We start from the raw sequence: 72,089 nt of genomic DNA, 5'->3' as shown, positions 1-72,089 counted from the left end.
TCTCCTGGTCCTGAGACGGATTTGACGGAGTGAATCGCCCCAGTACCAGGTACTGGTCTCATACCTCGACGGTTTGAGAGAGAGAGCTCAACAGGTTACGAGAGAGAGAGACAACTCCTGATTTCAGGGCCAGAGAAGAATCCTCACCGGGATCAGAAAGAATCCGTGGCAGTGCATCTCAGCTCAGGTAAAAAAGACAGCCAAATTATTATTTTTCTTCTCTTTTGTTGGGTGTAGATTGATATAGGCTAACTGTGAGTGAACCATATTGGCTGAGACTGTTTCTTTGGTTGCGAGTAGAGTTTTTAAGCGGGAAATTGACCTGAGGAAGTCAAGTCAATTTTCTGAAAACTAGCTCGTAGGTGGACGGAAGAGCCACACCGTGGACGGAAGAGCCACAGCTGATTAAGTAAGTGAACGGAAGAGTCACAACTGAATACAGAGCATATTTGCTAAAACCTGTCTGATTTTGGGTTAAGAAGTCAGATCTGTTCGAAGACGTTTGGACAGATTAGTAAGACGCGCGTCGAAAGTAAAAATCCAAGAGAGGAGATTCAGCCAAAAATGGGATCATCTAACAGTAAGCTAGATCATTTTTACACACCAGTTTTTTGTTAAAAAGAAGAAATTATGGCCAGAAAACGCATGCAAGAAATTGGAAGAACAGATATTTGTTTAACAAAAGGCTTTTTATAGTTGTGTTCAGCATCTGTGTAAAACTATGAATAGACAGAGAGTTGTTGAACTGAATTGTTGGATTGCAGATAAAGAGAACAGAAAGAAACTGAAATGTAGGGATAGAAAATAGAATGTTGTTGAGAGTTGTTGAACTGAATTGTTGGATTGCAGATAAAGAGAACAGATGTAAGAAGGAAACTGAAATGTAGGGAAAGATTGAAGATTTAAGGAACATGGAATGTAGGGATTTGATAGAATTCATGGAACTATTTATGAACGCCTGTTAAGTCAAATTAAGTTGAAATAGTATGAAAAGTGAGTTTTAGATAAAAATAAGGCATTGAGTATGATTAACAGGGATTAACATGAGGAATGTTTCATTAAGCAGAATGGGAAAAGTCTATATGTCAGTGTTATGATGTGAATGTGCATTATTGTATTAATGTTATGAAAACAAGGGAATTGAAGAATAGACTTCTATATGTTTATAACAGAGTTTATAAAAGATTTGAAGGTGCAAGCGGCTATGGTAAGCTGTCTGTAATTTAGGGACTGAGGAATAATGATGATAAGTTGAACAGTCTGTAGATTAACCATTTGATAGAAGAATAAGCTTTCAAACAGTATTAATGAAATTGATGACATGCTAAATGTCTTTATCCTGTTAACCTTCACCAGAGCGAGGACGCTCTGAAGCGTTTTTTTTTTTAAATAGTTCAAAGTTACTATCAGATTTAATGTTATTACCTTGACAAACTATACATCATTAAAAATATATAAGTCTCACGTTTCAGTATTTGACCACTATTGTATTCTGAGAAACTTATAGTGACAGTTATGTCTTAATTTGTGTCAGGATTTATGTAATGAAAAAATGAGTCGATACCTTTAATATGAATTATGAGCGTCAGCTGCTCCATTCAGAAAAAAACTCCGGTGCTGTTGTCTTGAGAACGCGTGACAAAACAACGTTCCTCAGGGCTTTTGGCTCAAAAATGTGCAGATTTGGAGAAATATTGATATATTATCATAGGTTTACATCATATTTCTATAGACAGGAATAATATTTATTGAATTTATATCCAAATGCGTCGATGTATACATAAAGAGCGCTGGATACTCTGATGTACTGTGTTTTCAATCCATACAGCAGGCTGAGGGCGCCATTTGCACAGTTTTTTCCAAATATGAAAGCTCACGAAGAAGAAATAACCTGTGACCTTCCAGGACGTCACTGACATAAACAGCTAACGTTAGCTTTCAGAGATCGCTATAACATGCAGATAAAGATGTTTTGAAGACAATAAACATGATTGCAATGATATTTGATTTACCTGTGTTCTTCGAGCCATGTCAGGTATTTTTATAATAATAGATTATATGTATAATGTAGCAGTGCTAATCGGTATAGACTTTACAATAGTGCAGAATAATATCAAATCATATATTTTCTGTCTGATTTTCTTTTCTGAAGCCAAATAAGCTCATAGAAGATTATTTAAAACACTCGACTTGCACTATAAAGTAAGTTTGGAGCTCAAACAGGGTTTTAATCTCATAAATTGTCGTGTATTGATGGTGTGCTAAGCTAACATGCTAGCTAGCTCTCTAGTTGCACCTGCCATCTAGCTGTTATTTTTTATGATTTTTTTTCTAAATCGGAATGCTTACTGAAATATTTCTTTATTTAAGAAAGGCATTTGATACAGTTTCAAATGTGAAGTGAAGATTATGAAAGAAATTAGGGGGTGAAACACCGTGATTAGCCAGTCGTTAGCGATTATAATGGAGACAAAGGAAAAGAATATTTATGGCCATAAGCCGGCTGGAAAGGTGTAAATGTGTGCAGGAGAGAGTGACACTGAATGGGGCTCGTTTGCACCACAAAACAATAGAGACAATAGACTGAATAGATGCTAATAGATGACAATAAACACAAGTTTGCATTTTAGAGTCAATTCAAAATAAAGTCATTTGAGATGATCTTGAAAAACATTTAACAAAATACAGAGTTTTAGACTTATCACCTTCAAATTTTAAATATAACATGGTCAGACATGTGTCTTTAGCTGGAGTGCATTTCTAGAGTGCTGACGGGCCAACTTCAATTTAATTTTCATGAAGATGTTTCATAAAAATAAATTTCTAATAACTTACACAACTTTGAAGCTATTCATAATTTTTTTTTCATTATGACAATAATTCATTCTACATTTCCAATAAAGTGCCAGGTGTCAGCTTTCAAATGAGACCATACTTGAGCTTTTAGGACAAAGGGTAAATTAATTGAATCTTTTTTAGGTTGGGTATGCTATTTCTGGGGATTTTTCAAAAGTGGCGCTGAAGGCTAACAGGTTAAACTGTATGAACAGTCCTGATAAATAATAGTGAGACAGAAGAGAGCAAATGCTGTAAGCAGCTGAAGCTCTAACTGATTTGCAAATTATGCTCTTGTAAAAGTTTGGTTCTGATTGGAAAGAAATAATAAACATAGATTGAATTAGTAGCTCTGTTTGCATTAGTGAATGGGGGATGTTTTTGAAGGCAGATAGTGAACAGAACAGTATGAAACTCAAGCAGTAAAAACAAATGGTCAGAAAGAGCCTTTTGAACTCTTTAGTATGGTTAACTTGTAAAGAAAAGACCATTGTCCTTAGGAAGACAGATGGGTTATTTAGCATTTGAACTTTTAGTGTAGGTAATTATCTTCAGGAAAGATAGAGATCATTTACCCACAAACAAAGAATTTTCGAGTGAGGACAGTAAAACCCCCGAGGGTGAGGGGGAATTTAGAAAACTCAGGGGAATTTAGAATTGTATTCTATTTTATTCCAGTTAGATCTAGTTTACGGGAACTGAGATTGTAAAAGAATACAGAGAATGCTATTTTGATTGAATTTGCAACTGAGAGATTGTATTGCTGTTTGTTTTTCCTGAATGGGACAGAACTGCAGTGGGGGTGAATTCGGAGGCTGGCCGTGATCAAACAGTAAAGTGTTTTATTGTGGTCATTTAGCAGTAGGTTACATCCAAATGATGTGAGAGTGACGTGTATTAATGTAGTGTTAATGAAACGAAAAACTTTTCTTAACTTCTTCAGACATTGTGTGGTGTTAAGCATGTTTATCTTCTGGAATGCATGTCTGTTTTCTTAAGGCTCGCTCATAGCAAAAACACATGCTACTGGGGAACTTCTAACACCTTAAGCCACGGGAAACTTTTCAGTCAGGAAGGCACGGAAGGTCATTTAACCATAAATGAAGACCCCTAGGTGTGAAAGACAATTTGGCCTAGGAGGAGGGTTAGATAGGGCAATCTATTACAGCTAGATATGGTCGTATTAGAATAAACAGAAACAGAGAGAAGATCTGAAGAAGGCTATAAAATGATTGTCTTTTAATGAAACGCTTAAAAAAGGTTCTAGATGATCATAATTGCAGATTGATAAACTCATAGAAGAGAAAATATGGAAGTAAGATATTAAAACTATGGTAATTTGAGAACATGACAACTAAAATTTAGATGAAATTTGAAATGTTATTGAGACTCAATAATAATAATTTGTTCTCTAAAGAATAAAATAAGCTAAACAGAAGCAGTGTTGAGGAAGTAACAGTTGCTAAAAGCAAAATGCGTAAAAGGCATTTGATTAAACAAAAGTTTGTTAGTGTTGACTATGAAAGACCTACAAGCTGATGTGCTATTTGTAAATAAGATAAAGTTTATGATTTGGTTGAAAAACAATTTGATTATCTGAATTTGATGTGTGCTGAAACAGTTTCAGTGCAACAGAGACTCATTCTGAGTAGGAATTTATAATGTCTAAATTCCCCAGAGATGTCAAAAGAAACTATAAAAATGATGCTTGAATTGAAAATGCATTTAATTTATGGAAAAGATAACTCAAGCTAGGCTAGTGTTAAAATATGATAGATAAAGTCTGAAGTTAGTTTATGAAAGTGCAAAATATTAGTCCTGAATGGCTCAAAAGTCTCTCTTCTCATTCAAATGTCAGCTAAAAGCTGTTATCTGAGCATGTGTTGTAAATGCTAATGAGCTATTTAAAGCACAGTGTTTCAGTTGAAAATCATAGACACAGAGATGTTAAAAGAAACAATGTTACAGGATCTTATAAATTTAGAGGTCAATTTGTAAATGTTTTGGAAGTAAAACTGAATGACTTTAAAGAAAACTTTAAAATAATACTGTTTTGATTTGTTTATTTTAGAACCAGTGACTTCTTTGTCTGATTTTAGTTGCCTTAAGGGCAAGGAATTTTAGGTCATTGGACATGACAAAGGGCCATTAGTACATCGTGGTGGCTAAAGATGAAGACATATTTTGTAGATTCAAGGAAAAGATTGAGTAACGAAGGAACTAATACATAAAATAAGTTATTGTAATGTATTTATTGTTACATTTTGTCCAAATTACAGTCTTAGAAGGCTGTTGAAAAGAGCAGTTGTTTAGAGAAAAAGAAAGAGACTGCTTGAGGAAGGATTTATATTTTGTCTTTCTGTATTCGGCCAGCAAAAGAAAAGCTAAAACAAATTAATGATAACGAATTAAAACCACACAGCTGACTTTTGTAAAAAACAAATTAATAGACATGTTTTGAAAAAGGTTAAGAGGCCATGTAAAATTAGGTAAAAGCTACAGAAAATTTAAGTTTTAAAATCTGATTTAAAATGTAAATTTTTTTAGAGAAAAGATATGAATACGAAATATGAACGGTTAATAGTCAGATGTGTGTGTTTGATGATGACTGCAGTTTTATGTCTTGATAAGTGTGAGTTTAGGTATTAGGCAGTGGAAAACATTATGTCTGAATAGTGTGCATAGATGTGTCGTTAAATTTGAGAGAAGTTGATAATTCTGAATCGATTTGGTCATTTATGATATACAGTAGATTTGAATGAATTTCTAGATCAATTTTGGATATCTTTGGTCCATCATAGATTGAAATAAAATAGGTTATAGATTTGAAAATGTTTGTAGATGACTAAGGGCCATTTGCATTTTCAGGGTATGTATGAATGTTTGTGAAACAATTAACATTTGTTGAAACACGGGAAACCTGTCAGGCAGGGAGGCCAGAGGGGCCATTTGACCATAAATAAATACCTTTGATCTTACAGATGCAAGGGACAGTGAAGCCCACGGAGGAGGGCAAATAGAGTGACAATTGTATTCAGTTTTGCAGATGACTGAGAATTGAGATTGAGTTGAGAGACAAACTATTGAGAGCAGTCCTGAAAAGCAGGATACGCAAAGAGTGCATTTGCATTTCAAATAATTTGATAAGAAGATGAGATTGTGGCTTAGAGTGAAGAATATAACATTTTGGTTAAGAGACAGAGAAAGATGTCTGGAGGACAGTGTTTAGTTTAGTGAATCAAAACCCAATTATGTTAATTTGATGCACAAGTAAGATGGTGCATCAAAAATGGGGAATATAGTTTGTGATGGTTTGGGATTTCCCAAAGCCATCTGTGTTCCCAAAGCCATTGCACAGGTGGAGCAATGGATGTTGAGATTGAGTAAATCTCAGAATGGTTTAATTGAGTAAAGCCCTGCAAGAAGCCATTCTTCTCCCTAACAAAAGTCTGTAAAGTGTGCTAATAACAAGAAATGTTTCAACAGGAAAACGCCTAGGGTGGATACAGCAGCACAGCAGACACACAGAACACATGTGACAATAACCTTAACATTTGTTTTTTCCTTTACAGAGAATGCAGACTTTTGGGCACATGGCATGAGCAAAGAAACACACACACACACACACACACACACACACACACACACACACACACACACACACACACACAAATGATCAGATAAGAGCCTTTCAAAACCCAGGGGGGTCAGAAGGACCATTTGTTTTAAAACCAGCTTGATCTTGTCATACAGGAGTGAACGAACAGGGCAGACTGTGCCCAATGAAATAATGGCTATGGATGAATTTGGCTAGCTATCCTGGCTTATTATTGTGACAGAAAGGTGAGACACCTGCGCAGCGAATAACTTCAACATTTTTCTTTTGCAGGATGTCAGGATGGATTGGATCAAACAGAATTGATTCTGTTCCAAATGTATAAATGTTATTTTGTTAACATGAGCAAAGTGGGTTGAGTGTGTTTCAGGGGAAAAGGACTCTGAGTGCAAGAAATCATCTGGTGATAATGTTGCAGGTTGATGATTTCACAGGTCACATCAAGAGGGACGACCGACTAGACAAGCAGTTACTAACAAAATCACTTAAGGTCTTCGTTCGCAGGTGACAGCAGAAAGTAAATGTTTTAATCCAGTGGGGGTACGGTCATGATCTAAGGGAAAATCTTGTAAGAATCAGAAAATGATTGGAGAGTGTGAGACCTGAGTCCAAACTTCTCACCTTAGACTAAACGAACAAACACATGCCAACGCGAAGAATAAAGTGAGGGATCAAAGGCTTGTGCTAGTAACAGCTTCCCTTACCTACGAGGGAAAAGACCATTGCAACTGCGTGCAAAACGTCAAAAATGGTGAAGACGGAACGTCAACGCATCTGGAGAAAGATGATTAGACCAACTAATGGTTTAGCAGAAGAATCTGTTTTGTGATGATGTTGATGATTTTATTTGATTGATTCAAACTAGGTATTGATTTGATTGGTGAAAATGTAGAAAATCTATTAATTGATGTGTAATAAGCAAACTAGGTATTGATTTGATTGGTGAAAATAGAAAATCTATTAATTGATGTGTAATAAGCAAAAAAGGACGGTCCATAATGGAAATATTAGAGTACATTTTGAAAAACTACATTGGTTAAAGGATGAACAAAATTATGCAGACGATTCGAGTAGCGGAAGTTACAGTGAACTGTATTAATTGAGTTAACCCTTTAGGCGCCAGAGTTTTTTTCCTAAAACGTTCGATTTTGATATCTTAATTTCAAAAGGCTATATCTTAAAAGTGATAAAAGATAGAGACTTTCTGTAAATTAGAGAAATATTAAGGATGACCCAAAGTTTATGTAGGGATTACATTTTCCCATCTAATTTGCATATTATGACGTCATATGGTGGCGGCTCTCTTGGATTATATAATTTTCATGAAAAGTCACGTTTAAATGATAAAATGCAGCACTTCTTTCACCCCAAAATGTCCCTCGCCTTCTGTATGCTATATTGCACAATACTGAATGCTCAGGTAAATAGTAAGTAGTAAACAAACTGTGTAAATCATTACTAATAAATGGTAGAAACAAACCGAATGCATGTAGCGGTTGGCCTTTTGCTGTAGAGATTTTCCATTTACATACAGTAGGGACTCTGATTCCATGTATGGGGCACATATATATTCATATGACACACAAACACAAGTAGACAAGACCTGTTTAGTTGCCCCGTGTCACACCGCCTCTCCTCCTGCTACGAGCAGCGCGGGCGCGGCCAGATCTGCCTCACGCGCGCGCGAGCTGCACCTTAGATGTACCGGAGAAGCGCGAGCTGCACCATTGCGCGGCAAAGATGTACCGGGAGAAGCGCGAGCTGCACCACTGCGCGGCAAAGATGTACCGGGAGAAGCGCGAGCTGTACCACTGCGCGGCAAAGATGTACCGGGAGAAGCGCGAGCTGCACCACTGCGCGGCAAAGATGTACCGGGAGAAGCGCGAGCTGCACCACTGCGCGGCAAAGATGTACCGGGAGAAGCGCGAGCTGTACCACTGCGCGGCAAAGATGTACCGGGAGAAGCGCGAGCTGCACCACTGCGCGGCAAAGATGTACCGGGAGAAGCGCGAGCTGCACCACTGCGCGGCAAAGATGTACCGGGAGAAGCGCGAGCTGAGAATCGTCATTTTCAAAAGGCAAATATTCCCCTTCAGAGTCAGAATCGGCGAATAACATTTGCAACACATCCTCACGATACAAGTTTTTATTAGCCATTTGATGATTTTCTCTCACAAATCTCACAACTGAACTGCTTCCGCATCAATGACACGAGCGCTCACTTGCTCTGCTGTTTTCTCCAATACTTTGAATAGGAACAGGACGTCATTTTGGTCTTGAATCAAAGTATTACATGTCTGCCATCTAGTGGTAGGGAATACAAATGAGATATTACACCATATTAGGATCTACAGCCTGTTTTATTAAGTATGACGTCTTGTCGCAATTTTGCGACTTTGGCGCTTAGAGGGTTAAGATATGTTTTTGTTTTTCTTTGTTTTGTTTTATTCTGTTTTTGATTATCTTTTGTTTTTCTTTCTGAAGACGATGAAATGTAAAAAGTGTTAAAAGCAAGGACAGGATTTGAAATGAGGGGTTTTGTTATAATTTTTATTATTTTGTATGTTTATTCAAATCAACCAGGGGTGTTGAATTGATATGGTTTTCATACTATGACAATCTATACAATTTCTTGTTTATACTGGAGTGAACGCGGGTCTGATTTATCGGGAATGCGGTGACAGTGCTTGCCCATTTAGCCCTGCTTCAGTTAATATTTAATTGCTTGATACTTCAACAAGGTTCAAGTGATTAGTTATACGGAAAATTGTTTGTTTTGTTTTTCTTTGGATTTACTTTATCACTTAAGTAATCATTTGTCTGACCAAGTTATTTTAAAATGTATGTCATTTTAACCGAAGTATAACTATTTGTATTCTCATTGAATTCTCATTAATGATTTTGAAACTTTTCTGAAACTTATTTGATTTTTGTTTATTTGTATTTTGTCCATTTGACTTGCAACAATATTTTTGGACATTAATTGAATCTCTGTGTTTGATTACACTGAATATTTTGCTAATACTCTTCATGAAATGATGTTTTTAAACTAGCAGTTGTTGTTTTGTTGTAATGCAATTTATTTGAGTGTTTCCTGAAACAGTGTAAGAACTTGTAAGATCTTCTTTTTATCATTCCTTTGACCATATTTTTTTTAAGTACATCAATTTAAGGGCTTTTTGCCAGGAAGACTAATTTCAATCTGACCATATCAATCCTCTGACCAATGACAAATGAGATGTGTCTGCTTTTGTGTCGTGGTGCTAGATGTTCTTTTAGAATCACAGGATCCCTGCAACCCAAGTTCACATTCTGTGTCCTCCTCGGAAAGAGGAACCGGCGTTTGCTCCCAGATTCAGTGCCTGTTCTTGTGCAGGTATTCGATGGATGATTTGCATAACGGTGCAACCCAATTTGATAGAGCCTAATCCTGCAGGGCTGGATGGTGAACAAAAGACTGAACAACTGACAAACTGTTATTGATAGAAGCTTGGACGAAAAGTCTGAAGATGGAACTGTACAAAACAGAAAGATGAACTGTGTCACCTTTGGACTCCATATGTGTGGCCAACGGGACCAATGGGGAATTGTAGGATTGAAAATAATCCAAGATATTTGAAATGAACAAAGACATCTGCTTTACTGTTTTTGACAACCTATTTCCATAATGACCATTTGGAGTCTGTAAAGGCACCGAGGTGCTGATCAAGGCCTGTAGGCCTAAGATGTGTGTATTTTGGAGGTATGCAATCGTCCCACCTTTGGTACAATGAGGGAAGTTGTAATTATCTGGTTGGTCAGTTTTTGAATGTGTCACATTTGGGTTTTAGTCACTTGGTCAAGGAAGGGATAAAAGGAAGATTTAAATGAAAGGTATAAATATGATGAAAATGACTTAAAATTGTTGCGTTTATTTGGTTATCAGATAATGATAAAAAGGGAGAATTTGTAATGGCATTTTTAATCTTTCCTAATGATTTAACAGATTAATGCTGTATGTTCTCTGTCTGTATTCTGAGTTTCCTGGTGTAACGTTGGTTCAGCTGGAGGGGGGGTGTGAGCCCGAGAATGATCTGTGTTTTAAGTTCCCATGCTGGTGGAAGCTGTTCCTGGTTGTATAAACGGTGGGGGTGATGGTTTCATCTTGCATTATAAAGTAGCAGGCCAAGCTCTCTTGAGGGGAAGTCCCAGTATCTGTCTGTCTCTGACTCTGGCCTGCAGCCTGGCTGCAGGGCTGGGGTCAGAGAACCATTTTTCTTGCATGAATAAATTACTTTTCTTTTTAAATACAATTTGGATCTTGACGTCTCTTTGCCTGGGAATGCTGAGTTTAGTAATTGTTTTTGCCACAACAGGCCCTAGCTTGGTTTATACTTGCTGCGTCCGCATGAGCGCGAAGGTGCACGCGGCAAAAAGGACGTCATCGCGGTGTGTGTGGGCGGCAATACGTGCACGTGAGTAGTTAATATGCTATACCATGTGTCAAAATGATTGATGGCTTCCGGTTGACCTTGACCTTTGACCTCTTCCGGTCCCGCCTCTTCCGGTGTCTATTGTTGTGGTTTGACCTATTGACCCCCACCCCTCCAATCGATCATGTGTTTTGACAGGTTGTGCGTCCGGTGTGTATAGATAAGGATTGAGCAGATGACCTATCTATCCGATCAATCAAATGTTTTGACAGGTTGACCATCGGGTCTCTACTGATAAGGGTTGATCAGTTGGCAGTTTGACCATCCGGCCTCTATGATAAGGGCTGAGCAGTTGACCTATCTATCCGATCAATCATGTGTTTTGACATAACCATTGGGCGATGACATTCCAGACTGGTCTATATATATATATAAATGGTGTCAGTGTGTTCTACAACCAACAGAGACATGAGCTATACGAGCATGGACGGTTTAGCATCCCCACAACCCCCAGAGACGGGGTTGACCAACAGCATGATAGCAACTCTGACTATGGCTCCGAGAAAAGCTTATGGTCATGTCCGTTTGACAAATTTTCTCCATGATGTTTCCGAATGGACTGAACACGAATTTGTGATGCCTAGCGGCCTTGTATTCGGGTACAAATTTCACAAACCGACGAGAGTTGTTATACTCTACACCACCCCCCACGTCCGTGAGTTTCAGACAGGTGAGGATCCGTGTCTGATATTTCCTGAAAAAGACTGGGATCTATTTTACAAATGTATCTGGACGGATCTGAATGACACAGGGCGAGAGCCTCTGTACGTGGCGGAGTGGGGTGGGGAGACCCCGAATATTCAGTACCGTGTGGTGGGCGACCATACTAACAAGCCGCCGAATGATTCTGTTTACATATTCAGTTGTAAAGACAAGACGAAGCTCACCGACATCCGAACAGTCGTCCCTAAGGATCATCATGACTTGTATGAAATGCAATTTTTGTTCAAGTGGGGTGATCTGTATCAGCTGAATGGTTTTTTTTCGACCATCGACAAATTGTTCGAATGGTGTGATATTCATGACGGGTACAACAAAATGAAAGTGCAGCTGTTTCACCCTGAGAGAACCCCGCGCGACGGCGGGTTTGATTGTCTCCCGTCCCCCACCATTCGCTACGCCCATCGTAAACCTCGACCGGGAAACCATGCCAAGCGTTGTTTTTTATAAATCCGTGTCTCCACCCCCTTTACTACAACGACAATAAATTCAGGCAACTAGACCCTACATGCGTCATTTATAAAACATGGGTGAAGACGGCGCTTCGGAACCCGAACATGTGTGCAGCTGCGGAATCTCTTTCGGTAGCATTCTTGACCCTCCCGAAGACAACGCCTGTGATCCGTTGGATCACCACAAAGACTGGTCTTCGGCTAAAACTATCAAACGTCGCATAGACTTTGACACATGCATTGGAAACGATTGGGGTCCGGGTAATATTATTAACCCTGAAACATTGAACGTGCAAAACGACCACGGTCCAGGTATCAAAATCGACCCGGACAAAGTCAAGGATTCGGACATGGGGACATTCAAAATTTTCAAGCTCCATAAAGATCAGGCTTCTTACGACATATCTAAAATCGACCGGACCATCCCTCATGCTAATCATGCCTTCGACGTCACAGACGGATGTTTCGATGTCTTGGGGTTCAAAATCATAAAAGCCGCGACCGCGGTTTTACTCCAACATCTCATCGGAACGAAGCTGAAGGACGAGTGTGAGGGTTGCGAGATTGATCACCCGAGTCAGTTGCAGCATTCCTGCCTGTTTGACCCTCCTAACTACTACTTGGACACCCATTTTGATGAACTTTCATCCAAACTGTTTACACCCTATTTTCACGCAATCATCGGTATCGTGCTAAAACGTTGTGGGTTAAAATCTCATCCACAACGGATTCAAGGAACGGTTGGGACTATTCTGCACGAATTAAAAGACGAACCATTCATCGGCGCTAAGCTTGAAGAAATCAGAGTCGGACTTCTGGAGAAACCCTGCGACGAAATAGTCCACGACGTCGTCGATCTCTGGGAAGGTCTCGCAATCGTCAATGGCGAGTGACCAAGCCATCACCACCACCACCACCACCACTATGGGGGTTGTCTCTAGCGTAAAGAACACTATGGAATTCATGTTTAAAAGACATTACAAGCGACAGATGACCAAGTTGCTGAATAAGATTATTGATGATGCATCGCGCGACGGTCACCCGTTTATGGAAGATACTACACGGGAAGCGAATTTCAAGAAACAAATGGTCTATATAAGAGGACTGGCTAAGTCTTGGGATGATTTGGCGGACAAATCCATTCATGGTATCGAACCACCCGTTGTGATGATAAAACAGGTTCTAGATATGTTGTGTGAATCACAATTCCCACTCGGAGTCACCGATGTCCTCTGTACTTGTACGTATGTGGCGGATGTTTGTACCATGCTGACCTTGAGCTCGAAACAATACGATGCGGATGATGATGAGGATGCTATTAAAATTGACGAAATCAGTACCACCGTTGAGAAAATTGTCGCAATGTATAACGACTACATCCTAGACAAACACATGTTGGCCTGTCGCGATTTTCTTTTCTGGCTCGACTATCAGTGACGTCATTATGACTATCCTAGTTAGACCATACATGTAACATTGTTATATCCAATCGTACTATATTTTATTATATCCATTTTACTTAGACTAATCATGTAACGTTGTTATATCCAATTGTTCTATATTTTATTATTATATCCATTTTGTACTAACTTCATTATATAAAATTTACTTAGATTTTGTTGTACTAACATTATTATATTCAATTTACTTTTTTTTTTTTTTTTTGTGTTGGATTTATTATTATTATAACCATGTCTACTATCTTGTATTATATTAATGCCATTTAGTTAAATTGTATATCCTGTAACTTTTTTAATAAAAGATTGATTCAAACCACATGTACGAGTTATTCTTTTACAGCGGTTGAAACGGCAGCATGACGGAGCTCATGAAAAAGACTTATTATACACCCTCCAACCCTGGTTCTTTAGGGGGTAAAAAACGATTAAAAGACGCAATCTTAAAAGATAGCGGGGTTCATCTAAGCGATAAAAAGGTTTCAGAATGGCTGTCTGGCGAGGATGCCTACACTTTACACAAAACAGCCCCTATAAAATACAAGCGAAATAGAGTAGTGGTGTACGGGATCGATACGCAGTTCCAGGCCGATCTAGTCGACATGATCGCATATGCAAAGGATAATGATGATTATAAATATCTGCTGGTTTGTATCGATGTATTTACAAAATTTTCATCGGTTCGCGTATTGAAGAATAAGACTGGCGTAGAGGTTGCTAGAGCATTCGAGTCTATACTCGAAGAGGGGCGTGTACCGCAGAAATTGCAGACGGATAAGGGAAAGGAATTTTTTAACAAACATTTTCAAGATGTAATGAAAAAGTATGATATTAATCATTTCGCTACCGCTACCGATTTGAAAGCCAGCGTCGTGGAACGATTTAATAGAACGTTAAAAAGTCGAATGTGGCGATTTTTAACGGCTACAAATTCGCGACGATACATAGATGTTTTACAAGACATTATCCAGGGGTACAACGTCAGTTATCATCGAAGTATCAAAATGAGACCCGTGGACGTCAACAAAGCAAATGAGGGTCAAGTGTTTCAAAACTTGTACGGGGATATAAAGAAGACCGAGAGAGTCGCATTTAATTTCAAAGTCGGTGACGTCGTCAGGATTTCTAAAGTGAGAGGCCCGTTCGCCAAAGGTTATGAGCAGAACTACACGGAAGAATTTTTCACCATAGCCGCTTGCATACCACGCAAACCACCAGTCTACAGACTCACAGATTATGACGGTGATGTCATCGAGGGAGTTTTTTATGAAAAAGAGCTACAAAAAATAATCGTCAGTAAAAACAAATCTTTTAAGGTGGAAAAGATTTTAGGTCAGAAAAAACAAGGGAAATCTACGCTTGTTTTAGTGAAATGGTTAGGATGGCCTTCAAAATTCAATAGTTATATAGATAAAAAAACTCTGGTGGACTTACAAACACCTTAAAACAAGCCGACGTTTAACGGATGAGATCATACGAGTGAAGAAGTGCCATGGATGATCAAGGTTTCTACGTCACGCTACCGTGCAATGCATCTTTGGGAGTATACCCCGAAAATCGTATATCCGCCTACACAACCAGGTTAGCAAAAGCTATAGAATTGAAAGGACAATGGGAGGTCGGGCTAGCCGAAATCGAATATCCTAGAAGCTGGTATAACTTTAATGATGAAGATGGTTATTTCGTCCTACACACTGCCCCAGGACTGGCGAATAACGCGGGGGCTGAAGACGCTGGACCTTTTAAAAAAGACTTATCAGGGTTTTCTGTATCGAGGAAATTACAAATAAGCGGTGGGTACTACGCCAACATTCGGGCGATCATCCGTTTGATAAATCAAGTTCTCACACCCTCGGCAGTATTGAATCACGATGAATTAAAAAACAAAGTGTTTCTGGTTGCGAGACCCAACATTTCAGTTAGCTTTCAAGGTAGACTCGCTACTATTTTAGGTATGATACCGGACGAGGCTCTCGGACATTCAAACCATCATAAAGAAGGTGATTTTACTACGAGCGTCATTACGTACGCTCCTCATCAATCCGATATCAACGCCGGGTTCTACACATTGTACGTTTACACCGACATCATCCAATATCAATCGGTAGGCGATTCTTACGTCCCGCTTTTGAGATGTGTACATATATCTGGTAAAAGCAACGATACCGTCATTGCTAGATACGACTCCCCCCATTACGCACCGATAAACAAGGATCACATCACCAGCATTACCATAGAGTTGAAGGACGACCAAAACCGTGAAATATCATTTTCTTACGGGAAAGTCATCGTAAAACTACACTTTAAAACCAGCTAATCATTCTATTCTTTAAAAATGAGTTATTACTATAACCCTAGAGACTCCCATACCGCGGACTATGTGGACTATTACAGAAATCAAGCCGGAGGGGGTTTACCAGGCTATGCCGGGGGAGGGGTTATGTATGGGGCTGGGTTAGGAGGACTTTTCAGAGGTCTGTTCAGGATGGCTATACCCCTGTTAAAAAGAGGATTTAGCATCGCGAAACCCCACCTAAAATCCGCTGCTAAAAATATAGTATCCGATGTCGTCTCAAACGTATTGACGCGCGCGCATAGCAATAATGCTAATGCTCAAGACGGCTCAGGACTGATGGTCATGGGACGTAAGAGGATGTATAAACCGCCTGGTGCGAGGAGGCGTGGTCAATGCGGTAATAAGAAGAAGAAGAAGAAAACAACAAGTGGAACAAAGAAGCGACCAGTCATACGCAGAAAGCGTAAGAAGTCTGTTAGTAGAAAATCATCCGTCAAGAGATTCATAAAAACCATATTCTAGCATGGCGCTACTGCATCGTATGTCGGGAGAATGCATCAAGTCCGAGTTGGACTTATTCACCCTACCGCTAACACAAACCGTTATTGAGAAAAACGGTTATCTAGAAGTATCGCCTTTATCCGCAATTTCCGACAGCGGCCCGTTAGAGTTTTTTATCGCAGGCAATGGCGACGATTATGTAGATCTAAATAACACGATGCTCTACCTACGGGTGAAAATCACAAGACCTAATGGTGCTGACATCGTGCATCCTGCAAGGGTTGCGTTAATAAATTATCCTGGAGCCACTATATTTTCACAAGTAGATGTGACCCTAGGCGATCGTCTAATATCTCAGAGTTCGAGCACCTATCCTTATCGCTGCATCATAGAGAGTCTGATCAACTACAGTAAAGATTCGTTGGAATCAATTTTCTCCGCAGGATTGTTTTACAAGGACACTGCTGGTCATATGGATTCTAACGATCCGATTGGGCATAACGCCGGGCTGACGAAGAGATCGCTCTACACTACCGAAAGCAAGGTGGTTGAACTGATGGCACCCATACATAGTGACATATTCTTTCAAGAAAAACTTTTGTTAAACGGTGTTGACATCAAGATACGTCTAATTAGAGCAAAAGATGAATTCTGTCTGATGAGGTGTGATGATGTAGCTTACAAAATAAAAATAGAGTCGGCATCCCTATTTGTCAAGAAAGTCACTGTGGCACCGCCGGTGAGACTGGGACACGCCCAAGCGTTACTCTCGACAACAGCAAAGTACCCCATAGATAGGGTGGTTCTCAAAAATTTCTCCATACCTGAGGGGACACGCGTTTCAAATCAAGAAAATCTGTTTTTAGGAACCCTACCAAAATCTATCGTTATAGCTATGGTCGACAATGACGCATTCACCGGTTCCTACGAAAAAAACCCATTTGCATTCAAACATTACGATCTGGAGTTCCTAGCCGTCTATGTCGACGGACAACAATTCCCCTCCAAACCTCTACAACCTAATTTCGGAGCTGGTTTGGCAGTACGCGAATTTTACCAGTTGGCGATGACGACGGGGAGGCATCTTAAAAACCAGGCGCTCTCCATCGACAGGAGTGATTTCCTGAACGGATACACACTTTACGCATTTAACCTGACGCCTGATGAAGACTGTGGTCAGCATATATCACTCATCAAGTCCGGGAATATCAGACTCGAAGCACGATTCAGACAGCCGTTGCCGAATACCGTTAATTTATTAGTTTACTCAGTATTTGACTCGATTCTGGAACTCTCTAACCGCAGACAGGTATTACTCGATTACTACTGAGATGAATACGCTACAACTCACCGCTATCATGGATAAAATTACGTGCAGGACTCATTTTCTCGGGGTTCTACCATGCGATCAACTACCCAAAAAACCGCTGAGGATCTTACCATCGATGGTCATCATAAACACACACCCTGCTCGGCTGCCGGGAGAGCATTGGGTCGCCGTTTATTTACCCCAAGATGGATCGTCTTTTTTTTTTGACAGCTTCGGCAATCCACCAGACAGTCCCCGCTTTCCAATCAGCATCAATGACTTTCTAACAACCAACGACGTTGATGTGCTACATTCCGATAGACGTGTCCAGGATTTTTCATCGGATACCTGTGGACAACATTGTGTGTTTTTTCTCTATCATTTAGCTAGAGGCTACGACTATAACCATGTGATGAAATTATACACTGATGATTCTATTAAAAATGATAAAATGGTGTCCCTATTTGTGAAGAGATTAAGACCATATGTTTGTAATGATAAAATGTTATCTTGCATTCACTGTGTGCAGACCTGTTTGACGTATAAATAAAAAAGCTTAAAATCATTATATATTTGTTTATCGTCTTTTTATTTAATGTATACACAAAATAGAAAGATTAGTTAAAATTCCAACCATCGCTTTCGTTTGAGAGCCGGTGATTTAAACACAGAGTCTTCGAACTCTGGAACCACATAAGGCGAATATCTCTGTGTTTTTTTATAAGGTCTAACACGCTGAGGGCTTGGGGTGCCGGGTTTACGCTTTAGAGAGTTAATTGCGTGTCTGACCCGCTGATTCGGCACTGTAGAAAATGGGATGTTTAATTCAGCAAACGCTCGTAGAAACTCGGACCATCCTATAGGTCTCCGATCATCCCTAACCTTTTGAGGGGCCGTAACATTTTTTAACAAATCGACCATGTGCGACCCTCGTACGGCGTTACCCCTGAACACAAACTCGCCCGATTCGTTCCATGCACTTAGACCTTTAGCTTTAGACATCTTGTCTAATATGTATCTGCTGTTTTTCACGCTTCTCGATGGTACATTCTTCAGAACTTCATCGATAATATCCTCCGCCCCCTCAGCTACGTCGTCTTCAACGATACCTCCAGCAGCAACACTCGCTGATTCAACTTTATGACCGGAATCAGTATTAGGTAACGAAAGCGTTAAAACGCTGCTCTCACGATCACCTTGTTTAACGATGTTCAAAAACCTGGTAAGGGTGTTGGTGTAAAGTTTGGCTTTTTCGTACGGATTCATGTCTGTGCGACGCAGAATATTTCTTATGGCATCATCCAAATCGTTCTCTACGCTCCGTTGAATATTCTCGCGGGGGTTTTCACTCTTCATCTTATCCAGTTGATGGTGCGGAACTAAATACATCTTCTCTGCATACTCCATCCTATCGATTCGCTATTAAACTTGTAATAAATGGGACTGCGACACTTAGGAGCGGGAGCAGGAATCCGCCCTTCTGGTTAAAGACTCGCTTCTTGGCCGTTATGCCAATTTTTTTATCGGCTACAAATTTGATTTCGGCTTTTCTCTTTTTCAGCGTTCGATACTGTTGCTTATTGACAGGGATGGTACCGTAGAGGATGTTAAGCGCCACTTCGCACAGCGCTAATATGAATTCGTTGGACGCCGATTGTAAAATAAGACGTCGCTGTTTAGGATTGGCTTTATGTAACAGTTTTAACACAGGCAGATGCTTACAAAGTCTGGCAGACATATTGATTTATACCGTTCTTCTTTTTTTCGGAATATAAACCACTTGACAGTCGGAAAGCAATCCTGTTCTGAGACGGTACTGCTCCGGAGTTTTCGCTTTATAGTCTATCATTAGATAACCGTATGCTTGATTGACCGCGTCGTGATAACACTCCATAAAATATTTTGTGTTTCCTGGGTACATTTGACGTCCTAGCATCGCCACTTGATTGACGTCTCGTGGATTTTTAAACAGAAACATATAATTGGCGTTTAAGCTTATGGTTCGGCTGGACTTACCCTGGGCAAATAAATTTTGTACTATGTAGATAGAGCTGAGATTGCGATGGTGACAATATTGGGTGAAAACACGTTGAAGTTCCAGGTTACCGCTAGCTTGTTCCATTAAATCATCCACCACAAGCAGGTTTGTCTTGGTGACAGGCAGTAAATCATCATCATTCAGAGTCTGGGGTATTCCTTGCACAAATTTAATGTCGTACAATTGAAGTAAATCATCATACAAAGTCTGCCAACAATCATACAACCAAACAATGTTTTCAATTTTCATGGAAATGATATTCAAACCTTTTTCCAACAATAGTTTTACAAAATATGACTTTCCAGAGTTGGAAGGTCCACTCACGACACAACTGAAAGGATGTTGAAGTCTGAAATCAAAATCGGAAACATCCTGACCCCCTCTATGCATCATCTGATCAGTAGCCATAAGGAAGTGTGGTGAAATCAGCCAAAAGGCTACGTTTATTATAGACCACCTCAAACCTTTTAACGACTGATTTGTTGTGCAGTGTGAGAGACTTTTTATTCCTCACAATGTCTTCCGTGTGAGCCAGGATGTATTTGGATCTATCGTGCGACGTCACATAACTGTCAACCAGACCAATCAGGGATTCGAGGCAGATAGCTTGAGAATTTTTAGCATTCAGGGTTATCCCCTTAGCTTTCATGCACGATTTACCTTTAGCCGTTTCAAAACCATACGATTTGGGCCCGCTCGAGCAAAAGACTGTTATATGGTCATTATCGTCTAATTCGCTCGTCAGATCCCCCAAATAATCCCCGAGCGGAGGCTCCCAGTCCCCATCCCTAGACACAAATATGACGCTGTCTGTGTCAGAGTATAACAACCGATCGCCGAGTCGGTCCATCAGTTCGTACAATTCGAGTCGGGCGTGTGCTGTAGTAAAGGCCCCTATAAAAACATTTACGTCGCGTGCTTTGCAAACATCCTCTTTGGAGGGTTTATGCTGAACGAGAGCTACGTCTTCTGAGATGAATGAGAAATACGTCAACGTGTCGGTATTGCCAAAAACGATTCTGGTGAAATCTTCGGGGTCGCTCACCAGAGTCGTTTGGGGCAAGTTCTGTCTTAAAGAGAAGCGCCCCCACAAACTATTCAGAATTAATTTTGTGATTGCCCTCTGGGCGGCGTTGTACTTGATCTTTTCAGGGTCGAGTTGAATACCCTCTTTTTCAAAATAGTCACGAATGTAAGTCTCTTTCTCAGCATCCGTGACAACATTCGTCGGGTACCCCGACGCTTGCTGTTTCAAACGCAAGAAAGTTTTTACGTATTCTGCGAACAACTCGTCTGACTGTTGTGGAAAATGCCAAACCTCGTCTATCTTGGCTATCACATACCCCTTGTCAATGGCTTTTAAAAGCTCGATACTGACCCAACACCCCGAGAGCGCTCTTTCCTTATCTGTGTGGGTACAGCTCGTGGTCTGGTTTTGATCGTGAGCACACTTCGCACAGAGAGGGAACATAAGTTTTCCCTGGCATCTGTAAGGGAGAACCGGGTGAAGTAATTTGCGAGGCGGGTATACGGTCGCTTTGATAAGCCCGTAATAATTTTCAATCGGTTCAAAATCTTTGAAAATGATTTGGGGGTGTTCAATTGGGTAGCTTTTCCTCGCCTGACAATACGGGTACAGACTGGTGAAGTCCAGATACCTAATTTTCTCATCGGAGGTCGTCTTGTGATAGAGTTTATAGGCGTTCGTTCTCCCACCGTACAGAGCGTCTCGCGGGTTCAATCTCTCTGGCGCAGAATAATCAATCATAAATTCAATCACGGAGGGATCGGTTTTTTTCATATCGTTCCATTGGCATTCCCAAAGAACTTCGATTTGCAAACCGTACGCGTTCCGCAGAATTTCGATCTTATCGTCAAACTCGTTCCTGAGAACCCCGAAGGGTACTCCGGACAAGGGGTGTGTCTGATGAGGTGTAAAGCGACAGCAATGTCCATGGAAAAAACAGCCCCCGTACTCTAGACCATGTTGAACCCCGTCGTGTTCGTAAAAACCATCTAAAAAGTACTTACCGATCGATACTTCGCCGTGGTTGACAGCGTGGTGAACGTCTACGTTTCGTGTCTTTTTTATGTACTCGAGCCATTCGATCGAACCGCTCGAGTATGACTTATTCTGATGGACGTACGCTTTGTTATGCGTTAGGGCTAGCGTGTTTCTGTTGAGATAATGCGTTTTGAAGACCCCCATCGAACAGCCGGCGATCGTCGTGAACGAAAAAGGGTCGAGTTGGGTACAATGAATGAAAGACTCCCTGTATTTCATGCATCCTTCGCGTAATAAGACGACGTCGTTAACACCATACTCGTGCAGTTCTTTCTTGAAGTCAAAGAACTTACCCTCAACCGTACGGTACCATTCGCAAAACTTTTGTCTTTCTTTGACCGACATGTTATCGTAATTGTAGAACTTTTTGTCGGGGTATGGGCCGAAATAATTCTCATTCCCCGCCCGGTTGAAAAGGTGGGGGAAGTAGCCTTTTTCAATCGTCGTTAAGTCTAACGCCGCGGGCATTTTGGCAAGAGCCATTGGAAAAAACGAGTAGCTATCGATATATCGCTGAGCATACGCTTCATCGTACATGAAAATTAATTTACAGCCTTGCATTATGACGTCAAACGCAATCCCGGCTTTGCAGAAATACTGAAGAATTAAAAAGGAGTCAAATCGAGATGAATAATGAGCAATGAAGCAGTAACCACTATATCGGGGTTGTCTGAAGCGATTGATTAGCTTAGCGATGCAGTCGGTACCGTGAGCGGTAAATTTCTCACCTTTGAATGTGATGGCGCAAACAAAATTGGCCTCGTGCCTACCGTTTTCGTAACGCGTTTCGAAATCGTAGAAGATATATTTCTCGCACGTTTCCTTAGGTGCTAGGGGTTGTATGAAGCATTGGTGTTCACCATCACCCGTTAGACGTTCTCGACAATGCACGCATCTGTCGGGGGCGCATGTGTGTTTGGTTTTCTTATCGCCTGGTTTAACATCATAACGCCTGTTACATAGTTTGCAAAATTTTATAATGTCGCAGGCGGGGTGTTCCTTACCGGGAGGTGAGTTTTTTTTATGCATTTCGAAGCAATAGGCCGATTTACAGTAACGCAAACAATCGGGGCAATGTATGCTTCTTGCGGGGAACGTGTAACAATCTGGATCGAAACAGATGTTACAAACATGCTTACATCGGTGATGTCTACGGTTGCTGTAACTTTTATAGCAGAATGCACACACGTATGGTGAACCCAGGAAACCCGTTAAGTTCAGTATCAGGTAAAAGTGGCTTTTGTGGAGGTACAGGAAAACTGTTTTTGGATGGGGTTCATCCGAATTTTTGAACGTTTCTACGATCATAGCATTAGATCTGTGAAATACAACAATTTTAATGTCTAGCGCTCGTTCAAACGATGCTATGTCTCCAAGGCCGATTTGATCTTGGATTGAGAACCCCACGTTGTTTTGGATAACGGTAGCCTGTTTTTCTAACTCACTCTCGGGTAATTGTGGGTTAAGAAAACGGGCGAGACAGATGGAGAAACACAAATTATTCGAAATATTTGTGGGACAGAATAAGCTTGTCTTTTTTCTTTTAATCACCTCATCAACAGCCAGGTCTGTGAGTTTACGACGCACGCCTCCATGGCTGTGCAGAGCCACAGATGCTTCAAATTCAACGGATTCGTCAGATAACACCCGATTGTTACTCTGTAAAACTTTTTCAATTTGATCAAAAACTGAATCTACGTCGTAATTATTACCGCGAGTTAAAAGCGCGTTGACGGGTTCTTGGAGACTGGGAGCTGTCATTGTAATATTGATTACGGGGGCAGTCTGGTCGAATTCTCTAGCAAAATTAACAATCCCTGAGAATATGTCGTGTAAGTAAGTATGATAAGAGCCCAGATCTGTAGAGTTAATCTCTCTCAGATTCAAACTCCTTCTCAGCGTTACGCTATTGAAACGAGATCGTGGTAAAACATGATATCCGTTAACATCCCCACCGTCGCGAATCAATCTATCGATGTCCGTGCGGCTTAATCGTTGCTGTGTATTAGGATTGACATTACCTGATGTCGATGGTTGTGAAGTATCGTCACCGTCAGGGGCCTCTGGTGGTGCTGGTTGATTGTTTAAAACGCCGCCGAATTGTACAACAGAATCGAACATATTCATATTCGGATTTACGGCTAATTCAAAAAGATCCAAATTAGCTATGGCTTGCGATGATTCTAAATTAACCAAATATTCTTCTAAAGAATTCGGAAGCATACTTAGCATTTCGATTTCGGCCGGTGCCAGTTCTGCGTCGTCTGCGTCAAAGCTTTTAACACCTTCCATTTTAGATTTCAGACCAAAACATGAAATATAAAAGCATAAATGTAATAGTACAAAATCAGAGTAAAAAAGCAATCAGAAAATCTGTAAAAAAGTATATAAAAACAATCATGTAATAGTACAAAATCACAGTATTAAAAAGCAAATATGAAATACATGATATGATGGCACAAATCTATTTTACTCATCCGACTGTTCAACGAGAATGAGAAGAAGATGATGAATCAAAAGTGTCAGTTCACGATGGAATTCACCGAACATGCGCGCGTTTCTATTGACACGACGAAACATCTCGTCGGACAAATTTTGAATAAATCGATCTTGCGCATCGATTCTACTATGTATCTCCTGCTGAGAGCTGCGAAGATCCCGGTTCAATGAGGATAATCTACTATGTGTTTCGATCTGCGCGTCACAAAGCTGAACTTGCAGCGTCTCTATTCTACCAAGTGTTTCGATATGTGTATCGCGAAGCTCGGCATGTAGTGTCTCTAAACGGTTTTGTGTATCGGTGTGTGTATCACGAAGCTGGTGTCTCAATGATTCTACTGAATCAATAAGCGCGTACATCAGAGGAGTAGGACGATCATCATCGACCTCACGAGTCTCCGGTACTACTTGTTCATCCTCGATGTCTCCTTGGTCTTCTTCCGACGATTGGCGAACGTCGTTGTTTTCATCAATAGTTTGATTAGTGTTTATGACCGATACCTCAATGTCACTCGCCCAAGAACCACAGGACCACGATTCCAGCTGTTGACTATTCCATTCCCCCACATCATCATGATTTCCTGGTGTGTAGAAAAATAACAAAATCTTAATGATCTGTTTCAATTAGAATTTTTAAACTTCGAATAACATAGTTAGTCTTACCATAAAACACAGTCGTGTCAGGACTGGGCCGATAGCCGCATGTCCAGCTGGTGGATGGACCGGCTGACTGGTTGATAGGTTGGGTATCAGCGGTAATGGTAGGCGGGGTGGATGGTGGGGTGTTAGGCAGAATGGTCGGAGGACCGGCAGGCGGGGTGATAGGACTGGGTGGTGATGCGGCAAGCGGAACGGTTGGCGGGGTATCGAACGAGCCGGAACCGTCGGTCTTTCTGACCTTTCTCAAAGGTTCGTCGCTCGCTCCTGAGCTCTCAGCATCATTATCATCATCATGCGTAAGATCTACGACATCTAATACTGTAAATTAAAAATTATGTTAAAATAATTGAATTAAAATATTTCATTTAAATTTATAAAATATTATAAAAAGTGCTCACATGCATCATTAATGGCTTGCAAAGCGGCCAATTCGACGTTCGGGGTATTTGTGCCTGGAAAATATAAGACCTGTTTATGCATGAAAGACAAATTGAGAAGCTGATTTTATACACACCAACTCTGAATAATAAAACACATAGGCATGTAATATAATGTAACCCAGATCTCTACCGTTCAGCGTCGAGAGGGTAACTGCCGCTAGAATCTAAAACGGTTGTTTCTTTTACCAAATTTGACCAACCCTACGACATATACACACACACACACAAACACACACACACACACACACACACACACACACACACAGACACACACACAGACACACACACAGACACACACACACACACACACACACACAAACAGACACAGACACACACACACACACACGCGCGCACACACACACACACACAAACACACACACACAGACATACACACACACACACACACACACACAAACAGACACAGACACACACACACACACGCGCGCACACACACACACACGCACATACACACACACACACACACACACACACACAGATATACGCATGGATTTAAAAAAAAAAAAAAAAAAAAAATTTAAAAAAAATAAAATAAAATAATGATAATTAAATATAAATTAATTAAAATAAGTTTAAAAGATTATCTATCTGAAAATCAAATCATAATGTAATACCAGTTAAAACCGCTAGATGTCAATATTTCACAAAACAGAATGTAATAGCAATTAAAAACCAGGATGTCATACTAATTAAAAACCACAAGATGGCAATATTTTACAAATAGAATGTCATACCAGCCACAAACACTAGATGGCAATATTTTACAAATAGAATGTCATACCAGCCACAAACACTAGATGGCAATATTTTACAAGTAGAATGTCATACCAGCCACAAACACTAGATGGCAATATTTTACAAATAGAATGTCATACCAGCAACAAACACTAGATGGCAATATTTCACAAAACAGGATGTAATACCAGCAACAAACACTAGATGGCAATATTTCACAAAACAGGACGTAATACCAGTTAAAACCAGGATGTCATACCAGTCACAAACACTAGATGGCAATATTTTACAAATCAGGATGTATTTCATAACTCATGGGACGTTAGGATCGCTAGATGTCGTATGTTTAAACAACAGCATTATCAACAACTTTCAAGCAGGGTTTTATGTTTTAAAACACCACGAAAACAAATCGATCTAGCTTCAGAATCATGTACACTGAAGAAAAAACAGTTTGGTAAAAATTAGCGTTAGATTTAATAGAATAGGACCAGAGTTATAGCACATAATAGGAGATGCTAAGCCAAGAAGTACAATAGATCGCCGAAATGAGATCGCTCTGAAACCAACAAATGCATATGAGAAAAAACATTAACGTATGACATTTTTCTCTGTTTTATCAACGAGGGATAGCCATAGACAGTATATAAACGGGGATAGAGAATCATTATGATATGCCCCCGCCAACGGAAGGAAGTCCATGGTCTTTTCATAATAAAAGCCCGCGGGGTAACAGTATGTAAATATGGATAAAATTAATATAATAAAAACGATGGCGATTTTAGTAGATGAATCATGCATTATCAGACAACGGATAAAAAACTGATGAAGACATCAAAGCTGTTAAAAACATCGAACATCAGATAAAACCCAGCAACAGCAAACATTGCATTTAAAACATCAGATAAAGCCAGCAAAAGCAGCGCATTTAAAACATCAGATAAAACCCAGAAGCATTTGATAAAGCCAGCAAACACAGCGCATTTAAAAACAGATATCAGTTAAAATAATAAAATAATATTCATGTGATGGGTAATTTCAGCATCATGTAATTAAAATTAAAATAACTGTTTTAATATAAATATAAAATATCATTCTAATAGTTAAAACGATCTTTTTAGATAAAACAATGATATAACAATTATAGTAACTAAAAATCAATGATTAAACCAGTAATGAATTATTCTTAATGTATAAAATCAGTATATTAATATAATGTATAAACACTTACTTTTTTGCATGTTGAAACGTGTAGAGATGATCGATGGAGCTGATCGGTAGAGATGGCAACGTTACTTGGCAAAAGTTTGCAGTGTTTGGCCGTGGGCCAACAGGCCTTTTATACACCTGGACTCTGAGGTGAATGACACGAATCTCTAACCACTAGTGCGGAGAAAAACACAACTATTTCGCCACTAGATGGAGGTATTGTATAACGAATGAATTCGCGTACAGGAACCCGTTATCTCACATTAGGTGTGACAGACCCTAGTCATAATTTAATCATGCCTGTCAGGCGGACTGTGAAAATGATGTCCTGGTGTGTTTTAAAAAAAACAAACGGCTACATGACCATTGATGTGAGTCGTAGATAATGAAGACTAAGACAACATATCGATGTTACGATCGATTCTGCGAATAGAGACCCCGTAGTCAGGATACATGTTGTTAGACAAGATATAGACTGACTAACTAACCAACCATATTTGATTTCGTTCAGTCAAACAGGGAATGAATAATGTTCGCATCAGTGTTTTTAAACAAATGGCTGTTCAATCGCGTGTGTATGTTATCAGAGATAATCAGTGTTTACTGCCTTGACACCATCACAGTTACGCACATACAGAAACAGGCTGTGAAACAGAGACAGCTAGGCGCGATCATGCATAGCTAGAGGCACGACTGATTTACTTTATTGTCGGTATAATCACAACGTAGTCATTTTATATATGATGTATGCTTATTCATGAAAAAGACAGGGTCTATTTACAACTTTTAACTGAAATGTATGATTCGGCAGGATTTTTTAGAACGCTATTTTATAATCATTAGAGTTTTGTATATGGTTTTAACAACATGTTTCAACATTAGTTTGTCTATATCCATTTCATATATATATTTATAAAGAATAATATGTTTCAACCATAGTTAAATCATTTTATATCCATTTCTTTTATAGCCTTTTAACAGCATGTTTCAACATTAGTTTGTCTATGTCCATTTCATAAATACATTTATAAAGAATAATATGTTTCAACCATAGTTAAATCATTTTATATCCATTTCTTTTATAGCCTTTTAACAGCATGTTTCAACATTAGTTTGTCTATGTCCATTTCATAAATACATTTATAAAGAACAGTATGTTTTTCAACTGTAGTTTCATTTGCATTATATTTTATAAGCATTTAGTTTATAATCTTTTAAATATATGTTTCAAACGTCAGAGCAGACATGGAAGGCTAGGGGGAGTGCTTGTCACACAGATGGAGAGGGAGGGATGTGAAGACTGTGACACAGATGCAGTGGGATGGGGGGAGCGCCTGTGACAGGCTTGCAGAAGGAGGGGAGGGATGCCCCTTGTGACAGTGACTTTTTTCGTCTCACATTACACAGGAAACCAAGCACCAGTCTGGAGTGGTGATACATAGCCTATAACAACTGGTTCAAACTGTCAACCGCTCGACCCTTATCATAGATACAGCATGGCCAACCTGTCAAAACACATGATTGATCGGATAAATAGGTCAACTGCTCAGCCCTTATCATAGAGGCCGGATGGTCAAACTGCCAACTGATCAACCCTTATCAGTAGAGACCCGATGGTCAACCTGTCAAAACATTTGATTGATCGGATAGATAGGTCATCTGCTCAATCCTTATCTATACACACCGGACGCACAACCTGTCAAAACACATGATCGATTGGAGGGGTGGGGGTCAATAGGTCAAACCACAACAATAGACACCGGAAGAGGCGGGACCGGAAAAGGTCAAAGGTCAAGGTCAACCGGAAGCCATCAATCATTTTGACACATGGTATAGCATATTAACTACTACTCACGTGGATCCGCATCCGAAGATGCACGACTTCGAGCCGAACCTTGCCGAGCATGTATGTCTTCCGGCACCCAGTTTGTGCGTCTAGTAGTTGCTTAAATTTACAAAATGAGCCTACAATAGCAGACATACGCCCTTTTAATAAAAATGGTCCATGTTTTATAAAAAAATGTTCACGAACCCAAATGAAAAAGTTTAATGAAATGATAAAATAGCTATGTAAGTTATCGTTAATTTAGCTATGTTCTCAAATTCCCTTTTTTTATAATGTAACAAGTAATAATCACAAGGTTTAGCCTACTGCTTTTCAAGATTCTTTTGTGGTTTTGGTGAAATGTAGGCCTACTAAAATAAATATTCACCTGTGTACCTTCCTTCTCACAGCTGATTCCTGGTGGTTTTTGAGGACAATTCCTCCTGTCGTTTCAATAGTAGGCTACAATAGTAGAATAGTAACAACTGCGAGCGCGTCAAGTAGTATAACGTCGAGTAAACGCCTCCGCGGAACAAGGCGAAAGTATAGAAACGTGCACGAACACCAGTCAAGGCGTTTTCTGCTGCCATATTCTTCTGACTATAACAGCAACAATTTCCTTACTTTTCATATACATCAAATTATTTGACGTATACAACTGTTAATAGTTACACACAAACAACAACATGCACTTTTTAAAAGCACATCTGACTTGCCTCTGTAACAAATCTGTCTGCTACAGATTATATATTTTCTAGCTAATCTTTGTGTTGTTAAGGCGAGACACGGCAGGCAAAAACATAGTTTTTTTTTCACTGGTCAATTTTGAGATTTTAGGCTATTTGTCTTCAATAACATGTCTTCTTTCAGACTTGTGGTGAAAAAAAGTCCAAAATACACATTTAGGTCTTTATTTCACTACACTTTGTCTATTTGCGTCTATAGATTTCTCCGAAATTCAACAAAAGTTGGCGTTCTAAATCAACGCGCTGCTCCGCGATCTCTGTGTTCTTCCTTTAATCACGCACATGTCTGAAAAGCTCTCTCTCTGCTGTACAATGCTGTCGGGTCCAAATATGGTAATTTCCTTTTAATCAGCAACCAATCGTGAAAGTAAAATGGGCATTTAACCCTAAAAGCGAAATCTCATTGGCTGATGTCAATTTCTGACAACGTGATTGGTTCAAATGCATCACGTGATGCGCTCTGACACTTAGATGTGTGTTTTTGACTGTTTTTCTGCTCAGTTAAAGGCCATAAATGCTGTGTTTATAAGTTTTGATGTGATTTAGGTGGTTTGTATTGTTGTTGCTAATTATTTGATAAGATATTGTGTCAGTAAATAGTTGTTTCTACTAAAAAAGTATGATTTTTTACATTACAAATCTTTAAATGCCTTTTTCTCAAAATGTTTTTTTTGTCATCCTCCAGTAGAAACATCTCAGCCTATGTAGCACCGATGTACACCAAATTTTCCAGTTATACACTTAGCAGTATTCTGAAGATATGTTCAGAGGGATTTGTTAATAAATCATTCCTGGCCTGATTTATGGGACATTTTAATCCCAAAAATATGGCGAAAATCGATTTTTTAAGGCTATGGACAGTATATTTTGATTTCCTAGGTAATGAAAGCATATATCCTGAAATCCCTCTGAACATCTTTTTTCATCTTGTGTGTAAACAAAATGAAAAAAGAATTTTGCACCTGGCTTTATCATATGTCCAGATCTATCTACCGAAAATATCTGCAAAAGTGTGCATATTTAATGAGATAATACCTAATTTGCATAATTAAACATACAAATTTCAAAAACTTGTAATAAATTTTTTTTATGAACTTGTGTAAGTAATCAACTGAGGAAGTGTCATGGTGATATCTATTATTTTTAAATTGTACCCTATTCACCTGTAGTGTCTCGCCTTAAATGTTAAATGGGAAATCACTCACCTGTTCTTTTTTCTTTCCTTATTCTTGCTTTTGTTATTAGGGCCACCAAAATGAAGACCAAAATGAAGACTTGGAGGAGTAGTTTCGATGTCAAGCTTCTGGGGAAAACCTTTGCACACTGTTTTTGCTGTTTGCGCTTTGTTCGTGCTGTTCTATAGTAAATAAACTGAATTAACCAAATTCTGAGTCTGTATTTTTCATATGTCGTTGAAAGAGTCTCTAAAATAGTTTTGGGCAAATAAGGACAAGTTAAATTAGACCACTGAATGTCCGCTCATATTAAAAACTAGAATGACCAACTGGTTACCAATACGCGACTGTTGATCCATGACGTTGCCACGACGTCGCAGTTACTTACTGACAACGTTACAAAGTTACGTCGTAGCAACGAATCCAGGAATTTCACTTTTCCGGTTGCCACGACGTAACTAGTTACGTTGCCACGACGAAAGTTTGGTCACCAGATTACGTTGCAGTTACGTAACAGTCACGTATTTTTGTTAGCTGGGAAGCCCATTTCCAATACTTTTTAACCTAAATTAATTTATTAAAGACTACTTTTTTTCTTTCTTTTTTTTTTTTACTAAAATTGACTAAACCTTTTTGTGTTTTCGTCGACTAAAACTTGACTAAAACCTTTTTGCGTTTTCGTCGACTAAAATTTGACTAAATCTATCAAGTTTATAAGTGACTAAAATGTGACTAAAACTAAAAAGCATTTTCGTCAAAAAGACTAAGACTAAAACTAAAAGGGCTGCCAAAAACAACACTAGCATTAATAACCTATAGTCCAGGCATTTTAAGCCAAAATATGGGTCAAACTCAACTGATTTTGTATCCTCAATATGTCCTGAGTAAGGAAAAAAAAGCCCTGAAGAATCCCATTGGGGGAAAGTTCCGAAAAAGACCCAAATAGGCTATAGCCAAACATTATTTTTCTTTAAAAAAAAGCGGCGCTTTCCATGTACACTAAAACACCGTCAAATACGGCGTCATTGACGTATTTCGCCATACGGCGTGTATTTTACGGAGTCCAATACGGTTTAAAACGCCGTATTTGACGGAGTTTGGCTTTAAACGCGATTAATCTATGGCGTATTTCTGACCCTCTTGGCTTGCCATACTCTCACACGAATGTCGGGTCGCGCTTTCAAAATTCGCTCTGCTCTCGCTGACTTGCTGAGATATTGCGCGTGCACGCTCAATCTTGGTCCTTTTGATTCAATCTCAATACTTTTTATATAATTATCTAATCTCTTTTATTTAATGTGTTTATAAGTTGTCGACAAACAGAATAAGACATCACCGATTAAATAACATAAAGATTTATATAGCTGTTATAAGTCATCATTAGTAGTTGTGAAAAGGCGTGTTGGTAAAAGGCTCCCGGCACAAGAATGATGGCTCAGCCACAATAGCACTTCAGTGCAAGGGTTCTTTATTTTGAGTCCAAATCGTCCCAAAGTGTACAAAAATATAGATACCAACAAGCAAAACAAAACAAAAACAAAAATTTATAAATATATTTACACTGAGCTCTTGGCAGAATTTCCTTCTACTAAAAAGGATTTTAATAGTCTCCGACTGCACCTCAAGTTGCACTCCTTAACTTCCACACTCTCTCTGCCCTCCACTGTGTGAAAGAGCTGCCCTTTATATTTTAAAGGCCCCGCCATTTTGGGTGAAATCATTATGGTAATTATCAGGTAAGTATTCATTTTCCAACCTTCTCCAAAAAGGTAAACTGGTTATTCAGACCTTCATATATATTAGGTAGTAATATGTATTCATGATACTTCAGTAATAATAATGAAATATACATAGATAAATAAATAAATTATTAAAGTCATTTCCCCCCCATTTCCCCCCTCCCCACACATATACACGAAAACCCGTCCAGCCGGCAGACGACTCACGCATGCGCAGCACGGGCAGGCTACGATTTAAGCGTTTTCGAATCGCCGCCGGTATTTTGACCTTTCTTACTTGCCATGCTTACGGCAGATCAACCAGGGAAGACGCCACACGCAAGACTCTTCACAGCACGAAGAAAGACACTTACAAACAAATATGCAGATAAGTAAATAAAGCAATCGTGACAGAAAATCTGCGGTAACGTTACACTTCCCTGCTTTGTAACGGACCTTAAACTGGAATGGCTGCAAGGACAGGTACCAGCGAGTTACCCGGGAGTTCTGGTCTTTCATGGTATGTATCCAGGTAAGAGCTCGGTGGTCGGTCTCAAGGTCAAATTCTCTACCCAAAAGATAGTACCGTAGGCTGTCTAGGGCACACTTGATAGCCAAGCCCTCCTTTTCAATGGTTGAGTAACGGGTTTCTCTGGGTGGGAGTTTTCGGCTGAGATACAGAATGGGTTGTTCTCGACCAACCTCTCCCTGAGCCAACACTGCCCCAATCCCCTTTGCAGAGGCATCCACCTGAACTAAAAATCTTTTAGTGAAGTCAGGGCTTCTCAGGACTGGGGACGTACATAGGTAGTGTTTTAACTGTGTGAAGGCATGCTCACAGTTCTCAGTCTATATCACTGGGTTTTTAACCGCTTTTGTCGTCAGGTTAGTCAGGAGTACGGCTAGGCTGGAGAACTGTGGTATGAAGCGCCGATACCAACCCACCAGTCCAAGAAAAGAACGCACCTCCTTCTTTGTACGGGGTCTGGGGCAGTTGCGTATGGCTTCAACTTTGTCTACCTGAGGTCTCACTTCACCATTTCCTAGCTGGAATTCCAGGTATCGGGTTTTTTGCCTTGCCAGCTCACACTTAGATACATTTAGTGTCAGACCTGCTTCACAGATCTTACTCAGGACTCGGTGCAAATGTTGGAGGTGATCATCCCAGGTGTTACTGTAGATGACCACATCATCCAAGTAAGCGGCACAGCAGTCCTCACACTCTTTAAGAGTATGGTCCATAAGCCGTTGGAATGTCCCCGGAGCCCCGTGTAACCCAAACGGCATTGTTGTAAACTGGAAGAGTCCTATAGGTGTCCTGAACGCAGTGTATTCCTTGGACTTCTCCTCCAGCGGAACCTGCCAATATCCCTTACAGAGATCTAAGGTGGTGATGTACCTGGCTCTTCCAATCCTCTCCACAAGCTCATCAATTCTGGGCATTGGATACGCATCAAACTTAGAAACAGAATTTAGTTTTCTGATGTCCAGGCACAGCCTTAGTGAACCATCTTTCTTAGGGACCAAGACGATCGGACTACTCCATGCACTGGTTGATGGTTCTATTACCCCCAGGTCTCTCATCAATTGAATCTCCTTTTTCAATGGGGTGACCAGGCTCTTGGGTACACGGTACGGCCTCTGCCGAATAGGAGTCAAGTCAGTTAGATGGATAATATGCTCCAGCACCTTGGTTCTCCCAGGCTCAGGTCGGAAAAGTTCAGGGTAGTCAGCAAGAACCTCCTCAAGCTTCTCTCTTTGGTCACTCTCCAGATGGTCCAGACTCACCACTGATGGAGTACGTTTCACAGCCTCGTCATCCACTTGATTGTCATCTCCCTCATCTTCTGGGGTTACATTGCATGCTATCAAAGCCTTTTTCCCCTCAGGCACTTTCTCGTGCCATTCCTTGATGAGGTTGACATGGTAGACTTGGCTTTCTTTCCCTTTGTCTGGGTGGTGAATTTGGTACGTGACCGGTCCCATCTTCCGGAGAATGGTGTAAGGTCCCTGCCATTTTGCCAGCAACTTGCTTGAAGACGACGGCAGCAGTAGTAGCACCTTCTGTCCAGGTTGGTATTCTCGGTGTCTGGCATACTCATCATAACACCGCTTCTGGGCTTTCTGAAGATTCTCTTGAGCCTGCTCTCGGTAGGTCTCCAGACGGTCTCTCATCTGTAGTACATACTGGACAATACCTCGTTCTCCCTCTGCTGATGCTGTTGACCCCTCCCAGCTCTTCCTTAACAGATCCAGTGGGCCTTGCACTGACCACCCATACACCAACTCAAAAGGTGAAAATCCTGTTGAAGCTTGAGGCACTTCCCGGTATGCAAAGAGTAGGAAAGGCAACCATTTATCCCAGTCCTTACCAGCATCACTTACGAACTTTCTTAGCATGTTCTTTAGGGTTTGATTAAACCTTTCCACAAGTCCATCAGTCTGCGGGTGATACGGGCTGGTCCGAATGGGGCTAATGCCAAGCTGTTGGTGGAGTAGCTTCATGAGCCGGGATGTGAAGTTGGTGCCTTGGTCAGTAATGATTTCATCGGGAATGCCCACCCTGGAAAAGAACTGAACAAGTGCAGCTACTATTTTGGCGGTGGTGATTGTGCGCAAAGGGAGAGCTTCCGGGTACCGGGTCACGTAGTCACAGATGACTAGAATGTATTGGTTGCCGGTACTGCTTCTCTCCAGTGGTCCTACTATATCCATGGCAATCCTCTTGAATGGAGTGGAGATCACTGGTAATGGATACAGCGGAGCTCAGGCCGACCTGCGAACAGCATTTGTTTTTTGACAGACAGGGCATGAGGAACAATGTGTACGTACATCTGTGTACATGGATGGCCAATAAAAGCGAGAGCTGATTCTATTGTATGTTTTCTGATGTGCTAGGTGTCCTGACCAGGGTATGGTGTGTGCAAGATGTAAAACGAGAGATCTGCAACATTCAGGTACAACAAGACGTTTAACCCCATCTGAGAGAACATACAGGACCCCATCTTCGACAACATACATTTCAGCCCCGAGAGTCATAACCTTGGCCTCCCCCCCACATGCTTTGTCAAACAAGGGTTTCAAAGTAACATCGGCTGCTTGTAACTGGCCAATATTACCAGGTATCTTCCAATCCCTGACCTCCAAGCCTTCAGTAGGCACTTCCGATATTGGAGTACCCAAATACTTCTCCATTCGGCGTAGCCGACGTGATTTTCTAGGTTTATTGCCTCCGTGAATCAGACTATTGTCGAAATCTGGCAGGGGTTGCAAACCAGCCTTGGCTTTTGCCCTTGTTAGGACTGGGCAAGACACAGTGGTGGTAGCATTACATTTTCCAGACATTTTCAACAGTTCATCCAAAACAGGCATGTCCTATCCCAAAACCATACCAACAGGTAATCCTTCAACCACCCCAACACACATTAAATACGGTTGTTCATTTACAAAGACTGTAACCTCAGTGGTAGGATACTCTTTTTGTTCACCGTGAACACATTGTATGACATTGGTGTTGGAATAGTCAATAAAATTTTCTTGGACATTTGGACGCTTGATAAGGGACATTGCACTCCCAGTGTCTACCAGTGCATTCAATGTCTGTCCATTCACCATCACCTCTACGAGATGGTCTGAAAGTTCAGTATTGTCTTTAACAATGTCACCCTTCCTTGGCACATAACAAAGACTAGACAGTTTTGGCTTGCGTACAGGACAATTAGATGCCTTATGGCCTGGTTGTTGGCAGTAAAAGCACACAAGTCCTTTGCTATTAACAAAAGATGCGTTACCTTCATTTTCCCGTTCAACGACTTTGGAACCCCGGGCCGCTGTTGACTGTGGACGTGGTGGTCCTCCCCGATGTGCATTTTGGTACTGGGTTGCCAGTCTGGTTGCAGTCAGTCCATCTGTCGGCTCATGTTCCTTCACCCAGGCCCGGACCTCATAAGGCAGAACAAGAAGGAATTGCTCGAAGATAATGATTTCTCCTATATCCTCCTTATTACGTTGCTCTGGCCTGACCCAGCGACGATAAAGCCCCTTTAGACGGTTGTAGGTCTCGGTAGGCGTTTCCCTTGAGGTTGTTGAAGTCTGCCTGAAAGCGTTGACGATAGGTCTCTGTGGAAATATTAAATTTCTCCAACAATGCTTCCCTTAGGTCCTCATAGACCTCAGCCCTGTCCTCGTCCATAGCTATGTATGCCTCAAGTGCCTTTCCTGTAAGTAAGGGCACCAATCGACATGCCCATTCCTCCTCTGGCCATCCCCAAGTCCTGGCCAGCCGCTCAAACCTCTGTAGATAATTCTCTATATCCTCTCCTTCTTGATATGCTGGCATTCTTGGCTCTGGTCGTAACATTGGGTGGTGCTCCCTCCCTCCCTGTGGGTCTGTAGATGGCGGGGACCCAGTCTGATGTCGCCCATGTGTGGGAGGATCGAAGCGTAGACTCGGGTGCGTTCCGCCGTTGTATTGATTCTTGTAGACCCCTGAGTTCATAAATTAGACCTTCCTCCCGCCTCTGCTGAGCTGCCAGAAAGTCTTGCATCATGGACACCATGTCACCCTCCGCAGTGGCTGTAACCGGTGTGTGCTTAGGGAAACGGCCTTTGAGGCCTGCCCCGGCCTCCTCTTCCTCATCGTCTAGTGTATCCCATGCCACCTCCTCGTGAACAGTTTCTTTGGGACCTTAGACCCTTCCTGGTCCATTTTCCAACAGGCACTGTTTTGTGGCTGGCCATCCCACTTCTGACACCACTTGTGAAAAGGCGTGTTGGTAAAAGGCTCCCGGCACAAGAATGATGGCTCAGCCACAATAGCACTTCAGTGCAAGGGTTCTTTATTTTGAGTCCAAATCGTCCCAAAGTGTACAAAAATACAGATACCAACAAACAAAACAAAACAATAACAAAAATGTATAAATATATTTACACTGAGCTCTTGGCAGAATTTCCTTCTACTAAAAAGGATTTTAATAGTCTCCGACTGCACCTCAAGTTGCACTCCTTAACTTCCACACTCTCTCTGCCCTCCACTGTGTGAAAGAGCTGCCCTTTATATTTTAAAGGCCCCGCCCATTTGGGTGAAATCATTATGGTAATTATCAGGTAAGTATTCATTTTCCAACCTTCTCCAAAAAGGTAAACTGGTTATACAGACCTTCATATATATTAGGTAGTAATATGTATTCATGATACTTCAGTAATAATAATGAAATATACATAAATAAATAAATTATTAAAGTCATTTCCCCCCTCCCTACACATATACACGAAAACCCGTCCAGCCGGCATGCGCAGCACGGGCAGGCTACGATTTAAGCGTTTTCGAATCGTCTCCGGTATTTTGACCTTTCTTACTTGCCGTGCTTACGGCAGATCAACCAGGGAAGACCCAAGTGTGCACCCGAGGGAAAGGCTATAGAGCTGAAAAATGTGTAACATAATGTGTAGTATTAGATGGGGACGGGAGTGCAAGTGCTGTCGCAGCCGGTGACAGAGAGCTCTGTCACAGTAATCTAATTATTGTTTTAGGTAGGCTACTTATATAGGCCTAGGCTGTAGCCTATGAATTCAGGGTTTTCCAAGTCATTCCAAGACACATTTCTAGAGAGAGAGAGATACAATATGATGTCAGATAATAACAAATAATTTAAATATGATATCATGTTAATCAATGTTTAATGTCAATGCATTATAGTATAGCTCACACAGCTATGTATTGAAATGTTCTAATGATAATACCTTCGAAATTCAGTTGATGTTGCGAGGAACTCCATGACCTTCATACATTTCCACTGCTTCTTGTTTTTAGCAGCAGCCTGTCCACTTCGGCAATCATCTTCGAGCTTTTTTCTTGTATATGTATCTCGCAGGCTTTTCCATTTCTGTTTTACCTCCTCCACTACAGCACACAAACGATGGTGCTTGTCAAACGTTTGTGGGAAAAAGTTACAAGCCTATGTACATGAAATTAAACTCACCATCAATGCCCATTTGCTCTGCAATACCACTCCTTAACAGTTCTCTTTTATCAATATTTTTGTAGTCGCTGTCATGTTTATCATATAACTCTTTATGTTCCGACACCAACGAGACCAACAGCTCTACGTTCATCTTGCTGCCTTGCATCTTCCTCGTCTATTTCTTCCCGGCAGCAACTTGGCGTATATGCACGTAAAAACTCATTTTCGCGTATAAATTGCACGATAAACACACTGCGTGCTATAGAGACGCATTTACGGGTTAACCGGGTATTAACCGCTAAGGGCCTCGGTTAACGGTTAATGAAAAACTTGAAAACGTGCAGTCCTAAATTAAACAAGATGCAGATGTTGTAGATGTGACTAATTTTAATCAACACTGTATGTGGACATTAGAGGAAGCAGAGTCTCTCTTGTTGTCTTACACACAAGCACTAAAATAACCTCCCTATGTAGCCTAATATATAATTCAAGTCAACACGACACTGAGTGCCCTATTCAAGACAACTACTAAGTGTGTAGCTCAGATGAACAACTAATGTATTTTGCCCCTGCTCTTGTCAGTGGTGGGTGGCTCATGGCTTTTTTGTTTTGTTTGTTTTAGCAACTCAAAATACCATCTATTCTATGTCATTATGCAACATGATCTCATGAAAATGTGTGTATTTTTACGTAAAGTGTAGTTCTACCATACGTACATTTATTTACGTTTTATACACACAGAAAGTATAATACTGACGTATTTACAGCACTAAAACCTATAACATTTACGTATTGACAGCACAAAAACTTAATTTATTTACGTATAAACTTTACGACATACAAATTTGTACGTATTCCTATATTTAACGTATGCATGTTAAAATCGTCGCATTAATGTTTTGACTCTATTATTGCATTCAATTGTCTTTATTTTATTGTTTAACGTTACTCATATAATAATGTTAGGCTAGCTGCTAAGTTAACCTCATAAATAAAAACATTTCGCTCTGTTCGTGCCTTCTGTTGCAAACTCGTTTCGGAGGATTAGCCTACATGGTGTTAAACAAGAATACACTTTAAAACCTTAAAAATACCTTCTTTAATCGTTTAACCATTTTGTAATATTTGGTAAGTTATTTACCATGAGACACAAAAGCGTTTTCTGCTATAGACCCATAATACACTAACGTTACAACACAACAACAGAAAATACATCAATTTTTTAAATCCAAATCTTTAGAATCCATACGTTGATCCAATCCAGCCCTTTATCCAGTGATCTTCATCTTCATTCTCAGCAGAGACCGTAAACGTCAAATCCCGCGCTCGTGGTGAATTCAAAAGTTGCGCATGAAGCGTTACGACATGTTTTACGGCAGTAATATTAAACGCTCATTGGCTCTCGAATGCTTCGTCACAGATTGCGACATGCCGTGTGTGCTACATTTGAAATGGAGAAGCGCACGCTAGTGATGCGCGGGTCGTCTCATAACCCGCGGATCCCGCGGGTTACCCGCGGGTCGGGTTGGGGTGGGTAAAGAAATTGTCACTTTATTTGCGGGGTGGGTTGGGGCGGGTCACTAAAAACAAAATAAAAAAATGTCAGCCTATATGAAATATTTGGGAATATATATTTTCATATTCTATTAGGTTATTTGATAAGTTTACAATATGAAGATCGCAGCAACGTATATTGCGTGATGTGCCCAGGCGAGGCGTCACGTGATGTCACGAAAGCGGCGCGCCAAACAGCTCCCACCGCCAGCTACAAAATAAGGAGAAATAAAAGTGGAGATGGAAGACGAGGTGAGGGAGATGTTGAGGTCGGGAATTTACATCATTAAAAGAAAAGAAGGTCAGGCTGCTAAATCTAATGTTTGGGACCGGTTCTCAGAAATAGTTGCAGCAGGAGACAACAGCAGTTTCGGCTACGTGATTTATGGTTCATTTCATTCATATTCATAATCGTCTGTTGTTGTCAGTTAACATGGCGATGTTTCTGCACTTTCAGGCTGTAATAAAGGCTGTTTTCATTTCCATTACAACGCATGTCTATTTTATGGTCGCGGGTGCGGTGCGGGGCGGGTTGTAAAAATAGATACAGTGGTGCGGGGCGGGCTGGGGCGAGCCAAATAATTTCATAAATGCGGACCTGCGGGTTGGAAAAAAAGCCGACCCGCGCATCACTAGCGCACGCGCCTTCACAGAGCGAACAGCGAACCGAATCAACATTTTCATGGATTAATAACTTAATTCTGCTCTGTAACGTTACCTCATACAAAACTGTTATATAATGCCATAGAGGACTGCGACACACCGTTATGTGAACGACTTTTGGTACCGGTTTTGACACTCAATAAATAAATTATTGTGATTATACGTCTCTGTCTGTTGCTTTCTATCTTTGAAAATTACGTATTAATACCTACGTATTACCAATGAATGAGACCAGCATTATAATGTAAAACTAAAACTAACAGGAACACACACACGCACGAGAATTCTAAAAGTGAGAAAAAACGTTTTTGTGAGAATGCAACATTCTGTTTGAAACGGCGATTAACAAGCATGCAGAATCTGACGTAGAATGCGCGTTTTCCGGATTAAAACAACCAGTAGAAACGTATAATACCTAAAAATCAATATAGTTCTCTTTAGCCTGATCTAACAAAATCGAATTTGGGATGGTTGTAAACCAGAAAATTAGACGAATCCGAATCTGTCACAGTGTCTGGTTTGTGTATTCCTGGTGTCCACTAGATGTCCTCTTCCCCACAGTGTCATCCACATTCTCACTACATTTCCCATGATCCTGTCTGTCACTTAGTGTTCATTGTGTTCAGCTGTTTCTCGTCACCTTGTTAGCACTTGTATATATATACCTGTCTGTTTCAGTGTTTGTCACGGAGTCCTTGTATATTGTATATTGTCCCCACACTTCTGTTCCTGTTGTTCGTGTGTTCTTGTGTTCTTTGGATTGTCTTTGTTGGATTTTGACCTTTGCCTGGACTGACTGTGAGTACGGATTACCCTATTAATAAACTGCTATTGGATCTTACCTTTTCCCTTGTGTGCGTCGTGACAGAAGGACTCCGTCACAATTAAAAGATCCAGCAGTATGGGGTTTCGTATCCTTCCCCCTAAGACGAAGGAGGAGAGGAGGGGACGGGTCCAAAACCTAATGGACCTACGCCAGCAGGGTCAGACGGTGGGTTGTCTGGCTCAAAGTTTTTGGACCCTGTCTAGAGGTTTGGGCTACAATGACTCAGCATTGAAGGAACTCTTCAATGTCTGTCTGGATGACCCATTGCCTGGCTGGGAGATGAAGGGGCTGGAAATCCTGGATTTTTGGGGGTTTACCAGCTACCTTCATCATCGGAACCAGAGGGATGTACCAGAGCTTCGCTATGCCGACGCCGCCCCGAGCCCGGTGGTCCCTGTTCCGGTGGTCCCGAGTCCGGTGGTTCCTGTTCCGGTGGTCCCGAGTCTGGTGGTCCCGAGTCCGGTGGTCCCGAGTCCGGTGGTCCCGAGTCCGGTGGTCCCGAGTCCGGTAGTTCCGAATCTGGTGGTCCGGAGACGGAGGAGGAGATCTGCGCCGGTCCAGTCAGAGACCGTTCGCGTCCCGTCTGCCCAGTCGGAGACCGTTCGCGTCCCGTCTGGCCAGTCAGAGACCGTTCACATCCCGTCGGCCCAGTGTGAGACAGATTTAGGGATGACCATTTGTGGGACCACCCAGGTAATGATGGACTATTTGGAGCGTCTGGCTCGGATCCTAGACATGCCAGTGTCTGCTGTTCCTGAGTCGGAGCCGGTGTCTGCTGTTCCTGAGTCGGAGCCGGTGTCTGCTGTTCCTGAGTCGGAGCCGGTGTCTGCTGTTCCTGAGTCGGAGCCGGTGTCTGCTGTTCCTGAGTCGGGTCTGGTGGTTCCGATTTCGGTGGTCCGGAGACGGAGGAGGAGAAGAGCCTCTTCATCGGGTCGTCTGGTGGTTGCTAACCCAGAGACCAGCCCGGAGGTAACTGCCATTCCTGCCGCGTCGCCCGAGCTGCTCGCCCTGCCTGTCCAGCCCCAGCATCACGTCACGCCCGCCGAGCCTGAGCTTCACGTGACGTTCGCCGAGCCTGAGCTTCACGTGACGCCCGCCGAGCCTGAGCTTCACGTCATGCCCGCCGAGCCTGAGCTTCACGTCACGCCCGCCGAGCCTGAGCTTCACGTCACCCCCGCCGAGCCTGAGCTTCACATCACGCCCGCCGAGCCTTTTCCTGAGCCGGTGCCCGTGTCTGTTCCTGAGCCGGTGGTGTCTGTTGCAGTTCCTGAGCCGGTGGTGTCTGTTGCAGTTCCTGAGCCGGTGGTGTCTGTTGCAGTTCCTGAGCCGGTGGTGTCTGTTGCAGTTCCTGAGCCGGTGGTGTCTGTTGCAGTTCCTGAGCCGGTGGTGTCTGTTGCAGTTCCTGAGCCGGTGGTGTCTGTTGCAGTTCCTGAGCCAGGGTCTGTCTCTGTTCCGCCTTGGTCTTCACCGCCATGGCCGCCCAAGTGGTCGGCTTGACCCTGGTCGTCTCCGCCGTGGCCGCCCGAGTGGTCGGCTTCACCCCGGTCGTCTCCGCCGTGGCCGCCCGAGTGGTCGACTTCACCCCGGTCGTCTCCGCCGTGGCCGCCCGAGTGGTCGTCTTCACCCTGGTCGTCTCCGCCGTGGCCGCCCGAGTGGTCGTCTTCACCCTGGTCGTCTCCGCCGTGGCCGCCCGAGTGGTCGTCTTCACCCTGGTCGTCTCCGCCGTGGCCGCCCGAGGGGTCTTCACCGCCTGGCCGCCAGATGGACTGTCGTCTCCGCCCTGGCCGTCCGATGGACTGTCTGCTTCGCCACGGCCGCCGGTTAAGTTGTCTTCCCCTGTTCCTGTTCCCCTTCATGGTCCTGGCCCTCCATCCCTCCCCCTGATCCTCCACCATTCCACCTCCCGCCTGGACTCTTGTCTTGTTTGTTTTTTGTGGGTCTTGGAGCGTCTGGTAGCCGCTCCGTAGAGGGGGGGTTATGTCACAGTGTCTGGTTTGTGTATTCCTGGTGTCCACTAGATGTCCTCTTCCCCACGGTGTCATCCACATTCTCACTACATTTCCCATGATCCTGTCTGTCACTTAGTGTTCATTGTGTTCAGCTGTTTCTCGTCACCTTGTTAGCACTTGTATATATATACCTGTCTGTTTCAGTGTTTGTCACGGAGTCCTTGTATATTGTATATTGTCCCCACACTTCTGTTCCTGTTGTTCGTGTGTTCTTGTGTTCTTTGGATTGTCTTTGTTGGATTTTGCCCTTTGCCTGGACTGACTGTGAGTACGGATTACCCTATTAATAAACTGCTATTGGATCTTACCTTTTCCCTTGTGTGCGTCGTGACAGAATCTGTTTTGAGAAACAATCTATTATGCATGATTAAACATTTACCGATGGGTAGAATAATGTCAGAATAAATTCTGACCTCTCCCCACGCGCCGAATAGGCGTGCCGTCAGACAAAGGAATCTTGGCGCCACAAAATCCCCACTCGTGATTGGCTCCCAGGCTCAGAATGGGCGTGCTCCTGTCTCATTCATATTTTGGAGACGAGCCAAGAAGTTCGTTCGTGTCTTCTCGCTTTCTTCACTTCTGCGCTACAATTCTAGCATTCCCACTCTAGTCTCTAGTTCTAGTCTAAACGGCTAGTCTCTCTAACTCATAGCTTTAACTTCGCTTCAGAGAGCCTTGCTCTCAGTTTACTTTCCGTTTCAAACAAAACTCAGCGAATACTATTCACTCAGACATGAGATATATATCTCTGTAATCATTTAAGTGTGTAGTTTTAAATTATCTAATTCAAAACTAAAAGAAATATTCTCTGTTTATGTAATCTATATATAAAGAGCGAGAAATCAGCCCTTCTCATTATGGTTCTGGCAGCTCATTACTCTGCTAATGTGACACGCCCATGGAGAGCCCAATAGCGCCCACGCTATTCAAACGCAGATAATCTGGAGCAACACATGCAAACCAGTCAACGCCCACAACAGCTGGACAACACACTCCTGTGAGGAATAATAATATCGTGATAATCCTGGAAATTTTACCTCAAACGTGCTGGAGTAGCCGAACAACGGATCCAGCTGCAGATCATCAGTAAGTGCTTTGTTCTAATCGCGATATGAAATGGTGTCTGTAAACCGCAAAAGACTTTAAATTTGAATCGCGTTTCTGTGTTTGAATGAATGAACGGCACATGCTGTTGTTTACTCCAGCTCGCGCGTTTCTGTGTTTGAATGAATGAACGGCACATGCTATTGTTTACTCCAGCTCGCGCGTTTCTGTGTTTGAATGAATGAACGGCACATGCGCATGTCTGTGTTTGATGAATGAACAGCACAGACGCATGTTGTTGTTTAGCTACTACAGCTCGCGCGTGTCTGTGTGTGAATGAAACTATCTATATTGCCTTCTGAGATGAGTAAAAATCGACTGAATACGTTGAAATAAAATGTCTTTGGAACATATTAAACTGCAAATTAACATTTATGCCCTAATATATATTAGCCTATAAAAGACAATATGTTACAGACTAAATATGAAAGACAACATTTCATTTTGGATAGATTATAATTTTTTTACTGCCACATCAAAACCTAATTTACAAGGTGCAAACAAAATCTTAAAATATCAATATAAGCCTTGTCTTTAAATTATTTTTGTGTTTTATTAGTGACAAATTTGGGGAGAGGATAGCCTATCCAAAACTTTCTGAAAATACGAATGAGAATTAACTGCACAATTACTAGAAATGTTTACCTTGGATATTATACAATTTGCAAGCATACACAGTTTGTGGAAAAATACACTTTTTTCAAGATGTTTCCAACTGGGCATATATATATGTGTGTGTGTATGTATGTATGTATATATATATATATATATATATATATATATATATATATATATATATATATATATATATATGTGTGTGTGTGTGTGTGTGTGTGTATGTGTGTGTGTGTTGTCTTTGCATCTTGTGGCTCAGTGACACCTATGAATTGCTCATTAGTATGCAGCATTAGCAGGTCTTTGTCTTCAGGTGGGAATGAGGACATTATTCATGACCTTGTTGGATCATTCACGCCCCCCTGCATATTGCCTTTCCAAACAAAAAGTGTCTTACAAAATTTAAATCAATCTATTGTTTAATGTGAACGATTAGCCTGGATGATTTTCAGATAATTTTGAAGTAAATACTCGAGCCGACAACATCCATTAGTCAAAAGTATTGTGGGAATATGTGAAGTTGGTCGTTTGTGGTCTTATATCAGAACATTTAAGTTTGAGTTTTTTGAATAACCACGCATAAATAATATTCTCTCAAAAATGCAAACATGTACATGCATGTTGCTCACATATTATGATAGACATGTTCGTGCTAAATAGAGTGTAATTACACCTTTGCCATTAATATGTTTATAAGCAACTGAAAAAAATACAAATATCAGGTCATGTCAAAACATCTCAAGGACCCCAAAAACACCTCAGACTCCAGAGGGTTAAGGTTGTCTGAGAAATCCTCCGGTCTCTTGATTATTGAAAGTATTCCTTAAACTGTGTAATCTCTCTCTCTCTCATCTCTCTCATATCTCACTCTCTCTCTCTCTCAATCTCTCTCTCTCCATCCCTTGGTTAATATCGTGTTACTATATATACGCTACGTAATCGTTTTATAATCATTTGTTTTGTTTATGCATATTGTTATACTCCTGATCGTGTAACCTACGTACTTTTAAAGTGTCTTTTATTAAATTTCATTTAATCGTTGTCTGAATCTATGTGTTTTATGAATCCATAAAATCTGAAATCCCTGAAAATAAGATCTTCTATGCTACCTTTTAAAAACGCTCTACCACACTTTTAAACATTGCATAGTTTAAATATTCCCGATCTGATCTCTTGGAGGGTAAGTTATCTCCATTAATGGCCATATGGATGTGATTTTGCTTGCCAAGAACTAAACGGATCGAAGTGTTGAGGTAAATATTATATGTTATACGCATTAATGGTTAAAAGTTGTATTTCCAAGTATGACTGATTAAGATCATTCCTTTTTTCTGTATGTATATTGTCTGGAGTGATCCTGATACATATTCATATGGTCAAAACGGTATAAGCCCATATTTGGAACCATTTTAGAGCGTATGCAAATAATATTCATCAAAACCATGAATATTTAGTTTCCCATTTGAGTGCTAATTTCCCCAATTTATACTCAAAGTCAGTATTGCTACAAAGTTAGAAGTTGTTCCATAGGTCTCGGTAATTGATGTTTTGCAGAATTGGCACCACGCAGAGTGCTTTTTTTCAAATCTTTTCCAGTAAACGGTTTGTGGTCTTGAAAGGCGAATTTGATTATTGCAGATTCGTTGCTCATCTTGCCTCCGCTCACACCAGGCAGCAACTGAAGAAGACACTGACCGGCAGCAGACTCTGACGGCAGTATGCATTGCACCATGGGATGTCATTTTCAAATAATGCCCGTCAACATTGGATTTTATTATTATTGTTGTTATGTGTTTTGTTATGTGTTATTATTATTATTGTTGTGTGTTTTTTTATATGAACATAAAAAAATGCGTTGGAAAAAAAACTTGAGGACTCGGTCTGAAATTAGTCAGTCTTTGAAGGAACGAGTCCGAGACAAGTCAGAGAAAGCAGAAATCGGTCTCGAGACCGGTCTCTATCACTAATTCTGACTTTAACAAATGTTACAATGGTACTTCACAAAATAAACCAGTTCAACTTGCAAATGCACTTATGTCATTAATACCAATTACGTGTGACCCCAAGCCCAGTTTACCATAGTCATAGTGCATAGCTGATAAATATAGTGATGTGTTGTGAGTGATTATGCCAAACAAAAATGTCAATCAATGCGAATAACAGAATGTTCATGTACTGTAACATGAAACCATTCCATGCTGCAGTTCAGGAGTGAGAAAAGACTGACAGAACAGCTAATAAATACATAAAATATACTTAAAGAATTACCACTGCTTAGCTTTGCATTTACTGAATGAGCACTGTGCCACTGTTCGTCCGACTGTTTGCACTGTATTTTATTTTCTAAACTGTTTTAATTATTCTTATTTATTTTATTATTTATGTCATTATTTTAATTTCTTCTATGTAAAGCACTTTGAATTACCACTGTGTATGAAATGTGCTATATAAATAAACTTGCCTTGCCTTAAAGATTTTGATAATGACAGAATAGTCCTAATCCTAATATGGGAGGTTAAAGGGGAACTGAAATAAAAATATATAATTCGATAACATGTTGGTTATTAAAATAGTAAACAAATTAATTCAAAAATAATATAAAAAACTAAACATATATGAAGTTTTTCCCATTACTGAAATTTACATTTGTTGTTATCAGAGCGCAGCCATGTTCGATGACGTCATTGGCATGGTAGCACTGTAGGCTATGCTATGACTGAACTGACTGAATATGACAGTATGGACAGAGACATACTACCTGTGCCTGCCAATCCAGTTGGCTACGCATTTGAACCAGTTAGGGAGATGCCGATTGCGCCTGGTTTCCAGGAAGGCATGTTAGATGATGATGAACCAGAAGTTGTTTGGGGTCAGGAGCGAGTGGGTCGGAACGACTGGTGTCAGTGCGGGCGTTGTAGCTCCATGGAGACCGCTCCGGAGTCTATTTGCTGCCAGGAGGCAAACCTGGATCACGTAATGGCCGGGTTACAATGCATAACATTCGCGAGAACCTTTCAACTGCTATGTGGTGAGAGAGATGTGCTGGAGGTTGCTATGATGTCTCTAAAGGACGTCAGGGCAGACACGCTGGAGCGTCCCATAAGTAGCAGGTATGTACCTCCAATATTTTAGGCTTTAGGATTTGGCGACATCGAAGCTAGGTTAACATGGCATGTTTACTTTTCTCAGACTGTTTAGGTTGACAGCGTACAGGCAGTTCACCCTTTGGGCAAGAGGACATTTAGGGAGAAGGCATAGGGTTCCGATTCCATCATGTGCTGTCAATTATGTCAGAAATCTGTTCCCCTCTGCGTTTTATCAGGGGTTTGAGTATGTGATGTTATACGATGTGTAAATAAAAATGTAGCCTTTGGCTAACGCGAGTCATGTTTTTTTTTTTACGCGAGTCATGTAGCCTCAGTCACGTTATCATTATCAACAAATTCCTGTTCTGAGAAACTTTGTTGTTAACAGGGTATAATCGTGATGTATTGTAGATAATGTTCACGTGTGATCGTTTGATGCTGTCATTTTCTGTAATCTACATTTACATTAACATAAAAATGTATTCATTTAGTACGCTTTTTATCCAACGCGATTTACGTAGTGAGGAATAACATTCAAGCTAACGTTACAGACGAGACATTACCATCGCATCAGTCATCAATACTATTTATTACTAGAGAATAAGTGCAGACATTATAGTCAAAGTGTGTATTAGGAGAAAGTAGTAGAGGAGGAAAGATATCTAATTTGATAAAACTTTATTGATAAAAAATAAACTAGTAAAATAAAGAAATTAGTTTGCTAGTCTGGACAACATACAGCAACAAGACTGTTGAAAGATATCTAATTTGATATAACTTTATTGATACAAAATAAACTAGTAAAATAAAGATTAAAAATAAATAAATAAACTAGTTTGGGTGATCTAGAAATACCGGCCGGACTAATTTTTTTTAGATGTCCAGGAAAAAGAGGACTAGTTCCGTGTGCGCGCGCGTTCCGCCGCGTCTCTCAATACAGTTCGATTGATATTGCTTACATTGGATATTACCTCGATGTCGTATTAATTTTGCAAAATGACCTACGGTCAGGGCCGGATTAACCATTAGGGCAACTGGGCAATTGCCCAGGGGCCCAGGACATCTAAGGGGCCCTGCATGGGCACCGTCAAATATTATGATTAAAATGTCTCCACGATCTGCTTTTGAAGAAATATCGTAGGATCGTGCATTCTATCAGTTTGCAGTTCTGGCGCCTCCATCTCAACATACTGTACAGCGCGACGTATATTCACATGAAATGCAGAGGAACGGGACACTGTAGTTTATAAAAATGTATTATTTGCATGTGCTTTAAAGCCTTGCCGGTTAAACATGTCATTCGCTGCTGATGTACTGTTCTAAACGAGCGCTTTTCTGAGCGCAATAACGTTACACCCGCCGACGCGCACATGCACTACAAAGCCTGTCTAACAGCGTCTGTTACTGGACTAAGTTATCTTTCGAGTCTTATTGCGCTAATACTGTCAAATACACACAAGGTTTACATAAACAAAGTTGGTTATGTCTAAAGTGAAAGAACAGTAGAAAAAAAAAAGAAAAAAAAACTGCTTGACAAATGCGTGTATATTAGACTCGTCGCGGGCAGATCTTAAAGTGACAGTAGCCCTAATAGTAAACATGTTGCCGCTTGTCCTTAAAGGGCATATTGCAGGTTAGAGTACCCAGTGCGCCAATGTATAGAACAATAATGTAGGAACTAGATTTAAATATAAACATATACTTATAAAACGCTATTTAGGCTTCTGGAGTCGTTTTTGTGAGAAAATTTTACTTCCGCATTTGAAAACCGCCAAACCGGAAGTGACGTAGCATGGGGGAGAGCGGTCAAAGTAAACAATAGGAAAGCAATGGATCGCAATGACAGTTCGGACGCTGAGGAAATTGTAGCCTATGTTTACTCGTATGACAGACCTCAGCCATATAATTATGAGCCTGATATGAAGCCAAGAGAGTAGACAGGTCAGGATTAGACAAAACAACGGTCAGAGGAGACACATTGAGCTGTGGTGTGAGGAGAACAGGGCAGGGGTCTCGGTGAGAGAACAGTGTTAGCTTATAGATGTATTCACGTTAGCCGACGATATGTATAACACTATGCTCAGATCACAATATTGTAATTATGTGTCAGGCAATAGCAAAGCTAGTATTTAGACCCTTACCTGCATGTGTATGTCAGCCATTAGGAGACAGTTTCCAGAGAAAGAGGGACATTATAAAGGCTTTGAATGGCCCCATTTGGTGATAATGAATAAAAAAAAAATCACAATCACAACTTTCTTACTGTATAAAATGTTTATATGTAGAAACAGCCAACACAAACATTAAAATTCGGAGTACAGATTGAAAATGAACATTATATTATATAATAATAATAATAAGTGTCGGCTGCAGACTTGCAAGACATTACAAGTTTATGGAGGATACGTTAAAGAAATAAATTAAGACAAGGCACATTTTGTAAAACAAATGTACAATAAGTGATCTCTGACGGATCCGTGACCGTCATGTTTCCCACCGGTGGCCGACCCACATGCTGACGGCGGACCGGGCGACCCGATGAAGGAGCCGGGACAGTGTGCACATATCGCCGTTATCATATAACGTAACGTTAACTCATCATATCGCCGGGATTATAATCATGCAGTCTATAGTGAACGCTACACACTACCGCGTTTTTCAAAGCAGACGCAGAAGCGAAGTCCCATCTCTTACCCTGCACAAAACGCACACAAACACGGAAGATAGCACCATCCTTTTTCTTGTTCGGAAACCTGTGGACTCGATGTTCTGACAGGCCATAATTCACAGTCATTTAACACGATAATTATTAATTGAAATACAATAACCACCGAAAACACACTGAATCACGACCGCTTCAACATAATACCAGCCTATTCTGCACTGAGCGAACGCAGAGCCGGCAAACGACTCCCCATTGTGACGTAATATGACGCGATGGTGAAAAAAAAGCGCTTTTTCAACACGGTCAAGGAAACTGTCACGTTTTCTACTAAATTTGTGCCCTTATGTCTGGCAAAACAATTTTTAATCATGCATTTACTATTCATATGTTATTTTCATACAAGGTTATATATTAATTCTGAAAAAAAAAAAAACCTGCAATATGCCCTTTAAAGGGATAGTTACCCAAAAATAAAAATTATATCATTATTTACTCACTCACTCTAATGTTGTTCCATACAAGTATTAATTTCTTTCTTGTGCTGAACACAAAAGAAGATATTTTGAGGAGTGTGGCTAACCGGGCGGTTGCTGGTCCTCATTGACCATAGTAGGAAAAACAGAAGAGGGAGACTTATTTGGGTTTGAAACGGCTTGAGAGAGTCTAAATGATACAATTAAAAATTTCCCTGTTAATAAAACAACAAAATACAAAGAGCAAATCCCTCACTCTTGACTGAGAACTTAAATAGTAGCTTCAATAATAATCAATGTACAATTTATACAGTGAAGTCTATGTTGTGTTTTATTTTCATATTTCATATCATTTAATGACTTTCTTCAATGCTGTTAAATACACATAATGTAGCTGAAAAAATCAATATGTTTATTTCATTTGTATATTAAGTTAAGAAGGGGGGGGGGTCCTACAAGTCATTGTGCCCAGGGGCCTCTGAACTGTTAATCCGGCCCTGCCTACGGTGAAGGTGAACATCACGATTACAACTAAGAGGTGAGTGGAAATTGTTTACAGGACCTGCCGTGGTCACATTTATGCCACAGTCATTTTGCAAGCAGGTTCGGTCCTTGGTATTATCGGATGTGTTATATTTGCTTGAGAGCGACAGATCATCATTTTTAACCTTGATTAGCCTAACCTAACCCTAACTAGTTTTTGACTTAATTTAGCATCATGGATTACAGCTAAACCTACCTCTCTGTTCTCCGCCTGACTTATGCGTTTTAGCGCTCTTTCCCTGCGGCTAACAGTGCTAGATGTGATGGTGCCCTGTGACGGTCTGTCGGTTTGCCCTGCATTGTAGCTAGAGAAGTCAAAAACAGACGGTGTTGCCTCAGGCTTGAGTCTGTTCGACTTGGTCTTCGTCAGTCTACCACTCGAATCAAAAGTGAAGCTCTCCTCATAGTCAGATGTTTGGAAGTGGGCACTACAGACCCTAAACCCAGGGGCTGTAGGGGGGCTAGCCCGTTTTAAGGCTGCTAGCCAAGATTGTAGGACTGCCTTTCTCCTTAGAGGTAAACGATGGTAATGTATGTTTTGGCCTGCTGCCTTTGTCCTGTATAACTCATGGTGGCACCCAGGTGCAATGCAATACGACCCTCCTCTCGATCTGTGATCCTCTTGAGATGCCATTTTGCTGGAGCTGTCAAGGTAGCCTACCATTCCAGTGACGTCACGGATTGTCGAAAATCAAAATGGCCGCGCCCTAGTAACAAAACAACAAACTACGATATCTGTTTTCCCCCTTGTAACTACTTCAAAAGTTTTAATTGTCCTACCACAAATAACAATGATAACACGTGTGTTATATGACCCTAACTTCCTATTTCGTTTCAGTTCCCCTTTAAGCCCTGGTTTCACAGACAGGGCAGGATTAGGCATTTGTTAAATTAGGACATTTAAGTAACTCATAAACATTTTTAGTGTGTATCAACAAAACAATGACAGTGACATATTGTATATGTCAGTGCAAGTTGCTTTCAGTTAAAACGGCTCAAACATGCATTTTAGTCCAGGACCGGTTTAAGCCTTGTCTGTGAAACCAGGGGTTAAAGTATTAATTCTGCAAAAACTGTTTGTTTTCAGCATTTTACTGTTGTTTTTTGGATCAATAATTTTTCTGCATTAATGTATAAGTTGTGTTTTATTACTTTATATACCTTTTTTATTGCTTTAAATATTGTTACCATTAGATACAGAGTTATACAGCAATGCATCTCATTATCCCGCATGTTTGTAGCGTTGCTGTACTGTTACTAGAACCTCTTCTAGTAACTAGAAAAAAAAATGACAACTTTTAATGAGACTTTAATAAGAAATTACAATTTGAAACGTAACCAGTAAAGATGTCAGACAAAAATAGTAAAGTAAAAAAATAAAATGTTTCCCTCTGATATAGGGGATCGGAAATCTTAATACTCTCAAAAATGTACTTTGTTTAATTTGAACAACAACAAAACACCACCACACTATAGCCTATTGCTCCAGTCTATGTGTAATGTTTGCATATGTCTCCAAACCCTCCCAGAATAGGCCACTGTGACCTAAAAGACAATCGTAAAACATTTCATCACAACTACAGGTTGACAACAGCAATGTTTTCCTCTGCACCTGAAGGTCAGGGTGACCATCGAGGGGGTCTCGTCCAAAGGGCACAGGATAAGTCAGAGTTCCTCCATTCCTAATGTATTCAGCTGCAAGTTTCTCAGCAGGTTGAAGGAACTGAGGTGGTATTCGAGCGGTCCTGAGATGGGCTGCAAAAAGAGCATCGGGTATGCCCTTGGATGTGATTTGTAAGGCTGGTGCCAGTTCGTCTGAGCGCCCCCTAGATGAAACAAAAGGCTCTCTTGGGAATTAACACTTGAACTGAATTTTGCATATGCAACAGGACACAGCTCACACCACACACACACACATCTCTCCCTTCAACCCCCTCCTCCCCACCTGAAATACACTGAAAACCTATGTAATGTTATGTGTGTATGGAAAAAGTAACTATATATGTTTGGTCTCATTTAAAGTGTCTCAGTGCGCCTGGTAAAATGGTCTCACTCTCCCAATCATAATGAAAAGCTAAAAGAAGTTCTAAGATATGAAAAATGTGATATGCTCCTTGAAGGTGCGCAACCCCCTGATCTTCCATTCAAACCACCTCCTGTATGTAAATAAGTATTCTCTGCCACAGGTACCAAGAAGCCATTTGGTTGGAAATTCTGATCTCACATTGGCGAACCCCTCAATAGGGGTCTGAAATCGAATTATAATGACAGACACCACCATTTGGTGGATTTCTGGGTTTATAAGGAAAAGGAGCAGAAGGTTCTGGGAGTCTGTAGGTTGACTGCCCACACAAGCGATGTGTGTAATTTTGTTGACAGGTAGTAATCTCTACAAATTCTGTAATTTCTGAATTATTGTTATGATATGCTTAAACTGATGATTTTATCCTTTTGAATTGGACTTTGAACTATTATTTCATTACCTGGTCAATAAATCGTAAACGTTTGATTTTATTCTGAACGACTCTGAGACTTGTTTTTCCCAAGTAAGATTAACGGATTCGTATATATTACCACAAGGCTGCTTCAGAGACTAGCGACAGCTAATAACTGATATCAGGAAGTGTGCAGGCTGCTTGAATGAGAGGATGAGTTTGTCCATCTAGGACCAGCTAGATGCTGGTTGATTAACCTAGCTTGGACACTTCCGATGACTTCTGTTCTAATTTAATGCAACCTTAAGTAAGTGCACGTGAACCATCACGGGCTTGGCCAATCCAAAGCTATTAAAGAGAAGTAATGTTGATCTACTGGCGTCTTTAATGGTGGCCAAAACCTACTAAAGTAAAACGGTTAAGTTAAGTTCCTGAAGGGCATCCAAGAGGGCTACTGAATAGGGCTGGGCGATATGGCCAAAATTTCATATCCCGATATAGCTCATTTGATATCCCGATAACGATATACATAACGATATAGCAATTTTTCTGTTAATTCAGTTCATTAATAGTCTATATAAAATTGCAATGTGGATTGCAGTTTGAAATGATATACAAAACAAATAAAGGTAGTAGGGACTAAATATTTATTTTATTTAAAACCTTTTTTTCAAGCAAGACTGTTGGTAATGTTAACAAAAGTAATAAAAGTGCTGTCATAGCCCCTAAAAATAAATGTTGGTTATAAAATACTACACACGGAGCCTTTTAAGTTTAAAATGCAGCAACAAAATCAGCCTCAATATAATTTTGCAAAATCCAACAAGTGAAAAAAAAAACCTTTCAACTTTGAATGGTAACAGCACCAAAAATAATACAGGCCTACAGTCCTAGCCCCTAAAATAAATATTGGTTACAAAATACTAAACACGGAGCCTTTAAGTTTAAAGTGTAGCTGCACAATGATTAGAATATTTAAGAGGTGAACCAAATAACTTCAAGTAGGATGGATATGAATTATGAGAACATAAAGATTAGCCAAATCTAAGGCTTCTACAGGTTGAGTGCGAAGAATACAAGCTGGTCAACTGTTGCTGGTTTCAGTGCTGACCTCTGGCATGACACAATGTTCCCACTTGCACTGAAAGCCCGCTCTGATGGGGAACTTGTGGCAGGGATACATAAATATTTCCTCGCAAGCTTGGCCACTAGGGGAAAATGTACCTCATTTCTCTTCCACCATTCCAGTGGTTCTGTGTCTGGACCTGCTTCCATTAGGAGATGGAGGCTTAGCTCCTTTTCAATTTACTCTCTGCTTGAAAGTGGAGCCACTTGGCTTGGCTTTGCTGATGTTTTAAAGTAGCTGCTCAAAGTTTTTCTTTTTCTTCTTAGCAGGAACCTCCTCTTGCTCATCCTGACCTACGGCATTGACTGATGGAGCTGATAGAGGGACTGCCTCTGTTTGTTCAGCCACCAGCTTCTGTAGCTCTGCAGCAGCTCTTGTTTTGATGTAATCCACCCTCTCTTGTTTGATGTATGTGGTTTTGAATCGAGGGTCGACAAGAGAAGAAATGTCAAGCAGGTCCTGGGTTGTCTTGTCATCATACTTTTCATTTAAAGGAGAACTCCAGCGCAAAATGAACCTTTGGTCTAATTACACATTGTTACCTAGTCAACCATTATCTGAGATTTGTTTTCATGATTATCGAATGTAAATAGTTTTATCTCTAAAAACAGTTTAGCCTATAACGCTAGTATATAGGGCATTGAGTAATGACAAATAAAAATCGCTTGTTAATACCACTAACAAGGCTCAAAATAGCCCCACATTAACACGGTAGCATAATGAGGGTCCCTACCTTCAAACCGAAGCATTGAGAACTTTGACAGTGTCCAGACAGTTTAATAAGAAGATATTTCATACGTACAGTCAACTTCGCGAATATAGGCAGAAGCCATCTTTGAAAAACAGACTCTATCAGTCGATCAACGAAACGCCGATCCAAATGCGCTGAACTGTGTAGAATATCATATGGTCCAGTGCATTTAGATCGACGTTCGTTGATCGACTGATAGAGATATATACTAGCGTTATAGGCTAAACTGTTTTTAGAGATAAAACTATTTATATTCGATAATCATGAAAACAAATCTCAGATAACGGTTGACTAGGTAACAATGTGTAATTAGACCAAAGGATCATTTTGCGCTGGAGTTCTCCTTTAAGTATTTTAGTATGCCCTCTTTTATAGTCGTGGTGAGCTCAGTGTCGCCATCCTGATGCTTGAGTATCTGGTTGTAGAACAGATGGAGGACGGGTTTCAAGTTCAATTCAATTCAATTCGAGTTTATTTGTATAGCGCTTTTCACAATACATATTGTTTCAAAGCAGCTTTACAGAAAATGCATTTCAAAAATATACATACAAAAATACAGTTAGTTAATCATAAAATTTAGGGCATAACATATCGCCGGCGTTGGGTCGTCTCTTCACAGGCGTCGAGTCGTCTCATCACAGGCGTTGGGGCATCTGAAGTCTCCATGAGAGGCTGGATACATAACTGGAGCTGACGAACTCTATTTGAGTTCAAAAAAAGGCAGATGGGAAATCAGGGAACTACACTAACCTTTTCCACTGGTGGCACTTGCGCTACTAACTTTTTCAGTTACTGGCGCAAAACATGATTTGGTCGCACAAATTATTTATAGTAAGCCGCTCTGGATAATAATGAACAATAATGAAACTGTATTGCATACAGATGTGCTTTTTATTTTACTTTCCATCTTTTAAACCACATGCCGCCTTGTTTTCTTTAACATTGGTTGATTTACTGCAATAGAAAATACAGTACACAATAATGTGAAAAATTAATTTATTTTGGATTTCAACATGCTATGGTTGCCACAGATGGGCAGACTCCTGAACTTGTAAAATAAAATAAATATAATCCATAAATTAATATAATAATAGATTTTCAGCAGCTATTGACTATTCAGTAGGCTATTAAAAATAAAAAAATAAAAATGCATGTCTACTTCACAATTAAGTGAAATATAAGCCACAAATAAGGCTATATTATAAGCTACATTGAACTTAATTATCAATTCAGATTCCTCACTTGCTTGGTTAGCTTGACGCCGAAATGCAGTGGGGAGTGCTGCTGCGTCACGGGATATGTACATGTCTATACATTTCGCGTGCTTCATACTGTCATTGTGAAGCTTCAATTTACATGGACACTTATAATCGGATTGACGGCTCAATCGGACTAAAAAAATCTTCATGTAAACACCGTAATCGATCGGATTGAGCTCGATCCGAATGCAATTTCGATCGGATTGAAAGGGGTGGTTTATTCCTTTTGTAACGCGATCGAGAGAACATGTCAACACTTTATCGGATTGAAAACCGAAACTGAAAGGACCGCGCATGTACAATGACGTATGACGCGCGGAACGAGCTGTTCTTCCTGTTGAATAAAGTGTCATATAAATGAGTGTCCCGTCATTCTAAAATTCTCATTTCACGCAGCGCCTGTGAAGTGAAGCAGGACAACGTCCCACTAATTGTTTTGGATTCTCATCTACAGACGACTGGTTTTGGCCGCGAGGAGGGGCATTTTTACTATAAGCAGCACGGCAAAACGGTTCAATGCTCAATGTCTCTAAATCATGACCAGAGACGGATTAATATTACGTCTGCTGTTTAAAACAAATAAAGAACCAATAGAGGAGAATGGTTATGCGCGAACAGCGGGAAACGTGTGACATATAAACGCGCACATCAACCCGATTACTTTATAAGTCGCGGGGCTGAAGCCAACTTTGTGTTGAATGCTCAGAGCACGTTATAAAACGTATTCTTAAAATACACATTTCTGTTTTAATAAATGCTCATAGTAAATCATAGCATATTGCCTAAAACATAAGGTAGGAACAAAAATAATCAGTGATACATTTGCGACCCATTCAAAATTAGGGTCGCAATGGCATTTCAAAAGGTCGCATATGCGACCATTTTGGTCGCAGTGTAGTTCCCTGGAAATAATTAGCGTAGCTGCTGTTCATAATATGAATGCATTTGATCTGATTTAACTGTACTATAAAAGGTATGAGATGCATCATGTGAATGCTTGGCTAAAGAGATGCGTCTTTAATCTAGTTTTAAACTGGGAGAGCGAGTCTGAACCTCGGACAATATCAGGAAGGCTATTCCAGAGTTTAGGAGCTAGATGTGAAAACGCCCTCCCTCCTTTAGTGGACTTAGATATCCTAGGTACGACCAGAAGCCTCGAATTTAGCGATCTTAAAGAGCGCGATGGATTATATGGCGATAGAAGATCTCTTAAATACACAGGAGCTAAACCATTTAGGGCTTTATAGGTCAGTAACAATACTTTGTAATTGATACGGAACTTAATAGGTAACCAGTGTAGAGATGATAAAATTGGTGTTATATGATCATATTTTCTTGACCTAGTAAGAACTCTAGCAGCTGCATTTTGGACTAACTGTAGCTTGTTTACGGAGGATGCAGGACAACCAGCTAATAAAGCATTACAGTAATCTAGTCTCGAGGTCATGAATGCATGAACTAACTTTTCTGCATCAGAAACTGATAGCATATTACGTAGCTTAGCAATGTTTCTAAGGTGGAAAAAGGCTGTTCTTGTGACATTTGAAATATGATTTTCAAAAGACAAGTTGCGGTCTAGTATAACACCCAGGTCTTTTACTGTAGGGGATAAAGTAACAGGACATCCTTCTAGATTAAGGTTGTATTGTAAGAGGTTTTGTGGGCAGTTTTTTGGACCAATCAGTAATACCTCCGTTTTATCTAAATTTAATAGAAGAAAATTACACGTCATCCAATATTTTATATCTTTTAACACACTCTGTCATTTTAGATAATTTAGTGTTATCATCTGGTCTTGATGAAATATATAATTGAGCACTCCATAATTTACTGACGTTATCTTTGATTTTTGCCCATTTAAATGGACAAAATGGTAACGGTCTGATAGGTACGATCTAAACCAGCTTAATGCCTGTCCCTGAACACCAGTGTAATTTTGAAGTCGATCTAAGAGTATTTTATGATCTATAGTGTCAAACGCAGCACTAAGATAGAGTAAAACTAGTATTGAGATACAGCCTTGGTCAGAAGCTAAAAGTAAATCATTTGAAACCAGCGCAGTTTCTGTGCTATGATGTGGCCTGAATCCAGACTGAAACTTTTCAAAGATATCGTTTTCTTGCAAGAAAGAGCACAGTTGAGCGGACACAACTTTTTCTAGTATTTTAGACATAAATGGAAGATTTGAAATGGGTCTGTACTTTGCTAGGTTATTTGGATCTAATTGTGGTTTCTTAATAAGAGGTTTTATAACTGCCAGCTTGAATGTTTTTGGAACATGTCCTAAAGATAGAGACGAGTTAATAATATTGAGAAGAGGCTCTTCCACTACAGGTAACACTTCTTTCAGTAGTTTAGTGGGTATTGGATCTAATAAACATGTTGTTGTTTTAGATGCAGTGATAAGTTTATTTAGCTCTTCCTGTCCTATAGTTGTGAAGCGCTGTAGTTGTTCTTGAGGGGCGATAATTGAGGCTGAATCATAAGACGCTGTCAAAGATTGTACATTTACAATTGTGTTTCTGATGCTTTCTATTTTCTCAGTGAAGAAATTCATGAAATCATTACTATTAAATTGAACGGAATATTTTTTTCAGGTGATGTCTGTTTATTTGTTAATCTAGCCACGGTGTTAAATAAAAACCTTGGATTGTTTTGGTTATTTTCTATTAGTTTGCGGAGATGCTCAGCCCTGGCTGCTTTTAGAGCCTTTTTATAACGTGACATACTGTCTTTCCACGCGATTCTAAAGACCTCTAAATTTGTTTGTTTCCATTTGCGCTCTAAGTTACGAGTTTCTCTCTTGATAACATGCGTAGCACTGTTGTACCATGGTGCTTTAGTTTTCTCTCTAACCTTTTTTAATCTAATTGGTGCAACAATTTCTAATGTACTAGAGAAAATGGTGCTCATACTGCTAGTCATTTCCTCTAGCTCATCTGTTTGTTTGGGTTCACTGAGAAGCTGAGATAGATCAGGTAAGCTATTCAAGAAACTATCTATAGTAGTTGGAAGGATTGTTCTGCCTGGTCGATAACGCGGCGCAACATGACACATTTCAGCCGTACGTAGTATGCAAGTTACCATGTAATGATCAGTGACATCATCACTTTGCGGTATAATATCTATATCAGTTGGATCGGTTCCATATGATATAATTAAATCTAGAGTATGATTTAGACGATGAGTGGGACCACTAACGTTTTGCTTGACCCCAAAGGAGTTTAATAAATCTGTAAACGCAGCCCCTAACGCATCATTTGTGTTATCAACGTGTATGTTGAAATCTCCAACAATTATTGCCTTATCGACATTGACCAATAGATCTGAGAGAAAATCTGCAAACTCTTTTAGGAAATCAGCGTAAGGCCCTGGCGGTCTATATACAGTAGCCAAGGCTAGAGATAATAGGGATTTCTTTCTTACATCTAGGAGCGTAACATTTAGCACAAGTACTTCAAACGAATTAAACCTGTGGCCTGTTTTCTGAGTAACATTAAGAATATCTCTATAGATTGTTGCAACACCGCCGCCACGACCAATCAGACGGGGCTCATGCTTATAACCGTATCCTGGTGGAGTGGACTCATTAAGACCGAAATAATCATTAGATTTAACCCCCTGGGGTCTGAGGGGTTTTTGGGGCCCTTGAGAGGTTTTGACATGCCCTGACATTTGTGCTTATTTCAGCTACTTACAACATACCTTTGGCCAACACATAATTATGCTGTATTGCAGCACAAACTCTGCTACAATAATATGTGAGCAAAATGGAAGTTACATGTTTGCATTTTATAGAAAAAAAATATTATGCGTGGTTAGTAAGTTTTGGGAAAAAATGTGTCACTGCAATGAGCTCATATAACTCATACTGAATAGTTTGGCACAAGACTTTTGAGTTACCATTCTTGTAGGCTAGAATGTTTACTACAAAATGATGTGAAAATCATTCTGATCACTCTTTCACAAAACAACAATATAATGATTTAAACTTTGCAAGTCAGTTTTTGTGCCAGCACTGCTGTATGCGTAGGGGTGTTGATGGCCATGAATATGAATGAGGGGAGACAATAGACACTCCCCCAATGGCTAATGCCCCATCAAGGTGCTGTGAGGCAGAGAGGAGAATCTGAGAATGAGAGGACATTCAAAGGTTTTGTTTTTTAATCTGTTTTTATTGTAATTCCTCTATGTGGAGGAACTAAATGTTGTGCCTCACAAGACTACAGTGCTACCGTACATATATAAACATATAGTACCAATCAAACGTTTGGACACATTACCATTTTTAATATTTTTAATATTTTTGGAAGATGGCTGCATTTATTTGATAAAAAATACAGAAACAACAGTAATATTGTGAAATATTATTACAATTTAACATAATGATTTTCTATTTTAATATACTTTAAAATATAATTTATTTCTTTGATCAAAGCTGAATTTTCAGCATCCTTACTCCAGTCTTCAGTGTCACATGATCCTTCAGAAATCATTCTAATATCATGATTTGATAATCAGGTATTATCAATGTTGGAAAAACAGTTATTATTATTATTAAAAAGAAAAGCATTTATTCAAAATAGGAATCTTTCCTAACTATATACTTTAACACATCCTTTAAAAAAAGAAAGAAAGGTAGTGTATACTGTTACAAACAGACTCATGGGCGAATGTGAGTAAACAGAGGTCACTTGCGGTCCAGTTTCCCGGGCAGGAATCACGCAGTCTGTGCAACCATGTCAACATCAGTCTCGGTTTTCCATGACAGGGTGGACTTGGACCTGTTGCTTGTTTGCCATGGCTCTCTTCGGGACCGGTGCTTGGACATGTTCATTGTCACATCTGTTGATAACACAATCAAAGAAACTGTATTATTATCGCTATCAATCACTATGGCCATGGATTAAGAAAAAGACAAACGATTTTGTAATTTCACACAAGAATAGGTAGGCCCTACTTGTATATTATGACCAGTATATTATGTATATTGTAAACACAATTACATTTCATCAGTAAAATATTATGTCTGTGCACTTACCATCATTCTCGATTGAGAACTGAACGACACCTGCGTCCTCTGCTGTGCTGGAGAAGGAGAGTGTGATGCAAACACATTCCTAAAAAAAAAAAAACAACTGTGTTAGCATACATTATCCAAAGATGGGCGATTAATGGGTATGGACGCACAATGCATGTAGTCTATATATCTGTTGATGGGCCATAGGACGGAGAAATATCTATTTATGGGCCATAGATCGCGAGCTGTTGATGGCCATTATCTGCGCACGCATTTACAGCATTTCAAACATTTACACCTGTATTCACAATCATCTGTGGCAATATTTTAGCGTGTGTCATAGGCTAACCAAAACCGAACATTTATATATAAAAATATAATGTCTAGTATTTAGACAGTAGGCTATCACATTTTACCGGAGGCTGAAATATATTTGCACGAAATCATATTTACACCTAAGCAGATATTCGCAAAAGTCAGTATTTTTAGCATGATAATCAGTGTCATAAGCTAATCAAAACGGATTGAAATATAATACAAATATGTTTAGAGAGTAATATCACATTGAAACACGACCATATACGAATGTTAGGGATTGTAAGGCAATCTTTCCTGTAATATGTCAAAAGCTAACCAAAACTAAGCAAAATATAGTCTGAAAATTCACATGAGTTCTATATAATCAGAAAAGAATTATATAAACACTAAACAACTTACTCGAACTTGTATCTTCTGTGGGATCAATTCGCTCTTGAAAATGCAGCCGTTCTCCGTCTGAGATGCAACCGTTTCTCTGAGGAAAAGGTGAATTCTTCCTCGCTGTCCATAATCATCTGGAGGACGACGTTACCGGAGAAGCGTGTCATCCTCAAAACGCGATGAACTATCCGTGAATCTGACGAGAAACTGCGTGATGGCATTGATCGGAGGGCGTGTGCGAGGCGTATAGATCACCTCAACTATTAGCATGTGAATAGCGCCGGGGGGGCGTGGCGGCATCAGCTCATTAAAAATAATGAAGAGAGAACGAAAAACTGCGCCTCTCCTTGGTATCAAACGGATTACATAAACTAAGAATATGTGTTTTTTAATATAAATTACTTCATTTAAAATAAGAGAATTCTAGCTTCATAAAGACATATCTCTCGTTCCTGAGTGACAAGTATTCGCTGAGTTACAGTTCATTTTCGGACGCGTTTCAGAATGGACTTCCCTGACAGAGAGAAGGCAGAACTCGCATCATGTTTATTTTTCTTTATTTGGCGAAAGACACAACACTTTGTTTTTATTGTGAGTATACACAAAAAAAATAGAAACTTAACTGGATCGAATGATGTAAAACACTTAAATGTAAGATCAAAACCAACAGAGTATTTTGAATATCTTTTGCACTGATAAGAAAAAAAGCGAGCAGATCACGCCGGCGTGATTGCCGACCCCAGGGGGTTAAGCCAGGTTTCAGTAAGGCAGAGTACATCGAAGCTATTATCAGTGACCATTTCATTTACAATAACCGCCTTAGGTGTAAGCGATCTAATGTTTAGAAGACCTAGCTTTAGAAATTGTTTTTGTTCACTAATATTGAGATTTTCTGGTTTAATCACAATTCGATTTTTCTTAGATCCTACAGTAGATTTATTGTTTGGCCTCACTAAACGAGGAATAGACACAGTTTCTATAAAGTGTTCTACACTGGTACTTATATCAATTAATTTGGGACAGCAAAGAATGTGATTTGGACTTTGACTTACTAGTCATATGGTGTGTAACGTCTTGGAGATGTTGTCCGACAGAACAGCCGCTCCGATTCTGCTGGGGTGCAGGCCATCAGCACGGTAGAGCCTAGGTCGCTCCCAAAACAGATTCCAATTATTTACAAAGAGCAGTCTCTGTTCATTACACCATGACATTAACCATTCATTTAGTGCAAACAATCTACTGAACCTTTCTTGTCCTTGTCGGTACGTGGGAAGCAGTCCAGACACGACGATCTTTGCTTCAGGCGATGTTCCGCGTACCGTCTCGATCAGGCTCCTGTAGTCCCTCTTCAGAACCTCCATCTGCCGCAGCCTGATGTCGTTCACCCCCGCGTGCAGCACGACAGCTCCGACGCGCTCGTCACCGCTCAGGATCTCGGGGACCTGCGCAGCGACATCGAGAACACGAGCACCAGGAAAGCAGTGAGTGCGCACCATACCTTTACCTGAGGTAGCGCGGACATGCCGGACCATGGAACTGCCGATGATCACAGCGTCGTCGCGTTCCGTCTCGCGAAGAGGGGAGAAGCGGTTCCGGGTGGAGATCTCGAAGACCGTGAGGGGCGGAGAGGTCCTTGCTCTGGTCCTGGCTCGCGTCTTCCGTTGTGGAATCATCCAGGGTCCATGGTGCTGTGTCGGTGCCGGGGTGAATGAGGGCAGGGATGCTCGGGTCCTGTGCAGAGAAATACACGGAGTAGAGGAGGCCGGAGTCGAAAAGTTACTAACCACTGACTTGTGAGCATCGGCGCGTGATGCTTCAAGCGCTGATCGTCGGTCTCGCAGCTCGGCCTGCCTCCCCAGCAGATCACGGATCTGCTTCTCCACGGACTCCAGCTCCAACCGCACCGAATGCAGCTCAAACGTGTCCTCACCTGCACTCAGAGGTAGACACACATCCGATGTATTCGCCATTATGACAGATGAACAATAAATTAGCAGTGATGCTACCAATATCACTACTAATTTAGGACTGAAATCATGGATAGAACCCGTATCCTTCCAGTGATTCGAGTGTAAATAAGACGGTCGATAGGCGAGACCACGCGTGCAAATGCTAGCGGGCTAACGTTAGAGATAGTAACGGAAGTTCGGAAAATTGGATATAACCAGCGATAATCAAAGCAATCCGATTGTTTTTTATAGAGAGTAGTATCGGAGATATGTTCACACGCTGGAAAAATAGAAAATGCTCGTTTATAAATGAAAGTAACGAAGAAAAAAAGTAGGAAACACTTGGGTAAAGCTCCCCAGACAAGGCATCTGTAAACTCCTTGAGAGGAGTCAGTGCCTTGTTCATGGATTCCAGAACGTCCATATCCTGCCAAGTTTTTGTCGGCACGGAGAACTTGTGAGAGAGCTTTCTCCTGCTCGATCACCCTTTCAACCATTGCTTGCATAGAGCCCCACCTCGTAGTGGTTTCTGTGATTAGCTGATGAGGCGGCAAGGGTGGATTTTGATCTGCTTGAGCCTTGGCCAGCTCCCGTCTTCTTTTCCATGAATTGGAGAAGGCAGCCACAATCTTCTTGCAGACGCCGACTGCTCGTTCCACCTCCCTTAGGCCACATTTACACATAGCCGGGTATTTAGAAAAACGAATATTTCTCCTCCTCCGTTTTCAATAATAACATCGTGCACACAACCCGCATAAATACGCTGTCGAGCGCCTTTATAACTATGCTAAACCTATGGGTGGTAGTGTAGGGAGAAGGATAAAGCCATGCAAGCCAATCAGAATCCTCAGAATCGACGAGAGAGAACCTAAAACCCCGTTTCTCCCAGTTGACACGACAACATATAACCGGCGTTTTCAGAAATCTCCACTTTGGCCGGAGTTTTTAGAAATAATCGTTTTCTGGGATAAAAACGGCGTTTTCGTGTAAATGACAGGCCAAAACGCAGAGAAATATCTGCGTTTTCCCATCGTGTAAACGGGGCCTTAGTTTTACACTCCTCTCTGTGTATATAAAGGAGAGGTAAATGTATGATTGTACTTTTTAACATGACAGTGTACATGACTAGTAAAATGTATTAGTTAATTACATTTTATAAATTAATTTATATATATATATCGCATAATGTGGATTTTCATCTCACAGTTAAATTTTTTTTAAACCGTGCAGTTCTATCACATAAAAAGACATTGTAACTTATGATTATGACATTTTTATTCCATAACTTTGATTTCATCTTCCTATAGTTTTTATAATTATGCAGGGCTCTACAGTGCGCCCATTTTACTCGCACATGCGAGTAAATATTTCGGCGTGCGAACGTGAAAAAATATTTGGGCGCACTCGTGCGAGTGACACAGCATTTTTCTATAGAAACAGCTGCAAATACATCATCATGAGGAGTGGCAGAGTAGGACACTATATTACAGGGCTGCGGGAAGTGTTTTCACAGAATTGTAAATGCAACGCATACGTTTGTTCATTAAAATGTATGAATTTTTAGCATTTAGTCATTTATTTGTAATAAACACTTTAAAGGTGCTGTATGGAGTTTTCAGCGGCATCTACCGGTGATGTTTCAGATTGCAACCAATACGTTTACAAGCGAGTGCTCGTGCGCGTGCTTTCTTTTTACAAATTTTTTATTATGTGGAGTTTGTGTTGGAGTCTGTGTTGTGCTAGTCGTTTCCTAGTATTAGCAGACTCCATGTCATAAAGTTACAGTGTCGTCGCTGTTGAGTGCAAAGTCAGTAGACGAGGTGAGACGCGAGACGCTCGGGAGCGCGCATGCAGGTCTCAGTCACGTCACTGGATTTCGCGGCAAATCCGACCCGGAGCATCACATAGAAATAGGAATACTTGCTTTCAGAGGTAATAGCAAAACCCGCCAAGTGGATCATTTTATTGTGAGATTACAACCCCTTCACACACAGGTAATAAAAAATGGATTCATTTTAGTAGAAAAACTCCATACAGCACCTTTAAGTGGGCTATTTAAAAATTGTTATTTATATGTAACAATCTAACGGGATCTTCGCAGCGCCATCAGAGAGAAATGCACATTTCATACGAATTACATAAGCAGCGCAGTCTGCTTTCTTTCGTTTTGAATTGTTCTGCTTAAAAGTAGACATTTCAAGCTATCTATATGTCTCAGGTCTGTGAGGCAATAGGCTACCTTATAGGCCTATGCTGAGTTTCGGTTCATTTATGAGACGAGCTCCAGGTTCGCCAGCGCCTCCGTGTCCTGATTATCTATTTTCTAATAGCCTATATTTAGCCTACTTCTTATTAAATCCAGACAATTTGTTGATGAAACATCCGATTAAAATTAAGATACAATTAATACAAAACTAAATTAAATTTAAAGACAGGCTTTGTGCTTTCAGTTTGAGGTCACTGTGAAAGTTTTAAAACATTCTTTTAGTGCCGCTTTAGAGCGCTCACGTCCGTAGCGGAAAACTGTCTGTAACTTTTTTTATTTATTTTTTTGTGGTGACACAGACAAGGCGATCCTCTTGCAGTCCCCACAATTGAAGAGATTCTCTGAGTCCTTTGGCTAGCATTTCTCCAGTGTGGTCTTCCAGGAAATAACTTGTCTGTAAACAGCGGCTGCAGAGGTTCCAATCTTGGTTGATAAAGTGTGTCGTCAGGCTCATATATGGATGTGTCGTTCGGCTCGACCACATATCTGTAGTTGCAGCGTAGAACATCCCCTTGTAAATCTCTGCCTCCACTTTGGCCCGACATGCATCATATAAATCAGGTAACACAACTTTAGTAATGTGTTTTTGGCTGGGCATTTCGTATCTCGTGTTTGCACCAACTCAAAAAACCCGCGTTTCTCGACCGTGTAGATTGGAACCATATCTTTGCAAATAAGCTTGGCAACAGCAGAAGTGATCTCCTTCCATCTAGCTATGGCTATATGGTGTGCCACGGGTAAAAGCCTGTTGCAGCGTCTGTGTCTGGAGTTTGTTTTGAGCGCTTACGTCACCACTCGATGCTGCTTTTGCAGTTTATGCTCGTTGACTCTTTCTGTAATCTTTTTCGTGGTTCTTGCGCAGGTGATAAAATAAATTAGTAGTGTTCGAGTCCGTTGTTGGCAATGGGAGCCGGCAAACTTTACAAACAACTGTTGTCTGGTCCACGTCGGTCTTCTTATATCCAAACCACGTCCATGGAGAAGTCGCCCCTCTTTTAGGTACAAGCTCCTTGGTTTGGGTTGGCTGGTCATCTTGTTGAGAATTACCCTGGTCTGAACCGATAGAACGATAGAGCCTTATATAAAATGATAGACATTTTCTATCGTCCAGACGATATATTTCGTCATATCGCCCAGCCCTACTACTGAATATATCTTTGATTGTTGCGTGTGGGGATTACGGCAAAATCCCAGATATTTAGCTATTGCCTCTGCTTCTGATCGTCGGGACTGATCACTTGTGTCGGAGACCTGGGTAAGGAACTCGAAGCGATATAGTTTCCTGGTTTAAACGGGTAAAATATAAACAAGAGTTTAAGAGAATAATCAAACATTCGTTCATGTTTTAATGATGCCCAGATATCATTAAAATACTGTCATCACAACAGTACAGCAAGGTCTCAACGGTTCAACAGTACATGAAACTTTCAGCTGAAATACCTTCTCTTCCTCCGAACAGGGCAGAGGCTTCCAATAGGGGCGTGTGGAGACCACCAGATGGGGAGGACACTTTGGGCGAAACGCTCCACTTCGGCTGAGCACTGGAACAGTACAGCAAGGTCTTAACGGTTCAACAGTACATGAAACTTTCAGCTGAAATACCTTCTCTTCTTCTGAACAGGGCAAAGGCTTCCAATAGGGGCGTGTGGAGACCACCAGGCGGGGAGGACACTTTGAGCGAAACGCTCCACTTGGCTGGGCACTGGAAAAACAGCACGGTTTTAACAGTTCAACGATACATGAAGCACTCAGCATTAACGGAGCCAGGTCTTCTCAAAGCAGGAAGCTGGGCGCTTGCTTTATCAAAGCCCTTCTTTAGAGACAGCGGGTGGAAGACTGTAGGAGGAGAGTGCACAGCAGACTTCTATTACTTCTCCACACAACAATTTCACTTCACAGCACAAACCGTGTGAATCGTCACTTCAGGCACTGTAATTCCACTCACACACCGTGCATTCGGGCCAGCACTCACCCACCGGTCTTTCTCCCACCAGATCGGATCTCGTCCTTGATCAGGGCATGACTTCGCTCCAGGAAAAGCAGAAGAACGGTGCAGCGATTATCACATTCGGCAAGGAGAGGACAGAAGTTGGAGACAGATCAACAATTCACTCGGTGTAATAGTTCACTCGTGCCACACACTTTCCAAACTCTCAACACCACTTCAGTGTTAGTGCATATAAACAACGGATCCAATACTCATCACTTGCGTCCTTCCCACTGCTGACGATATTCCTTAGGTCTTCGCTGACAAATCCTTCACTCCTTTCTTGCTCCTGTCTGCCTCGCTGTGACTGCTGCTGCTGTGAGTTTAAGCCTCGTATTTCTTTCTGTTTTGAACCATCATTTATTATAAATTCTAGTTGTTTATACTACTTAATACAGCTTATTCAACATCTCAGATTAACCTGACATTGCTAGCTTCCGTTATTGTCAGCACAACACGCTAACTCGCTAGCCTTTTAACGCACCACCCGTGCGCTCAGTTATTTATTTTTCTCGCGCGCGCCCGCGCCATTGAGTTCATAAAAGCCCAGGTGAGTAAGAATCAGTCAACAAACACGGTGAGTAATGTCTTCTCCTGTTATTGTCACCTGCACTTCATGTCACATGTTTACCATAGCCTTCTCTGTCGGCAATATAGGATTTATATGTGATAAATGCAAGGAGACAGTCAGGCTGACGGAGAAGATTTCAGAATTAGAGACACGCATCCAAACTTTAATCGAGAATAGTAAGAAGAGTGCTAGAGCTTTAGATACTATTTTGGATGCGCCTAGCCTAGTTAATTCTTTACATGAGTCGGTTCTGGCTGAAGTAGAGCCCGTGCAGCAGGGCAGATGGGTGACAGTGAGAGATCGCTCTAGTCGCGGATCAAAAAAACACTTCTCCGTTCCTATAACAAATCGATTTGCCCCGCTCAGTGAAACACCCACTGAGAATTATTCTGATTGTGCCCTAGTTATTGGCGATTCTATTACACGGAACGTGAAAATAGAGACACCAGCCACCATAGTCACATGTTTGCCGGGAGCCAGAGCGCCTGACATCAAAGCAAATTTAAAAGTGCTGGCTAATGCTAAACGTAAATTCTCTAAGATTATTATTCACGTCGGCACTAATGATGTTCGACTCCGCCAGTCGGAGATCACCAAAATTAATATTAAAGAGGTGTGTGAACTTGCAAGTACGATGTCAAGCACTGTAATTTGCTCTGGCCCCCTTCCTGTTCGCCGGAGTGATGAAATAGTTAGTAGATTGTGTTCACTCAATGGCTGGCGTCCACGAAATAATATAGAATTCACAGACAATTGGAAAAGTTTTTGGGGCAAACCTGACCTGTTGAAAAGAGATGGTATTCATCCCTCCTGGGATGGTGCTGCTCTTCTCTCTAGTAATTTGGCTCATAGTCTTAGAGATAAAACATGACAATCTGGGCCTCAGGTCAGGAAGCAGACAGACTGGCTTAACCGACCGTCTGCTAGCGGCCTCACGTCACCAAGGTCAGATAAATCCCATCACATAGAGCCTCTTTCACCTAGATATCATCATATAGAGACTGTGTCTGTTCCCCGAACTTGGAAATCCAAAATACGTTCAAACCCATCTAAGGTTAAAATTTTTATTGATCTTCAACAAATAAAAAACAGATATAATACAAATGAGCAAATGATAAAGCTTGGGTTGCTGAATATTCGATCTCTTACTTCAAAAGCGCTAATAGTTAATGATACGATTACAGATTATAACCTAGATGTGCTGTGTTTAACAGAAACCTGGCTAAAACCAAACGATTACATTGCTTTAAATGAGTCAACCCCACAAGATTACGGTTATAAACATGAACCTCGTCTGAAACGCAAAAGAGGGGGTGTTGCTGTAATTTGTAGTACTATTTTCAAAACCACTAAGAAATCTAGTTGTAAATATAATTCTTTTGAAGTGTTGGTGCTTAATGTAAAAATATATAGTGTAAACGATAAATCACGTTTGAAAATTCTGCTGGCTACTGTATACAGGCCACCAGGGCACCATACAGACTTTATCAAAGAATTTGCGGACTTTCTATCAGAATTAGCATTGGCTGCAGATAAAGTACTAATTGTTGGTGATTTTAATATACACATAGATAATGAAAAAGATGCATTGGGATTGGCATTTAAAGACATTATAAACTCAATTGGAGTTAGACAACATGTGTCAGGACCGACTCATTGTCGTAATCATACTCTAGATCTAATACTATCACATGGAATAGATGTTGATGCCGTTGAAATACTGCAACAGAGCGATGACA

General features: G+C 40.7%; 2 protein-coding genes across 2 annotated transcripts; both read right to left on the bottom strand.

Annotated features, from left to right (window-relative positions):
* Positions 1-57,180: 57,180 nt before the first annotated feature.
* LOC306996882 (uncharacterized protein) lies at positions 57,181-65,687 on the bottom strand. Its single transcript, XM_079609795.1, has 2 exons — positions 64,630-65,687; positions 57,181-57,299 (listed from the first exon to the last, which is right to left on the bottom strand). The coding sequence occupies exon 1, from the start codon at positions 65,545-65,547 to the stop codon at positions 64,633-64,635; it is 915 nt and encodes a 304-aa protein (XP_079465921.1). The 5' UTR covers positions 65,548-65,687; the 3' UTR covers positions 57,181-57,299; positions 64,630-64,632.
* On the bottom strand, positions 62,410-63,744 carry LOC306996825 (uncharacterized protein; the record flags this gene model as incomplete). The annotated part of the gene is made up of 4 exons (XM_079609729.1): positions 62,410-62,703; positions 62,900-62,978; positions 63,596-63,693; positions 63,729-63,744. 4 exons carry the CDS (start codon positions 63,742-63,744, stop codon positions 62,579-62,581), a joined length of 318 nt encoding a protein of 105 aa, XP_079465855.1. The 3' UTR covers positions 62,410-62,578.
* Positions 65,688-72,089: the final 6,402 nt, after the last annotated feature.

Source organism: Phoxinus phoxinus, assembly GCF_949152265.1.
Source record: "Phoxinus phoxinus genome assembly, chromosome: 4".
NCBI classification, from domain to species: Eukaryota; Metazoa; Chordata; class Actinopteri; order Cypriniformes; family Leuciscidae; genus Phoxinus; species Phoxinus phoxinus.
This window is presented reverse-complemented; position numbering and strand designations above follow the sequence as displayed.

What these genes read in the sequence shown, in the direction of transcription:
- LOC306996882 (XM_079609795.1), bottom strand. Translation starts at nt 65,547, where the DNA reads ATGGCGAATACATCGGATGTGTGTCTACCTCTGAGTGCAGGTGAGGAC.